Consider the following 64,615-nt stretch of genomic DNA (forward strand, 5'->3'; position numbering starts at 1 on the left):
ACTTTTTCCGTGTGAACTGCAGCTTTTACAGTAAGTTTTCAATAGCTTATTCAGGCACATAGATACAGTCTTTGCATGGCACATATTATCATACTCGGGGGAATCTATCTAATCTATCATTTGGGTAGCAGTAAGAAAAGGTGGACAACCCCTTTAAGACATGCCCTGGCAGGACAGGGACCTAAGCAAATCTATCTGGAGTTTGAATAAAGGAGCCATATTTAAAGATAGTGATAGAGAAGACAATGATAGAGTGAAAGTGGCACCATATATTATTCATTAATGCCTACAAGATTGGGGAGAAGTTAAATACATGTCTCCTTTAGGGACCTGCTGGATCTTTCTATTAAGTTTCTGGATATCCATGAGGACTACACCTGCAAGGCCAAACCAGCTGAGCATCACTTGAAAGGTTCTGTATTTCATAGGTGGTCTTACACAACCCTATCACATGATGTAACCTACAGGGATCGGTTACAAACAAAGGCTAAAATAACAAACCAAAGAAAGGAAGTTCTTACAAAGGAGAAACATTGGAGACAGCATATCTAGTATAAATAAATCTAAAGCAACTGGACTTGTTTGGTAATCATTGAAGACGTTTCACTACTCATCCGAGCAGCTTCTTCAGTTCAGCAGGACTGCATTGGAATGATAATGGGTGAAAAATAACCATGAACTTGCATGACCTGATTCATTTTGCCATAAAAGCATTTGCCCAATGCTTTTATATTACCTATCTGATCCCGTGTTCCTCTATGTGGGGGCGGCCATATTTGTGCAGCAGGAGTCCGTTAGCATTAGAAGCTATAACTGACAGGCTGAGATGGGACAGTCAGGTTGGCAAAACAGTCAGGTTTAACTTCATGTAACAATTACTTACAAAAGCAGCCTATCAGGGATAAACTATCAACATGACCTATAGGGAACTTTTAATGTACATTCATATTTTATTGAGTTATTTTTTTAGTGTCAGTATCACTTTAAGGCCATAACTGCACATGAGAAAGTCTGAATCCAGCACTGAAATCTGTTTTTCAAAAATACAGATTTTTTTTATATTTAGTTTTGAAATTTCACATGGGGCTAGCCATATTCTTCATTTCCCAGGGTGCCACAGCCATGTGCTCTGATTAACTTCAGTCAGACTTTACTGCTGAGCTGCAAGTTGGAGTGATATCACACCCCACCCCCCCCCCAGCAACCAATCAGTAGAACAATGGGAAGGGAGCAAGATAGCAGCTCCCAGTAGATATCAGAATAGCACTCAATAGTAAGAAATCCAAGTCCGGCTTGGGACTCCTCTAATTACATGGGAGTAGGAGAAACAATAGGTTACCTGAAAGCAGTTCTAATGTGTAGCGCTGGCTCCTTCTGAAAGCTCAGACTCAGGCACAATGCACTGACATGGCTGCCTACACACCTCTATTACAGCTAAAGAAAATACATTTATTGGTTCAAGAAAATTTTAAATGGTAGAGTGAATTATTTGCTATGTGAACAGTGTCATTTAGAAATAAGAAGCAGAGCATAAAAATCATGACAGTATCCCTTTAAGGTAAAGGAATGATTTGCCATCCAACTCCACTAAACTGTTGGAAGGGAAGCCTGCATGCTACATTGGCATACAATAAGATAGTTTGAAAAACTATGTCTTTCTCTATGAAACAGATTGCCTGTTGGATGGAGATAGTGAAAACGAGAAACTAATTTTATTTGATCTGCTCAGATTTTACTTTGCGGCCTCCCATAAAATGCAGTCGCAATCGAGGTTGTGTTTACCATACCGAGTCTCCAAATGTTCAAAAAAACACAGGCAATTGTGTTTTATCCCTGTACCCAAGAAGCTGTGTAAGAGAAGAGGCTTTAAAGTGCACTGGCTGGAGAAATTTACAGAAATGTAATAAAAACCACAAAGTTTAACTCTTAACAGAGTAGAAAGATATACATTATACAATATATAATATACTGTATACGATATACAGTTTGGGAAGGCTCTTTTCTGTTTATAATAATCCTCATGCTCAGGCCTGATCCCCAACATCCGTACCTAACTTTACTCATGCTACTCTGGCTTAATGGAAGCAGATATCACGATGCATTCTTGCAGAAAAAGTTCTAACTGCCAAGCACGTATCATATACGTGCTTCGCAGCTCAAAGTTCTCTATCTGCACTGGCAACACTTTCTGCTGGAGCAGAGTCCGGTGCACCCCCAGCAACGAGCCAAGGGGGCTGGCAAACCGGTCCCACAACGCGACTGTCTCATGGCCCGACTTCTAACTGCAGACACGATCGCACTCCTGTCTGATGTTAGAGCTTCCTTCTCCAGCCCTCCTGAGCCTGCCCACGCACTTCGTCTCTGCGATCCTGGGACCCTTGTCATTAGAAAGGACTCTCATGCTCATTAAAAAAGTAAATGGCCTTTTTTTTCATGCATTTACACACATTCACATTTTACTAAAGCTAGCCTTGTTTTTGCTTTGCTTTTTTCTTTTGCACTTTTGTACATATTTACACATTTCCACACACACTCTTTTTGTAAACTAGAAGTTTACACACATACTTTTTTTTGTTCCTTATTTTATCTTTTGTTTTTCCCCTAAAAACTATTTCCTTCACAGCATGACCACTGGATCAGGTATTCTGTCCACTAACCACATTTTATTGCAGTTACTCACTTGCATTGTTGTTCGTTACATTTCTTTTAGCATAGCTTTGCTGTTTGCTGTAGACATTTTCACCGGTTTCAGATTTGTCAGTATGTGTGCTTTTCAAAAATATATGGTTTCCTGGGGGTCTCTGTACAGTTAGGGGGTGTTACGACACATTATACGCAGTCTGGGGGCTCTGTTGGCAGGCTAGAAAATTCACATGTATTACTTTCATTTGGAGTCTGTACATAACCGCATACTTAGGTAAATCTATGCATCAAACGGTTCAGTAGACCTCTGGCATTTGGGGTGACTTACACCTTGTATAAGAAATTGTGGCGTGCTGCCGCTTGGCGAGTTTACTAGCTTATCTCATGGCAGAAGTGCCCCGGAACAAATACCTACCAAAAAGTGTTAAAAGTTACATTTGAGAGTTAATTTCTTATGTTATAGAATGGCCTATTCCATTGTCTTGTTTTTTTGTAAGTTTTTGGGCTCTTTCTTCTGCCTCTTCCCAGTTTTTACATGGGGGCAGCCAAAATACTACTGCTCTGAGGTAACAATTTTACTGTTACTTTTTACTACTTTACTTTCTATGCAAGCCCTCTCTTTTTCATCTTCCAGTATCTCATTCAAACCACGGACAGGTTGATAGAATAAATTGAACCGTAGAAGTGTTATATGTGAAATTAAAAGCTGGAGAACTGCTAAACAAAAAGCTAAATAAGCTAAATAAGTAAAAAAATTAAAAAAATTCTTAATTCTCAGAATATCACTGTACTAAGTTAATGTAAAGGTGAACAACTTTGTAGCTCCGCAAGCAAGGTCAAGCTAAAATTCCCCAATGCCAATGTGAGACTGATATCCAACTATAGGAAAAGCTTAATCAGGGAGAGGGGTTCCATGGTGTTTCACCACCTAGTGATGGAAGCCAGATATGACTTTAACAGGATTGTACAAAGGTAAGTAAAACAGCATGTATTACCAAAACCAGCATCTGCAAAGAAGTGTAAATCTATTGCAACTCTGTAAAAATGGTTCTCCATATTATGTAAAAAACCCCCCTTAACCAGAAACCCCAAACATTCAAAGTAATGTATTCATAATGGCAAATAATTTGGGCTTTTTCCCATTTGGATTACTCAATGTAATTTGGAATAATGTAAAATAAAGCCAATTTCTGCAAACGATAATGGCTTTTAAAATAACCATAGTTAGGTTTATTTTATAGGGCACTTGGATGGCTTGTACCCCTGTTCATTTTTGTAATACTTAGTGGGGAAAGGGACCACTCCATATATACAGCAGCATTTATATAAAGCACCACTGATATTAAGCTCTTACAAGGACAACAGCTTTTTGCACCTAGGGACTCTAGAAAACATTCTTCAATCACCAATAGAACACTCAGCTACCACACACTATTGTACAGTGATCCCCAACCAGTGGCTGAGGAACGTCGCTCACCAACTCCTTGGATGTTGCTTCCAGCATCCCGAAAATAGGTAGTTATTTTCAAATTCCTTACTTGGAAGAAAGCTTTGATTGCATAAGACAGGTATACTGCCAAACAGAGCCTCCTGTAGGCTGCCAGACGACCTAGGTGCTACCAACTAACCAGTCCAAGGACTATCAGTCCTTATTTGGTACCCCCAGGACCCTTTTTCATGCTTGTGTTCTCCTCAACTCTTTTTCACAGGTAAAGTTGGGGAAACCTGCCATAGAAGGAGCCATTAGTCAGCAGCTTAGAGACAGCTACACACTTGTATGCAGGCATTGAGCGTATTCAGTGGGCTCCTTGAAAGTCTTGTTGAGATTTGCTTTAATCAAAATATATAATTTTTTTTAAACACAAGGAACTGTGAAAAACAGTTTCACTAATAGAGAAGTTAAATTATACATATCCATCCTTAAACCTAAATGCTACGGTCGCACATACTTATTTCTTGGCCTACCTATAATGCAGGTTGAAGAACAGCCAAACCTCTCAGGAGTCTTGCACTGACACAGCAACATTGTACAGATAGCAGCATTTGGATAATCTGCAAATATGCTATTAACAGTTCCATTGTTGGCCCATTAACACCTATAAAAGTTTTAGGCATTTAACACCAAACAGTGAATCTCTGCACTGAAAAGTTGGACAGTCTTGAAATAAGATTACAGTTTGGGGGGGGGGAGTGCATTTCCCATAATGATACCTCTAAGTGACAATTTACAGATTCCTTTTCATGTTCGTGCAATGTGGCATTCAGTAACAGATCCCACTCTTCCACCTGCAGTCTACTATTCAGTTTTTGAAACACTTGTGTTAGTTGTAAAGGCGACATCCAATTAAAATCAGCATCTGTTCATAGCTGCTGTACTCCTGGCTCTGATTTGAGCAACAATGCAGCAGAAGCCAACTCATTAACAAACCTGATACATGCTTGGCTTGAGAGTCAAAAACCTAAGGGAATATACTTTCAGCTGCAATTACACTAAAGTATTTAATGCATCGGAAATTTAGTTAGAAATACATATTTTCGTTAAATGTTTATTGGGATTGTCTAAAAACCCAACATTACTAAGGCAGGAAATACTTTGCCTTTAAAGTTAATGCACGCAGTCAACCCTTGTGTGTAAGTATGGGGACCACACAAATTAGCAGCTTTTACTGGCTGTTTAAGGCATAAAAAGATCCCTAGACACTTCAGCACAACTATTTTTATTGGAACAGACTGCCCGTTTCAGTTGGAACAAAGACAGAAATTAAACTTTGAAAAGAAAAACAAACAGAATTTGCAGTCAGAGAACTTTAATTTACAAAATGTATACGGGGCACACTTTTAAAGCTGTGCAACAGTGGTGTTAGAACTAACCTTGCCACTGAACACTGCATCAAATCATTCATAGTAAAGCTGTATATTGTATTTTGGCATAAGCATAGCCAGGTCTTTCATTGTTTTTTTTTTCTTTTTACACATGAATAGTCTAATAATTGACAACAGCTAACCAGCCCTGAGGGGGTCTAAGTTTTAGCATTTGTGCTGTTTTTATACACCTACATGTAAGTTCTGTAAATGACTTTGGTCACAGTGCTTGGTAATTCATAAGCAAGTACATAGAAACCACCTAGATTAGGTAGTTTGGGCGCAAAGCAATTCAGAGCTTTCTAAAATCATACCCCTCTTAATAGCAATGCAACATGGGAAATTTCTCCCACTGTTGATGCCAATACCTGTGCTTTTACAACAGCCTGCAGGAGGAAATTTCCAACTGGGTGATTAAGCAGTGTGCAACATTGCTCTAAATATTCACCATCCTAGCAAAGCTCTGTACAACTCAATGTTTAGAATGTGGGTAACAGGATAATTTTATAAGATATTAAACATTCTCAGTTTCATATAAACTCATAGGAAGATGTAGCTACCATGCGTCTGAAACTGAAATATTTGTTTCAATTCGTTTCTGGTGCAGGTACTACAGATAAGAGGTCGGGAAAAGCATTTCTTCAATCACTAAACTGTTCCAATGAATAATGAATAGCAAGAAGGGAGATGTATAACTTTAGGAAAAGGGATAACTTCATGAACCTGCACTGCGTAAATACAACACATCAATCTGGCAATTTAAGAGCCAACAGGATTTAGAAGAGTCAGAAAAAAAAAAAACATTTTAATATGGTTTATTGTACACCGCTTTACTATGCACAAAAAAAAATAGAGTTTCCTTTCAATTAAATAGGCTGCATGTTTAGCAAAAGAAAAGAAGTCCTTTCAAAGATCATAGTGGTTGGGAGGGGAAAAAAACAAAACCCTCGGGAATAAAAATTACAAAACAATGTTATACAGACACCAGATTTTCACCAGTGAATGCATAGTTTGTATTTGCTTATGATCTGCTAAACAAAAACTACAGCAAAACTGTAATATTCACAGAACAGTACATTTAACAAAAATGCAAAGACTAAAAAAGGCTAAATCCAATAAGGTTAAAAAGTCCAATCATGAAGTCCTAGTAGCGCCCTGCAATGAGAAAAAAAAAAGCCATTAGAGATGACCTTTCAATGATTACCCCCTTAAGGCTAATGCTGCCCACCCCTCCATGTGGCATTAGCCCAACACCTTTTCCCACTAGGAAAGGCTTCAGGAAACAGCCGAGGACAGGTAAAGCAGATTACAAGTGTTGAAAATGATAAAATAGTTCTGAGAAAACTGCACCCACAGTGTAACTCATGTTCTTCTGAATACTCACTTGGGCTGTAAGAACGTGATCGTGACCTGGATCTGTATCGGCTGTAATAAGGTGATGGGGATCGTCTTCTACAAATAAAGCCAAGATTAAGTTAGGGTCCACAGCATGATGCCCAAGATAAGAGGGGAAAACCCTTAAATGATAGCCCTTGAACCACATGAAATAAGCTGGAACGAGACTGTTTTGCTTGCGTAAAGGTTCGCAAAACAATGCAGAAACTATGCTCCCTAAATGCACCACTGCAGTCTAGAAAGTTAACCCTTTAATTACTAACTGGGGCACACAATTTAAGTACACTGAACCATTACAGAACAAACTAAATAAGAACGGTTAAAGTCATGTGATTAAATTTTTTGACACAAAAAACAACTTTTTTTTTAAAAAGTTACCTATAGGTCATGTTGATTGTTTTTTGCTTTTGTAAGTAATTGTTACTTGAAGTTCCTAAACCTGACTGTCCCTTCTCAGCTCATCTGGTCAGTTACAGCTAATGCTAACAAACTCCTGCTGCACAAATATGGCAGCTCCCTCACAGAGGACCATGGGGAATAAGATAGGGAATGTAAATGCATCAGGCAAATACTTATGGAAAAATTATAAATAGCATGCAAAGCCAATATTATGATATAAAAAGGGTTTCATTTTTGGTGTCAGTGTCTAACTTTCCATTACAATTTTACAGATCAAATATGAGCAGGTGAAAGTACCATGATCGGTATGATTAATAAGGTTAAAGTGATTACCTGTATCTGTAGTCATATTCATCGTATCTGTCATAGCCTCGGTCATATCCCCTATCATAATATGAGTCACGGCGACGGCTGCTTCCACCACCACCACCACCACTGCCGCCGCCACTACCTCCACCGCCGCCACTACCTCCACCACCGCCGCCGCCACCACTGCTAAGAAAGTCATTGATTAGTGTAATTAATGTACATGTAACTATAATGTTGCACTGCCTGTAAAAAATAGGTGTTTGCTTTAGAAACATTACAATTATATAAACTGCCACGTAGCCATGAGGACAGCCATTTAAAAAAAAAAAAAGGAGAAAAGGCACAGGTTACACAGCAGATCGTTATTCCACAGAATTTGTTACTTGCTATGTAATCTGTGCCTTTTGAATGGCTGCCCCTGTGGCTACACACCAGGGTATTTATATAATCTATAGTCTTTTTGAAGCAATCCAACAATTTGCCAGTGCAGGGCAGCAGTACAGTATAATTACACCAATATATTTTCATTTTTGGTGTTACTGTTTCTTTAACAATTACATCATATTTCAATGAAAATGACTATTGCTGAATTTAAGCTTAAAGTTCTACTATATTGGTGTGTTTATATGCTTTGTGCTCAGCCACCTTTTCTTTATTCAGTGGAGTGCTAAAAGCAATATACAGACTGCCGCCACAAGTCCTGCAATATGTATTTACAACCATCACTGTAGAAACTTTGTAAAATATGAGGAAAGCAAACCTTAAATTGTGTAATTTATTAAGGACACAATTCAGTGTCCCCTTGCTTAAAGGAATAATGTCATGGACATCAGTTAATAGAGCTTCTCCAGCAAGAGCCCTGCATTGATTTTTTTTTTTTTAATTTTGAAATTTCACATGGGACGTGTCATTCATTCCCCAGGGTGCTACAGCCCTGTGACTGAAACTTCACACCAACTTGCAGCACAGAAGTAATATCACCCTGCTCCCTTTCCCCCCCTCTTCAGCCAATCAGCAAAATGGGAAGGTAGCAAGACAGCAGCTACCAGACACCTGTATTGGTAAAGGTAGGTATGATAACAGCACTCAATAGTAAAAAGCCTGGCTTGGGACCCTTCAGTTACATGGGAGTAGAAGAAACAATAGCGTGCCTGAAATCAGTTCTAATGTGTAGCGCTGGCTCTTTCGGAAACTGGTACACCATAAAACTAATGACAATTCCTTTAATACAAGTTCAATAAATGGGGCTTGAGCTGAGCACACTGCCGTTTTGCAGTTTCTTTAGATTTTTCCCAACAGGAAATGTTAAGCTATTCCATGTAAGGTCCCCGTAAAAGTACACACAATATGCTCCCCCCCCTTAAGTCCTACACCTAATCAGAAAATGAAAGTCTGTAAGTTATTATCTGCAGTCTGCAACAAGTGATGCTTAGTAGGGAAATAGCGCAGAATGTTACTGTATCAAAGGCAGTCAAAAAGCGACTTACTGGGTAGGTCTTCCCATATATATGCCTGGAGTGGGGGTATGCGCTCTTTTTGTGATAGAGTAGTCAACTCGGATTCTCCTGCCATCCAGTTCCATTCCATTTGCATGCTCCATTGCCTAAATATAAACAAAGGGAAAGATCATGCAGCAAATATTTTCTATGCAATAAGCCTGTTGACTAGTAGCCAAAATAGTCTGTCCAAATTTGCTAAAGGTAAATAAGGCAATCTACATTCTGGAAATAAACGCACAGATGTTGCCAGTTGTTGGTGGCAGGCGAGAGGGAAGGAAAATCTGAAACACTGCTATGCTATAACCATAGTCTTGGCAAAAATCAGATTATACTATGAAGCACAATGTGCCATGCCCAACAAAAATACTACTACAAGATAAATTTTGAGGATCTTCAAGTTACGTTGTACATGTCTTAACAAAACAGTACTCTACTTGCACATGGTTGTCACAAAGTACCTAAATCAGTCAGTGCTTAATTTCTGTCCAAACTTCAGATATTACAGCACAGAACACTATCCTTTGGACGCACCATGAAAAGGTAGAATAAAAAAAAATGCACAGACGGTAAGGCTCTTAGCACTCACAATAAGTATGACCACGTGCAAGTCTGTGAAACTTTAAGCTATATTGCCATCTAGCGGCAAAAGTAGCAGAACAGGGATAGTGCTATAAAAGGACACCACTTGTCATACTCATACCTGAAAGTAATGTACTTTTATACATTACATAGCCTCTAAGCCCAATTTATAAAACACCCTCCCACAAGCCATTATGTAAAAATATGAGTACTTTTATACATTTACCACATAATCTACACTGCCAACACTAAGGAGGCTTTTGCCACAAACCAATTTTGGCACTCCATAGGGTAAACCCCACAATTTAAGCGTTTAGCTTGAGGGTTAGAAGTAAGGGTTGTTCAGGATGTCTCTGCAGTAAGCTAATTAGATGCACTATTATGCATTCACAAACGTGAGCCAATTATTTGGCTTCACAACAGGCAATAAGCTCATTTAGTGGAACTGGTAACACTTTCATACAAAAAAGCAGATTGCTATATTCACACATAGAACTAAATGTTTTACTGGCGCAAAGAAACTACACAAGTCTGCTGTATGTTCTGGCATGCTTTTTCAGAGGGTCCAGACCCGGTGCAATATTAGCAGTGTGCCAACATACAGACAACTGCTCTGAAGGGTAGTCCCGAGAGCCAACTGAAAAAATAGTCTAAAATAAATTAAGCTAAAATGGTGTTATCCCTTGTATTTGTACTGGACCATAGAATTCCCTCCTGGGTGTTTTTTCATGCCTATATGTTTTTATTAGGGTAGAACTAACCGTGAACAGAAATTTACTTTAGCACATTCTATGCCTCCTTATTTGTAGGAGGCAAAACTTGACAATTACCTCTCTGGAATCTTCAATTCGCTCAAAGTAGACAAAGGCAAAGCCTCTTGACCTTCCTGTACGCTGATCATAAACCACATTGACACCAGAAAGGGGACCATAACGAGAGAACACTTCTCTCAAGTCCCTCTCTGTTGTATATAAACTTAGGCCAAACACTCCAATACATATGTTGGGATCTGGGTTGGCCTGAAAGAGAAAAAACAGCAAGACATTGTATGAAATTTATAACTTATGTAATGGTCATTTTAAGTTAGTAGTGAGCAAAAAGAAAGCATTGGTAAAATAAATGTAGAATCTGCAAAAATGTTAACTTACCCGACTGCCATTGTGTCTCCTTCGGTTAGACATTGGAGAGTGACTGCGGCTTCTCCGTCGTCTGTACTCTGGTGTGTAAGACCTACTCTTTGACCTCCTTTTACGTGAGTGGGAACGGGACCTTGAGCGAGAATAGCGTCTGTGAGAATGCCTTCTAGATCTTGATCTTAATTAGAAAGAAAGAAAGAAAACAATGGTCACTTATGTACCCTATTATGATGCAGGTTAAAAAAAATTTAAATGGCTGAAGAGATTCTGCCCTAACTAAACCCTTTTGCTCTAAAACAGTGCTGTCCAACTGGCGGCCCCCTGTGTGGCCCCCCACCTGTCTGGCTGCTTTGATGGTTTACCCTTCTATAAGCTTTAAATGGTATCAGTACTGAGATTAACTGCCCCCCTGCATGGTTCTCACCTCAGATTCAGGCTGTAATCCCCCTGTATTGTTTAAACATGTAATCCCATGTATTGTTTAAACATGTAATCCCCTGTACTGTTCCCACCTTTTAATCTCTGCATTGTTTACCCCCTGCAGTGTTCACACCTCAGGCTCAGGCTATAATCACCCATATTGTTCTCCTGTTCACACCTCAGGCCTGTGTGTAGGCAGCATAGGGTAGGCACATAGGCAGCATGGGGCAGGGAGGGTATGGCACACACAGGCAGGGTAGGGCAGAGTATGGCACACACAGGCAGGGTAGGGCAGAGTATGGCACACACAGGCAGGGTAGGGCAGAGTATGGCACACACAGGCAGGGTAGGGCAGAGTATGGCACACACAGGCAGGGTAGGGCAGGCAGAGTATGGCACACAGGCAGGGTAGGGCAGAGTATGGCACACACAGGCAGCATATGGCAGACAGGCATCATGGGGCAGGCAGAGTATGGCACACACAGGTAGCATAGGGCAGGCAGACTGCTACCCTGTGCTGCCTGTTGGAGGTGAACCTGGCAGGGGTTTGTTCTGGGAGTTTGTTAGCAGTTGGAAATAGCCAGTAAATGGTCCCTAAGGTGTGTAATTATTTATGGGGGTTGCTGTGCTATCCACAGGGGAGGAGAAGTCATATGGATTTTAGGGTGTGTCTTAATATGACATAATATAATTCTTTCACATATGGATGGTTGATATCCCTGCATTTGGGTTTTTGCTGCACTACCACCATTGTGATAAAATGGGTGTGGTTTGAAGTGGGCGTGGTTTAAAAGGGGGGAGTGGCTTCCATTAGCGGCCCTCCACCATGTATGCGCGAGACATTCTGGCCCTCGGCACCGCAGAAGTTGGACAGCACTGCTCTAAAATATCCAACCTACACGCATGCCAATACACCAGAGGCTACAGTGACAATACACATTGCTAAAGCATTTTATAAAGTTGGGGGCCAGTTAATGTAGTTTATCCATGTTAACATTTGCACCAAGGTGGTCCCATTCACTGTTCAAAAGAACTCTTTGTAAATATAGAGTTTAGAATTTTAATTTTGCAGATGGATTGATTGAGCACTTAACATATGAAGTATATTTAAACTAGTGAAAGTGCAGTTAGTCAGTTCACAATTGGTGCACACATTTCAACATTATGCCTACCACATATTTGAGCTAAAGGGATTTGTTATTACATAACTCAGAACTGTTGAAATACTTAAGATTCTGCAATTGCTTTAATGTGAGTGGGATGTGCGGCACTGTCAGCCAGCAATCATGACAGCTTGTCAACTGGCTGTGGTCTTCTAATTTGCAAAAAAACATGTTAACCATGACATCTTATCCATGTTTAGTAATCCAGATGCCTATTTACAAACATACAACAACAACTTATTGGTCTATTACTGAACACACTGTATAGCCACCCAAAGCACCTTCAATAAGCCGAGCACAAGACTCACCTTGATTTGGACCTTGACCGGGACCGAGACTCTGAACGTTTGGAAGCCCTCGATGCACTACGGGATCTGGATCTGCTCTCAGATTTCACACGAGGGGCACTTTCAGCTGGTGACTTTGAACGTGACCTGGATTCCTAGTAGAACACAATATATTAAAACTTGAGCAGTTTCCAAAATGCCTAGTTCTTTGTACAGAAACATTTATAAACCTGGAAAACAAGATTAGGTTATAGTTTGCTTTTTTAAATCTCCAATGCCTGCATTAAACCCATTAAAATATTTTCCCTACTAAATCCTAGTTTAACTAGATGACCAATGTTCTAGTACGAAATCATGCAAGGTATTAACTTTATCATACAGACACTGGAACATAAACCATACATTTTACTTAACCTAGGACCCATTCATTCTTCCAGATTCTTTTAATTCTACTTCACTCTTGCTTTATACTTTTCTTCAATCTTCATTATTTTTCATTTTTCACCTTCGTGTATTCTTCCCCAATTCAAATAATTCATTAAAGCATTATAAACATTCAAGTGCTTCTATCTGCCCAATCTTCTGTTCAAAAAATTTCCCCATTCAATTGATTTTTTCTGATCTTTAAAACTTTTCATAAGCCTTCTTTTATCTTGCTTTATCTTCAATATTCTTGGAAAAAACTCTTCCATTTCTTCCCGAACATTAACCTTAATGGAAAAAGAACATTTAGTATATAGAATCATACTGGGCCTAACCTCTACTGGAGTGAGGAATTTACGAAGCTACAAGTATCCAGCAGTATTAAACCATTTTAGAGCCAATTTCTATTAAAATTATTTGGCATGGTTTCTATGAAAACTGACTGCCTCTACAGACATCTGCCAGTATAGTCCCATCATGTAAGAAGCCAGTTCAAATCAAGTGCCTCATTCCCTTACTACAAGAATAAAAAATCTAAGTGTAAGATACTAGGGGCTGAAAGATTTGCTTTTACATAATAAAGGCCAAAAAAAAAAAAAAAAAGGAAAAAGCCATGAAAATTCTTAATCTTTGGGTGGGTCAGAGACCTCAAGACTAGCTATACTACTGCAAGCTTGCCATCAGTCTGAAGACCATTCTTCTGACAGCCTTCTGTCAAATAACCCCCTTTTATAGATATTTATGTTGCGCACTGATTCAGTTACATAAAAGTTATGAACTTTAGCAATTTCCCCCCCTAAATCCCCAGCAGGTACTAACACCAAACAGCATCTAAACCCCCATGTACAATGAAAATTACAGTACTTGTCAAAATATTTTGGATTGTCTGCAAAAATGTTTTGGTGCCTTTTGATTATGCATTCACTAAATAACCTTTCATAGAAAGACCAGCTATGGGAGAAATATTTAAATCAGCTTTCCTTTTCTGTTAAGTTAATGGAGAACAAAACATTTTATGCATATATCTTAGTATACTAAACCTACCACACTAATCCCTTAGTATTGCAAATGCCATTAGCAAACACTGACCCTATAAATAGTAGATCTCATTAGGGCTGTACTTTGCATTTAAACAAAAGCAGGTGCCCAAGGCACTCCTGTACAGCTAATAACCAATGCATCTATATATGACCACAGTGATTTTACATGCAGCTCAAGTAGGCCATCCAAGTACAGGAATAACAGGACTGCAAATCTAACAAGGTAAACACAACCACTCACATCAGTAGCTTAAACATAAAAAAAAAATCCCCTGCCAATGTTAGGCTACCTGCACCAGGAGGGAGCAGCCAAGAAGTTGTCTTCCTGCAGAGAAGTTGTAGAATGACTTTGCTACATGCATGCATTATATGTATACTGTTTAGGAGATAAGGTCTCGCATGCATGAATTATATTTATACTGTTTAGGAGATAAGGTCTCGTCTTGGGAATTGCAAAACTGAAACATGTAAATGTACACAAACTTTATTTGCCTTAAACAATCACTCCTTAATGTGTGTCATGGAAAGTACTGCAAGTGAGTCGCTCAGTCACCACAAACAGCCATTACATATAGGACAAAACATGCATGCTATATTGGAGGGTCATACTTAAGCAAACAGCAGAAAACCACAATTGCAAAGTGCTCCATAAAGACTAGTAATAAAGTAATAAAATACTGAACATAGGCTAAGATAATGTGTGCATAAATCATACACCTAAAATTACCAAATCAAGTGCAATTTAAGGAATCTCCCAATAACTGCTGAAAGTCACCAGTTGATCAGGAACAGCGTTAACACGAACACTTTCTGCTTACACTGAACACCAAACTATCTACTCAAAGAAACACACAGCCAAGTGGTAGGACAGGCTGGCTCATTTGCCCTTAGCAAGAGGTACTGCACAGACCATGGTTACCCACAAGGTAGATACACTATCAGTAGGTCACAGTAGCACAGCACTGGCACAAAACAATTCTGAGTAAGCCTCCTGTGTATTTTTCAACCGGATTTCTAAACCAAATGACCTGATTGACTGGTAAAATTAACTTGTTCTCAATGCAATGCAGAGCAGTTAAACTTACCATGTCGGTAGGGACGCAAGAAATCCAAGCCTTTTTAGCAATATTAAGCAGCAATTGACCAAAAACTAATTGAATGATAATCCGCTGAATCCTAAAATAATGGATTCAATGCATCTCTACATGGCAGCGCAACATTTGATCCTAATGCAATAACTACCAAAGTAGGTGTCCACATTTAAAGAAAACTCTGGTCACACCTGGCCCAGACCATACAGCCTGGAAAGAGTCTGCATCACTTAATATGCACACTAAATAAGGGAAAAAAAATTCAAGGTACCTTAATCTAGGTGTGTGTAAATAAAGTATGGAAATGTGTCCTATTAGAAGAAGTTTGCAACCTACCCTAAATAAAATAACCAGCTGTAACCATCCCCGCACAAGCATTAAGCCTGTAGCTTAAATCTTCCTGACTGGATCCATTGCTAATCAGGAGTAGAGTAAGATAGTACTGCATAATACCGGTCATTTTGAGGAACGCAGAATTTCAACCAAAACTAACCCAATGAAGCAATATATCCAAGCAGCTGCAGACTGCTTTTGGTGCTGTTACAATGCAAGGATTCCCAGTGAAAACCCACTCCTTTGTTGCTCCCATGAGGCCTGCTTTGTCAATACAACCCTTTTACTCGATAATGCATATGCCCACTGGCACAGGAGCAGTCATAGCTATAGCATCTTAGGGTTAAATTGCACCTCGTATCTATGCATTCCTAGAGAAATGGACAAAGACTTTGTTGGAAAAACAATTTAAACGTGGGAGCAAGGATGGACATGACAGGTGACTTATACTAAAAGGTGGTAATGTTCTTTCTATTGCAGTGTACTTAGTAGCAAGACTAGAATCCTCTAGTTCAGAGTGCCCCTTGAAAGCATGTACCAAACTACAATAAATGTAAAGATGGTTAAGATGTTGAAACCACATGGCATGGGTACTTATGGTTTACTAAAAAAAATTAAAGTTGTTCATTCTTGAATATGTTTAAGGTATGACGGGTTTGTGGTATTAAACATATAGCTTTCCTTGCCAGTCGGTTCTTTGTCCCAACTTGTGGATTTAAGCTTAAACTAAGGCTATATAGCAGTTAAAGTGGCCACGCAGTACAATATCTGCTTGGTTGGCAAGGATGCAAAACAAGCAGCCCCCCCCCCAATATGGCCACCCAAGGCAGACAATACCTGTGGCAGTAATCAGATTGTATCACCTGAATGACAGGAGCAGTTAGTAAGGACCACATCAGAAATCGTGGCTGTCAAAGTAAGGACCACATCAATGAGCCAATGCGGTCCACCAATCCATCCAATGGGAAAATGAAACTTGCCCCATCAACATCTGGTCAGCTAAAGCAGATTCTGGGCAGAAATCGGTTTGGGGGTCACCATACACATGCATATTAGATTCCTTAAAAAAAAATCTTAATTAAAAATGGCCCCTTTGACGCTCCCTACAGATTTGCTATTGTTCCCATGTCAAGTGAGGGTGGGCATGTTCTAAAAAGTCCCAGCCTGTAGACAGGAGCCTGGGATAGCACACACAGGAAGAACAGATTGGCAGGACAAGTATGGTTTTTAGAGACATTTTCAATAAGTCAGTTTAAAACAAATTTAAGTTCATTAGTTAAATTTAAAAAGAGTACAATAGCACTTTATACCCTATGTCCATTAAACAAAGCCAGTCTGGTCACATGTTCATAATGACAATGATGGCTGTCCACACTTAAGGGCTCTGGCACACGGGGAGATTAAACGCCCGCGACAAATCTCCCTGTTTGCGGGAAACTAATCTCCCCGTGTTGCCATCCCACCGGCGAACATGTAAGTCGCCGGCGGGATGGCAGACGTGGCGGTGCGATTTCGGCAAATCGCCAAAAATGCCTCACGAGACAACTTCGGCGATTTGACGAAATCGCCTGCACAGCGTGTACCATCCCACCGGCGACTTACATGTTTGCCGGTGGGATGGTAGTTCGGGGAGATTAGTCGCCCGTGACAAGGGAGATTTGTCGCGGGCGACTAATCTCCCCGTGTGCCAGAGCCATAAAGCTCACTCCCAGTGCGAGAAGCATAGTCCTCCCTAGGATCTATTTTTTTGCAGTATAGATAACTGCTCCCCACAGAGCATGGCTTTAGCCTGTTCCTTTAGGGCAGTGACACGGCTATAATGTAAGCACTGGTGGGATGGCATACGCAGTGTCGCAATTTGCCCAAGTTGCCCAAAGTTTCCCCTCAAGGCAACGTCAGCAAATTGCGCCGCCGCGTATACCATCCCACTGGCAATTTACATTCTAGGCACTGGGGTGGCATTGCGGGGAGACTAGGCGACTGATCTCCCGTGTGTCACAGCCCTTACTGGGGAAAAAAATGTACTCTCAGGCACCCAATTAACTGCACAGGAGTAGAGCTACAAATACACCCTTTAGGTAACTGTGCAGATAGATCTGTAGCACCTCCAAATCCACTCAATATAATTTAACGGCAACAGTACATTATATTGTAATTACTGGCAAACATTGATTTTTTGGTGTAACTGCTCCTTTAAAGTAATTCCCTGTGCCTGCATCACAGCCTACACTCCCACAGCCCAGAGAAGGATACTCCTCACTTGCTGGCACTGTTCTGGCAGTGAGGCAACAACACAAAAATGTAAGAAAATCATGAGTGGCTGTCCCCTCAAATTTTTAATTTCCATTATTATAGTAGAGTTATTGGAAAAGGAGCTTAAATACCCACCACCTGGCCCAATGTTGTTAGTGTAGTAATTACACAGACGCAGCACAAAGCTCCCTATATTACAGGGCACATTGCTACAACTGCTTGTACTGAACTACAGTTTGGGTTGCTAGAAACAATGTAGCGCCACACCTCTGGTTGCCTACACGATATAACTGGCCACATAAATACTGTGCTGCTCCAACCATTGATGAATCTCACGCCGTTGTTAGGCAGGAACAGAGGCAAATTTGAGATAAAAGAGTTCTCCCGCGGTAGGAGAGCACGCTGCCCCTCTACTGAAGCGGAACATTCCGCCCCACCCTGGAACCGATGGGCTACTGTGGAATTCCCCCGTTAATTGCAAAAACAATTTATTTGTGGAAGTGAAGATTTACGCACGGGTTAGCGGCACTTATGCGCGCCCCCGCTCCCTCCCCGCCAGTCCCCCAGGCGCGGCAGCCATTTTGTGCCAGACAGACCTACCGAGCCGACTGTGGCTCTTCGTTTTACACACACACGGCCTTTATAAAACATGTACATGATACAAAAACCCTGACCACCGCCACATTTCGCCGATAATGTACGTTATACAATGTTCGCAGAGTCGCCAACACTGGACCGATGATGCAGAAGGATGGAAATGGGTTAGCTTTAGATATAAATGATTACTTATCTCAAGAGCACTAGAAACAAAATACTTACTCTTCCCTCCACGTCGCTCATGGTGAATGCTTTTGCGGATTAATGACGATACGGAATGGACAAGTGTACACTCAGCGCCCGATGCGTCCAACTCCAGAGCCCTCCTTCACTTCCTCTTGCCTGCAGGCGCTTGAATGTCTTCTGCACTGTGAAGTGCCTACCGACGTTCTTCTTCTAGCAACCACTCAAAATGGCGGCCACGGCAGTTTGCCGCGGCTCATAAAGCCGAGCAAAGGGGAGGGGCGTGCGTGACGTAACAGGAGCGGAAGATGGCGTCTCCTCACAAAAGAATTAAGAAACAAAGACTGGAGAAGAAAGCTTACGTAGCGCACAACGAACATAACTAGATTAAAAAAAGTCTAATATGTTATGGTTTTTGGGATTTTTTTTTTTATTATCTTGGAACCCACAGTTCCAGTTCTAGAGCAATTCATCCTATACAACTTGTACTAGTTCCTTCTCAAAAACTATTTGTTAAACCAAGTTCCTTGGCGCGTGGAGAAATTCAGTATTCAATTATTCCGCAGTATTTGTCTAAATTTCTGAATTGGGCGTGTCTTTACTTTGCAAAGCAGAACTACAACTCCCATCAGTCCCTGCGTGTCTTGACTTTGCAATGCAGACCTGCAACTCCCATCAGTCCCTGCGTGTCTTTACTTTGCAATGCAGACCTGCAACTCCCATCAGTCCCTGCGTGTCTTGACTTTGCAATGCAGACCTGCAACTCCCATCAGTCCCTGCGTGTCTTTACTTTGCAATGCAGACCTGCAACTCCCATCAGTCCCTGCGTGTCTTTACTTTGCAATGCAGACCTGCAACTCCCATCAGTCCCTGCGTGTCTTTACTTTGCAATGCAGACCTAGAACTCCCATCAGTCCCTGCGTGTCTTTACTTTGCAATGCAGACCTAGAACTCCCATCAGTCCCTGCGTGTCTTTACTTTGCAATGCAGACCTAGAACTCCCATCAGTCCCTGCGTGTCTTTACTTTGCAATGCAGACCTAGAACTCCCATCAGTCCCTGCGTGTCTTTACTTTGCAATGCAGACCTAGAACTCCCATCAGTCCCTGCGTGTCTTTACTTTGCAATGCAGACCTAGAACTCCCATCAGTCCCTGCGTGTCTTTACTTTGCAATGCAGACCTAGAACTCCCATCAGTCCCTGCGTGTCTTTACTTTGCAATGCAGACCTAGAACTCCCATCAGTCCCTGCGTGTCTTGCCTTTGCAATGCAGACCTACATTTCCTATCAGTCCCTGCGTGTCTTGACTTTGCAATGCAGACCTGCAACTCCCATCAGTCCCTGCGTGTCTTGGCTTTGCAATGCAGACCTGCAACTCCCATCAGTCCCTGCGTGTCTTGACTTTGCAATGCAGACCTGCAACTCCCATCAGTCCCTGCGTGTCTTGACTTTGCAATGCAGACCTGCAACTCCCATCAGTCCCTGCGTGTCTTGGCTTTGCAATGCAGACCTGCATTTCCTATCAGTCCCTGCGTGTCTTGGCTTTGCAATGCAGACCTACAACTCCCATCAGTCCCTGCGTGTCTTGACTTTGCAATGCAGACCTACAACTCCCATCAGTCCCTGCGTGTCTTGACTTTGCAATGCAGACCTACAACTCCCATCAGTCCCTGCGTGTCTTGGCTTTGCAATGCAGACCTACATTTCCTATCAGTCCCTGCGAAATGTGTTATTTTCTCAGTCAACAGCATGTAGTGTTTGAGGTGGGGGTTGGTGTTGAAAACATTGTGGCCATTTGTCATGGAGAGAGAACAAAGGGGCTGTTAACCTTCTGGGTATCTGGACAAGTTGAGTCCAATCTGCATTTGTTTGTGGAAGCAACTTGGGAGGGTACTGAATAGAAATGCACGCAGTGAGCCATGGGCATTGAAGCACATTGCATGTACTGGTTGCTAGGCGGGTCCTTTTGCCATAAACAAAGGGAAACTGGGGCGGAGAATTGGGGCTAGAGTAGATCAGGCAGCTGGCTGAATGGCGGGAAGTGTAATAGCTGGGAGTGTTTCAATAAAGTAACATTGAGAGGGGAAAGGTGCTGTATGAACAGGGATTGCTTTGCTTAGTTTTGTATAGCCAGTCTGAAATGAAGCCATGGGGGTATGGATTTTCACAGCATTTCCAATTCTTATGTTTGAGGGGCTGATTTATAAAAGTATGATTGTCTCCGAATACAAAAAAATGTATTTTTTCTAAGTTTTCGTACCTTGCGTATTTTTGCAGATTTTTTTTTGCTAATTTGCACAATGTTTTTGTACTGTGCGTCGAAAATTGTATTGTCATGCCGAGTACGAAAGTTTTGGATTCATTCAAGATTCGGTATCGTGACTTTCCTTGGGCCAGGTTGTAGCTGCAGAGTGCCATTGAGCCCTATGGGAGACTTTCCTTGGGCCGGGTTGGAGCTGCAGAGTGCCATTGAGCCCTATGGGAGACTTTCCTTGGGCCAGGTTGGAGCTGCAGAGTGCCATTGAGCCCTGTGGGAGACTTTCCTTGGGTCAGGTTGGAGCTGCAGGGTGCCATTGAATCCTATGGGAGACTTTCCTTGGGCCAGGTTGGAGCTCCAGAGTGCCATTGAGCCCTAAGGGAGACTTTCCTTGGGCCAGGTTGGAGCTGCAGAGTGCCATTGAGCCCTATGGGAGACTTTCCTTGGGCCAGGTTGGAGCTGCAGAGTGCCATTGAGCCCTATGGGAGACTTTCCTTGGGCCAGGTTGGAGCTGCAGAGTGCCATTGATTCCTATGGGAGGCTTCCAAAATCATGCATTGAAGGAAAGTCAGAAAGGTTTTCCCGCCATTTACGATCGTTCAAATACTAAAATTTTGTGACTTTCGTATCGCCAATACGATATTATCGTGACTAATATGATTTTTTCGTAAGCATTTTCGTGATATTTGCGATTATCAGAAATTATCCTATCGCGTTTTCATGCGTATATCGGCTACATGTGCCTGCACCCGAGCGTATCCCATTCATTCGGGTGCAGGCACATGTAGGAGGCGTAAGGCGTAATTTTCAGCAAGCACTTTTACGCTTGCCGAAAATATCCGCCCTATGCCTCGTGTGTCATTAGCCTAATCCGAATTTTACCCATTTTGGGATTCCAACTCATACTTTGATGAATCAGCCCCTGAGTGTTGGCATATATATGTACTTATATTTACTATCAAACAATAGAGCTTTTATGCTCTGAGTAAATTCACAAATGGAAAACTAGTACTTGTACCCTTTAAAGAGGATGACAGTATAAACATTAAAGCAAAGGAACCCATTTTGGATCATTACCTATATAGTAACCATCCATTCAATATATTTTTCTATTTAATTCCTTGATATTCTAGCACAGCCAAATATTTAAGTGCTTGGGTTTCCACAACCTTTGATGAATGAAGAATAAAACCAACCCAAAGCCCTACATGTGACAAACGAGAATACATGCACATACTAGTTTGCAATATCTCAGACTGTTTATTGTCTCTGTGTTTAGAGTAGGAATACTGTCATGGGATTTTTTTTTTTATTTAAACGCATCAGTTAATAGAGCTTCTCCAGCAGAAATCCTGCACGTTAATTTTTATATCTAATTTTTAAATTTTACATGGGGTTAGCCATATTTTTCATTTCCCAGAGTGTCACAGCCATGTGACTTGTGCTCTGATAAACTTCAGTCACTCTTTACTGCATGTTGGGGTCACTCTTTACTGCATGTTGGGGTCACTCTTTACTGCATGTTGGAGTCACTCTTTACTGCATGTTGGAATGATATCATTTATTATTTTTTTGGTTTGTGATAGTCCAAGACAACTAGTCATTTACTTTTTTAATTTATTTATTTTTTTACTTTTTGTCCAACACCTTTCCAGTTTGGAATTTAAATTGTTTTCTGGTTACTAGGGTCTTAATGACCCTAGCAACCCGAGTGGTTTGAATGACATAGCTGAAAAGAAGGGGAGCGGATACCTTAAAATAACTTGAAGATAATCAAAAATTATTTTCATACTCAATCTACAGTGTCACTACTGACCCCAGCTACCAGACATTGCCTGAGTAGAAAGACAAATATTACCAAACTATAAGTGAAGTCGTTAGAAATTGTTCTATTTTATTAATAATACTAAACGAAATTTCAAGATAAACTTCCCCTTTAACATTTTCGCATTCTCTTTCTCCACCCTAAATAATTGGCACATGGGGAATCGCAAAACGCCGCTCTCCCCCCTCTCAGTCGCAGGAAGGAAGAACCGCGGCGCTGTGAAGAGAGTGGGGGTGGGCATGCTCTGGCCAATCATGACTTCCCGTGCAAAGAATCTGTTGGTAATAGTTTCGCAGACCCAATAGCAGATAAGCTCTTATTTTAACTCCAGGATGTTGGCCCTTGCTTGTATGCACTTGTCATTGTTCAGCCTGTGGACAGTGAGCTGAAATAATGTAGCAGGGGCTTTGAGCTGTCGCACAGATATGTCAGGAAGGGGCTGTCTAATGGCAACACCTAAACCGAGGAAGAGTACTCTGCACCGGCGGGATCGGGTAAGCTACCAACAGGGAGCTAAATAATGTCAGGCTAGTACAGAGCCTAGCGGTGCGTATACTGCGCATATAACGATGGCTGGGCACACGCACTTCTTGCATATGATGCTGAATGATAGCTGTCAGACGTGTCGATTTTCTCTCCTTTTCTGCTTAGGGCTAGGAGATCACATGCCACTAAGCTGGCTAACTCTTTAACATGCGATCATTTCTTTGTATGTTTCCTGTGAGGATCTTGTGCTTACAAACATGATAATGAGTTTGGAATTTAAACAGAAGGAAAGGAAACACGGAGTATTGCAGATGAATACTCTTCTAGATCTGCTTCCAGCTGCAGTATTTCTGGTACCCACAACTCAACAAACAAGGTGCCCACCGCAAGGCTCCACATGCAGCCATCCTGTTTGGGAGCTGCTTCCTCTGGGCCATTCTAAAGGACTTGCCTGGCACTTATTTAGGGTTATACATATTCTAAATCCCATTATTTCTATTTTAGATTAGGGATTCAACTTTTATACAAAACTAATATATATATATATATATATATATATATATATATATATATAACAAGGCCAATGAATATTGTATGTAGATAACAACAGTTATTCAAAAATGTGTTTAATGTCGTGCAAAAAAGTGTAACTCCCTGGGCCTTGCAGAAGAGCAGTAATAGCTGCACATAAGTTTTTCTCTTCAACCTAAAGCTGGCCATACACGTGGCGATCTCACGATGTTTCGTACGACCGTCGGTCGCACGAAACATCGTCAGATCCGCCACACACCATTCAGGGCTGAATCGGCAGGTAAGGAGGTAGAAACAATAGGATTTCTACCTCCTTCTGCCGATTCAGCTCTGAAGGGAGAATTTTGGTCAGGCGCCTTCTATGGCGCCCGATCAAAATTTTCTAACCTGGCCGATCGGTGAGTCGACCGATATCAGCAGCTTCCTGCGATATCGGTCGGCTCGCTGACAATGCCATACACGCACCGATTATCGTACGAAACGAGGTTTCGTACGATAATATCGGTGCGTGTATGGCCACCTTAAGGGCTGTTGGGTGTCTAGAAGTTGTAGATCTATTACAGCTGAAGGGCTATAGGTTGGACTATGGGTGTGTCGGAGCAAAAGAGTGACAGCCAGACCCCTTCCTATACAGCAGGGATCCCCAACCTTTTATACCCGTGAGCTACATTCAAATGGAAAAAGTGTTGGGGAGCAACACAAGCATGAAAAAAGTTCCTGGGGGTGCCAATAAGAACTATACTTGGCTACTCAATAGCCCTTATGTGGACTGGCAGCCTACAGAAGGCTCTGTTTGGCATTATACTTGGTTTTTATGCAACCAAAACTTCCTTACTTCTGCCTCCTTACCAGAAATTCAAAAATGAGCACCTGCTTTGGGGCTACTGGGAGCAACATCCAAGGGGTTGGGGAGCAACATGTTGCTCACGAGCCACTGGTTGGGGAACACTGCTATACAGTATAGCCTGGGGGCACAAGCTAATGTTTTCATGCATTTGCAGTCTGTGCTTTCATAAAGAAATAAGCAGTTTACAGGCAATAAAAAGGTGTACTGGCTTCTAGTTTAACTCGTTCTGCAGCTGAACTGTTACCTGCTTGTACCCATAATATCTGTTAATCTATAAATGATTTGTATTTTTTGTAACTTAGATTTTTATTAGTTTTCACAGGTTTTTACAGAATAGCAAAATAAAGACAATGGGTATGTTACCATTCAAATAAACATAGATATAGGAGGAGGGGGAGAGAAAGGGAGATAAAGAAAAAAAAAAAAAAAAAAGGAGTAAAGGAAAACAGGTATTTAACTCAGGTACTCTAAGATTTTCTTGATTAATTCTGGGATCTATTATCCCTATAGATATACAGCTCGTATTTTCTTGCAAAAAATAAGAATATGATTTGTATTTTTATGCAGCTTTGTGTAATATATGTAATGGATACACAGAAGTGTTCCCAAACTTGGTACCAGAGCTACATACTTGGCTAATAAGGTACCAAATATGGGGGGGGTGACAAAATAATAAGACTAACCCACTTATGTGGAGACTTTTCCCCTCAACACATACAAGATTCCATGTTCTGTCATTTAATTCTAGGAAATGCTGGTTTGCTCTAGGAAAAAGAACACCTGAGAAAAATCAATTATTATATGGGTTACATATGCACTCAGCAACTCCCAGCAGCCTTCATCTCTCTTTAGGATAATGCTCGTTGCAGTGCAACAAAAGCTGGGGGCTGCAAGTGGACATGCTGGTGTGGTTATACAAATAATTAACAGTTCTTGCACAACATATGTCCTTTGTACTCTTGTCTATTTTCCCCCCCAAAGAGGCATATGCATGGGGTTGAGATTGCGGGCAGAGAGCAGAGGACAGAAAGTCAAGCAAAAAAATATGGAGTCTGCCAACCTTGCTGCGCAGCTTTGTGTTCAGTACAGGTATGGGGTAGAAGGTAAGAGGCCTTTGGATTAGTGGCTTAAAGTTTCTGTAATTTGTGACTACAGCCTATATTCAGATCATTTTCCATTCTGCCAAATTGCATTCCAATATCTGGTAGGTTCCACCCCTGTACAAGCAGGATTGAGAATTCTCCCATGAAAAGCAGAACAGTTTGGAGGTATCAGGTTACCTGCAAAGAACTAATAAGCTATTTGAATACAGGTGGATCAGCACTTGAGTTGTCACAACCAGGATTTGGTGGAAAGCACAGGCACTGTATGGAGGATGAGAAATGCTTTTAATGTAAAATAGTTATAATGTTACATTTTACTAAAATTAAGTGCTGGTCTGTTTGTTATTGTTGCTAGTTACCCGAGGATCAGCACCAGGCTCCATGAGAGACTTTTCCAGAATGAGCTACATAAATAGATGTGATTGTCTCTGCATTTTGTGAAACCTGGGGATACAGCCAATTCCTGCCCTATGCTGAAATCATGGTTTTAACATTTTCAAGAAAGTCTGTATCACAGAAACTAAGTATTCTACTCCTTGCTTTTGGATTCATCTGGGGACTGATGTTGCTGCGCTACACTTTTCAGTATCCGAGACACCAGAGCAGCACGGAGCTCAGAGATCAAATATTAGACTTGAGCAGAAGATATGTCAAAGCTTTGGCTGAAGAGAATAAAGATTTAATGGATGGAGGAAATGGGGGCTCCATGGCAGGATATGGTAAGATATACATATTACAGTTATATATTATGATTTGTTAGTATTAAAAATGTCCATTTTAAGCACCATTTGTAAATGTAATCATTATTAAAAACAGTATCTGTTAACAGACCTGGACGAGAACTGAATTCTTAAACCTTAACCTTAAAAATATTTCAAATTTTTATTAACATATTGACAAAATGCTTATAGTTTTTTCCGTAGTTTAGTAATTTTGTTGTATTTTGCAATAATATTAAAACAATACATATTTTCTATTTTTAGCTTATGGCAGGAGCACAAGTTGTGCAAAGTTTCTTGCAGGATGAAACTTTGTGCAACTTCGGAAAACAAGGCGTCACGTGTGCCTTCCCACTGGCGATTTGTTTTATTGCTGGTGGAAAGGCATTTCGGGTAGATTAGTTGCTGGCAGTAGCTGAGATTTAACTACGGGCAACTAATCTCTGCGTGTGCCCTTGCCCTTAAGGGCAGTTGTACACGGGGAGATTAGTCGTCCCAAACTTTCCTCTGAAGACAACTTCGGGCGAATGCGGGACATTGCAGCAACGCATATGCCATCCCACCGGCGATTTACATTCTAGCCGGTGGGATGGCATTGCGGGGAGATTAGTTGCCCGCAACAAGGGAGATTTGACGCAGCGAGACTAATCTCCCTGTGTATCACAGCCCTTAGGGCAGTAGTACACAAGGAGATTAGTCGCCCAGCAACAAATCTTCATTGTTGCGGGCAACTAATCTCCCCGCAATGCCATCCCACCGGCTAGAATGTAAATCGCCGGTGGGATGGCATATGCGGCGCCACGATTTGCCGAAGTTGCCTTGGGAGGAAACTTCAGCGACTTCTGCAAATCATGGCGCCGCGTATGCCATTCCACCAGCGATTTACATTCTAGCTGGTGGGATGGCATTGTGGGGAGATTAGTCGCCCGTGACAAGGGAGATTTGTCGCTGCGTGACTAATCTCCCAGTGTGTCACAACCCTTAAGCACAAATGGGTCATTGATGTATTACTCTTACTGCCTTCCCATGTTGTCTCTGTAATCAGAAGAGTTTGTTAAATCAAGTGATAAAGAACTCTGTGTAATCAAGCCTCTCCCTTCCCCCAGCTGTTTCTTGTGCCAGAATTAGGCTGCAGAATTAGTGCTGCACGGGGCTGATTCTCCGCCTGCAGAAAAACGAGGAGGTCATTATGCAGGGAGGGTAAATTAGTTAACTCTCTGATAACTTGATATTTAACATTATAAAGTCATTTTTTCAGAGACTTAATAGCAAAAGAGTTGTTTTTATACATTTATAGAGCTGCATTAGAACATATTCACAATTTACTAGAGGCCTAGTTATAAAATATTGTGCCGTAACCAGAGAATATTGCTTCTCTACATGGCTATAAGTGTGATTCCAGATCAGATACTAGTTCTTTCTAGAGAAGTCTTACATCATGGCCAAAGTATGTGTGCTGTAGCCCGCATTACCTCTGCTATTTTTGTTTATATCCCCTCAGGATTAAAAAAAAAGGGGTGTTCTCATGCCTAAGCTGCTAGAACACATCTTTAATTTTCATCTCTCGGCTATGACCTGGCTTGCATGCAGTGAAGTGCTTGCAACTTTGTGTTTTGCGGAAACTCTCCCTTCCCTTAATCGGGGGCAGGCTAAATTAAAGAATGTGGCATTACAACTGCATCTGTAGCTGAGGCAGGCAGGGACTGGAGCTGGCATATGAACTTCAGAATATCAGGTCTGACAAGATTAAAGAAAGTTTACTGGTTAATGCTCACATGTGTTGCTTGTCCCTTAATAAACAAATGCCTGTATATTAGGTCAGTGATCCCCAACCAGTGGCTCCTGAACAACATTTTGCACATGAACCCCATGGATGTTGCACTTAAAGCAGGAGCTTATTTTTGAATTGCTGGCTTGAAGGACTTGTTTTGGTGACATAAAAACCATGAGTACTGCCAAACAGAGCCTCCTCTGGTAGGCTGCCAGTCCTCCTGTAGGCTACCAAATAAGCCAATTATAAGCATTATTTGGCATCACCAATAACATTTTTCATGTTTGTGTTGCTCCCCAACTCAAGGTTGGGGACCCCTGAATTAGACACTCAGTGCCCATGATATTGCTCACTGGTTTAACTTTCAGTATATTCCCTCAATTTTAAAAAAGTTTTCTCACAAATCTCTTACTTTTATGGACACATAAAGGCCTTCAACTTGGCCCCTCTAGTATGAGGCCATCCCAACAACCTGCCCAACCAATGATATATCTGTTAGAGCAGGGGTGCCCAGACTTTGTCACCCTGTGAGCTACTCTTGCCACCTGGCCTACGTCATGGGATCTACCACAGTTAAAATAGTCCGACGTCTATCATTTGGCGCAATAAGCAAGAAAAAGTATCAATCGATCTTTAACAAATCTTGGAACTTTCTGGATAAGGGGTTTCTGAATAAGGTATCCCATGCCTGTATTAATTGAATATAGAAAGTATATAAAATGGTACAATGGTCTGAATACTGCATATTTTAAAGAACATTATATATTGTGCTTGTCCTTGTTCGTCTAATGCCTTATTTTGTTTGCTTTCACATAGCTGACTTGAAGAGAACAATTGCTGTCCTCTTGGATGATATTCTACAGCGGCTTGGAAAGCTCGAGAACAAAATTGACTACTTTGTAGTGAACGGATCATCCAATAACAGCACCAATAGCACTGGTGGAAACCTTGTCCCGTTAACTACAAGTAAACGCGTGAATGCGTCAGCAAACAGGAGATAGCAAGAGAGTGCCATTCCAGCCATTTTATCAGGCCCAGTACACTATGAACAACTTTATTGGCATTTCTGGCTAGATCTGTGCTTTATTTTAGTTTGCCTTGTAAGCAGCTGTAGCATAAAGTGCAAAACACAGCAGTTTTATCTGGCGCTGTAAGAACGTAGAGAATATCAGCCATATTAAGTTTATAATATTTTATTTTTTTCCCCATCTATAAAATGTTTTCTAGAAGTGAGTTTTGATGCATTGTCCTGGAGTTTATACCCTTAGTATTTTAAATTAAAAATAAGTACCAATAATATAAATGACATACTTGTATATTATATTTTGCTACATGGTAAATGTTATGTTTGAGCTGGAGGTTTGACCCAAAGAATGTATTTATTTGCACTATTTGTTAGCAAGACTGTAGATGAATTGCAGTCATTATGATTATTTATGTGGACACTTGACAAATAAATAATGTATTACAGTTATTTTAATGGAATTTGCTAAGGATGTCATAGGAGATTTCAGCAACAAACAAGTAATCGCCCCTTTCAGTTCTGTGTATTGTTTCTTTGATTTAAGTCCTTAGGAACAGTTTGGAGTCTTATTTAGAACACCTACTTGGATTGGAGAGACGTTCTCAAAAGACTTATTTTATCTCTCTCCAAAGTCACAGATTGGCAGATATCCTGAGGCAGTTATGTTGGCCTTCCATGTTCACATTGTTGCATACAAGATTTCTTGCAGTGTTTGGGACATAGGAATGATTGAAACAGGCATCTGGTACCATCAATACTGGTTATACTAGTCAAACAAGCAACCTACAATGATAGAACAGCAGTGGCAAAGAAAAACATTCCTGATTAGTGTCTGTACAAACATTACTGACCACTTTTCCTTGCAAACAGTCTCATCTCCAAGAAGGTTGCTTATATTAATGCTTTATTGTTCTTGTTACCAAACTAGTAACTTAAGGCTGACGCCACACGGAGCTGGCTCTCAGCCAGTGGAAAAACACAGGCCATGAATCTGCTCCTAAACTGGCATCAGCCTTCATCCTTGCCTGCTCCAGCAACCATTGTGTTGTCTTGTGTGCAGGTACAATTGGCATATGTTTAGAGTATATACATTTCTGTGTTGTAATCCGCAAAGTGGCATTAGCCTAAGGGCTATGGCACACTATGCCTTTACTCCTACAGTGGGCAAACAAAAGGAAGTTATGAGCCAAAACCTTTATGGACATCAAGAGGAGAACAATCTGCATGTCACTGCACACACTGGGTGGATTTTAACCAGAAGATGCTTGTGTGCATTTGTGTGCATCCTCCCTGTGTGAGCAGAAACAGATACCCCCTTTTTTCAATGCAGACATATACAGGGCAGTTGCGGCTTATACCTGCCTTTTCAGCGATGGTGGAGAAATAAAACCACAGAATTGCAGTATTCTGTGCACTTATAGGTGAATCTGCTGTTCTTCCCTGACTAGGGGAGCAAAAGACAAAAACTAACCTAGTTTGTTTTTGCAGACCTAGAAACATTGGCAGATAAAATTTACCAGGGGGTAAAAGGACCTAATATGTAGTCCTTGCTGGACCACCACTTCTTCCCACAAGGGTGTGGGTCCTGTAAGACAGTTACCCAGCACATTTTTTAGGAAAGAGTGGTGAGGCTAAACAACAATCCATGGCTGACTGCATTGGCCTCAGAACTGTATACATCCTGATTTGTAGCTAGTTGCACACTGATTCTCTCCTCTTAGCATCCAAATGTTGCCCTTCCTTTTTTTATTAGAGTCATATATGACAAATTAATATGGGCTGTCAGATTGGTCATTTTAAAAAAGTCCAATATTTTATTCTCTTTTTAATCCAATATAAATCTTCTTAAAATATTTACATTTGGCTGCAGTTCAGAAGATAAATGCACCAAGGTTTCAGCTTCTGGAAGCTCTAAAAAGCAGTGGCATTTTGAATAATGTGGCTTTTTTTGGGTAATATACCTGTAATCCCCACAAACCTTTCCTTGTTATATTTATGGGAATCGCTGGTCTTGTGGCAACCTGTAGAGATTATTGCTTGGAAATGATAGAGGGTCATTATTACTTTCCTAGAGAAAATTCAAAGTGATCAAAACACCCCTTGTTTTAACTCACTTAGTTGTTGTCCATCCTGAATTAGAAAAAGATTCTGCACTTCCTTACATTTCTCCCCAACAGCATGAACCAATGGAGTAGGAATGGGTAAGTCTGTGGGTGGGCATGACAGCTAGAGGTGTTCTAAAGCTTTCCCTGCTTTAGGGAAGATGATCTGTTCATCTGTAAAATGCTCACATGTCAATGACTAAAACGCCACTGGGTCCCCTAAAGTTTCCTCCCTAGCACTGTGACTGCTTATGGTCCCTGAATTTCAAAAATCGTCCATTTGCACAGTATGTGACTTAAATAATCTGGCAAATCTGCATGTTACACACACAAGTGAAAGGTCATGCAGATGAATTGATTACATTAGATATATCTGTAACTATTACTTCCAATTAAACTAGTGATACTGCAGGGGTCCGATTTAACACAGGAATCCCTGTACCCCTTATTTCTTGTGCATTATATAAGCACATCAATGCTCACACATGCTTAGTGCAGAAGAAAAGGTCCAGCTGTATAATATATATATATATAGTCGGATGGGTTTGCTCCACACCAGTAGTGCTCATGCACATTATTTAAGAACCATTTAGGGAAGTACCAGAATTAGCACAACAGGAGTGTGAAAACTGCAGCTGAACTACAACACAGTGAAGCCACTAACAGCCTTGTATTGGCTGGGGATTCTGGGAGCTGTATTCCAGCAGTTTTCATACGCCATCTTACCACTGTAGAACAAAGAGCTGCCCTTTTCCTATGATATGTAATGTAATTGTCAACCAGCGAGTGAAATGATTAAAGCCTTTACAACAGAAAATGTTATTCTATTGTGTTGTACTCCTTGTGCCATTTCGATAACATGTGCTCCGTGTTCTCTCTCCTAATGTAGGCTAACCAGTGTTCCCTGTTGGTAACAGTAAGCTTTGTTGTGCCTTATGATGACCAATGTCCTTGGTATGTAACATTTTCCTGCTCACGGGCAATAAAAGTAATACTGATCATTCTCTAAAGCCAAACTCTACATTATTTGTCCTGTTAGACAAAATAAGAAACTCACACTCTCAATTTCTTTCATTTCTTTCATTTCTTTCCTTCCCCTTTGCAATGACAGGAACTCCGTACATGTACTTAGTGGAGCAGATGTTTTTGGGTGCACTAAACCATTAAAAATAGATAATAACACATATTGCATTGTGGTAGCAGTGTAATTAAGTTACTGGGCATCATAGATTACATTAATTGCAAACATATAATGCTTATTAAAAGATGCAGGAACTGTATCCCCTATTGTTACTGTAGTGGTGGATGGAATCCTGCCATCAGTGGCACAGTTAAGCCATATGAATACTTGTGCTTTTAGCACAATGCCATCTGTTAGCATCCTTTCCTGTAAGTCATTATTACCAATGCACAAACATCTCTGCATAGGTGGAGGTGAAATGCAAAGGTTTGAACTACAGTTCCCAGCATTTCACCAACAGATAATAGGGGTAATTTAAGGGCAAGAGCACTGAGGGGACCAAGATAAAAACGATCTAACGCTCAGCGATGCCAGGATGCACAGCTAGCCCTTTTCATACCTGTAGGTGCTAAGGATAGAGCCCCAACGTGGGCTGCGCATCCTGATGCTCTTCTACCTTGCCCCTCAGAATGACACACAAGGGAGAGGACACTTTTGTGACTTTGCACAATGCTCCTTGCAGTGGGCAAAGTGTAAATAAATGGCCAACTGTGTAGGCATTGTGGGTTCTAATAGCTCCTTGGTGGTGCTGAAAGGCATTACAATATCTGAGTGCCCTCCAGCTGCTTGCCCTGTTATATCACATTCATGTAAGTATACACCAATGGGCACATTTACCAAGCAATTTTGAGATAAAGTAGGATTTTTTCTTACTTCTAGATAATTTCGAGATTTGTGAATGGGTTTTTGCCAGAACCTCCCATAATTCCTGATTTATTAATATTTACTTGACTTTTTTTGTAAAAAAAAAATTTGACAGGTTTGATCTGTCGAGTACATTGATTTCTATGGAGGCTTAGAATAGTAGAGGAATGGAATAGTCAGCGACAGCCTGTCCTTGACACATTTTCAAGGACAAATTAATCCCCTCATTGCTTTCAGTTTCACCCAGCTTCAAGGGAAACTTAATCCCCTCACTGTTTTCTATTTCACACTTTTCAAGGGGAAGTTAATCCCAAGGTTGTTTTCACCCAATTTCAAGTGAAATCTAAACACATTATTGTTTTCCAAGAATGGGTGCCAATGCTCCTAAAATGGCTGCTGGAGCAATTCCTGTTTGGGAAAAATAAAGGGGATTAATGTAAACGAACATCCATTTAAACTTAGTTTTTTTGAGTTTTAACAATGCTTTCAACTCGAAAAATGTGGGGTTTTTGAATGTAAACTCAAAGTTTTCATATGAACGATTGAAGCATTATTGTGACATTTTATAAATACAGCAACGATTGAGTTTAATTCGAATTTATACCATGTTGAGTTTATACGACTTTCAAGGCCAGAAAAAAAACAAATTTTAGTAAATGTGCCTCCAAGTATCAAACTTGTTGAACTAAACCTAAGCTGATCGATACTAATAGCTGGAGTACAGAGCCAATTCCCCTAGTCCAACACAGCTCTGTAAGCTTGCATTCAGTCATGCCACCCATCCGACAGTGAACTGATAATGCTGGCAGAGTTGCCTTTCCTTCATGTACAGGACAAAGGGTCACAACATGTCTGAATATAATCAGAAGCCCCCACCTATAGACACTTATCTGCCAGGTAACGGATACCAAATCTCTAAACAGGTACTTACATAAACACATAATAAGAAACTGCAAAGATTTTTTTTAAGTGTCCAAAAACCTAGATTCTCCAAACCTGTCGGAATACTAAAGAGCATTGATATTTTGGGCAAAAAAGCTACTGCAAACACTTTTGCTTGTTGATCCATATTTAAGCTAGCCAACTGCATCAGTCATTTCCCCTCTGAACTTTCCTACTCTCCACAAGCATTCAGGTGTGCATTTACCAGCAGTATGTTCCATAGCTTTCTATTCAATACAATATGCTGCAATCTTCTTATGTGCACCATTCTCATATACTGAAATAGAATATACAAGTGGAGCTAAAACTTTCTTTCTTTAGGATATAACATACAAATGCAATACATGTGTTCAGTGTGCATTTTATTTGTTGCCTTTTCAAGCAGCCATGTCTAGGGGCCTTGAAATATTTGGCCTCAGAAAGAGGGTTTATTTACAAGCAGGAGGGCAGTGTGCAATTTCAGACACAAACCAGCATGTTTTTAATCAACAGGTAGAGCAATTTTAGTGCAACTGTGGATTGTAAGTAAGCCCTATAGTGGACAAATATATATGTTATATAAAGGAGTAGTTCACCTTTAACTTTTTGCATGTTGTAGTGAATGATATTATATAATGACTGTTTGCAGTTAGTCTTCATTTTTATGGTTTCTGGTTTGGCAGATAAAGATTCTCCTGCAGAGAGTTTTTAGCGATGACAGCCCCCTGAGCAATGAGCCAAGGGGTCTGTCATGCTGGTCCTGCGGACACGATCGTCGCAGGACTGACCTCCAAGCAGCAGACGCAATTGTATCACGTCTGCTGCTTGCTCCCCGCTTCCTGTTTCCCCCCCAAGTGCCGGCCCACTGACCAGGACTGCAGCAGGACGACCAGCCATGCGATCCCTGCTTCTGGGCAGGTGTGTTTTTATTTTTTGCATTTACACACATACACTCACTCACACACACAGTTACATACATTTATACCTACATACAGCACACAATTTAGCACTTTTTTTGTTTTGTTTTTTTTCATTTTGCACACTCATATACACACTTACAGTACATATTGTCACACTACTTTTACATATGTACACACATGTATACACAAACTTTTTTTCTGTATTTTTTTTTTTTCCATTTTACCACTCGTTTTTAGTTTATTTTTCCTAAAAACTGTTTATTTTGACAGTGTAACTATTGGATTAGAAATTCTGACCACTAATTACACTGTTGTGTGACTTATTTTGTTGTTTCACTTATTTGCACAATTTTTGTGGTTTTATTGCATTTTTATCCCTGTATAAGTGTTCCTAATCTGTTTTTAGCGTAGCTTTGCCAGGTGTAACTTTGGTGTACAAAAATAACTTTACCTATTTTGAATTCATCAGAATGTGTACTTTCCAAAAATATATGGTTTTCTGGGGGTCTGTGTATAGTTAGGGGGGGGGTTACTGCACATAATAGGCTGTCAGGGGGCTCTGTATGCAAAAGCTGAGCTGGCAGGCGAGAAATCCTTATGCGCTATTTTCATTTTGGGGTCAGTACACACTACAGACTTTGGTATATCTATGCATATTGGGCATCAAACTGTTCAGTAGACCTCTGGTGTTCCTATTTGGGGTGATTTGCCTTTGTACGCAAGAAATTGTGTGAGATAAATGCGGCAAACTGCAACATTTTTAGGCGATTTTCTGAAATGTCATAAAAACCACTAACTTTAGGAAAGCTTTGCTGATTGGTAATTTGGTGTAGAAAGGACTCTTTACCCTTGTTGGATTTGTCAGAATGTGTACTTTCCAAAAATATATGGTTTTCTGGGTTTTTCTGTATAATTTGGGGGCGTTACAGCACATAATACACTGACAGGGGGCTCTGTATGCAAAAGCTGAGTTGGCAGGCGAGAAATCCATATGCGCTATTTTCATTTTGGGGTCAGTACATACCGCAGACTTTGGTATATCTATGCATATTGGGCATCAAACTGTTCAGTAGACCTTAGGTGTTCCTATTTGGGGTGATTTGCCTTTGTATGCAATAAATTGTGTGAGATAAATGTGTCAAACTGCAACATTTTTAGGCAATTTTATTTTTGTTTCTGCTATGTGTGTTTATATTATGGAAAATATGATTTTTTAAAAACTTTTTAGACATTTAGAAGCCTATATCTTGTTACACAATTGGAATTACACCAAAATCCTACCATATTTTGGTTGTCCTGAAAAAAACGATATATTGTTTTCCTGGGTTAACTAAAAGTCCCCCAAGGAAAGGCCCCTAAAGTGAAACAGTGCAAAATGTTCAAAAACTGTCTGGCAATACAAGTTGACCAAAACGGCTGTCAGTGAAAGGGTTAAATGACAATAGAAAACAGTATTGGAAATAAAAAATGAACATCAACTAAAAAAAAGGTTGCTAAGGATATGGCATATGACATTTAAAATGTTAGAAATAAACAGCCCCTTAAGAAAACCTTGACATGTTGTTCATCCATCAAACCACAAGGTGGCACCAATAGTACATCTCTTTCAGTGTTGGTTTGTGATGTGCAGTAGCTGTACATTCTTTGCATGTTACAAAAGAAAAATATTAGCCCATAGCATCCAATCCAATTTTTGTTTTTCCTTAGGGACTGAATTGAATGTTTTTTCTCACTCCCAAAGAGCTACAAACTGTTGGAATGGTCCAGTTTGCTCCATTAGCCTTCCCAGATTATCCCACTGGAGCTTGTTGCCAATATATTTTATGGGCTACTCCTGCATGCTTGCCAAGAACTCTCATTACAGAAATCCCATGCCATCTCTTTAAATCAAATGAACACCACCTTTTTGAGTGAGAAAAATATTGTAATTTAATTATAAAATATATATAGTTTGGATTAGCTGCTGACGTTTATGGTACACACAAAGCCAGCGAGAGCCAGGATGCATAGTGGCCAACTGGCATCCATCTCATACTGCTGCTGCCTAAAATGCAAACAGATATGGGGTTATAGGCAGTGGTTTTTAAAAGAACAGATTCACTGGGCACTGTATTTCAAACAGCATTAGCCAGATGTGTCGCTGAGCAATAAGTGCCACCCAGGCCTATATAAATCTTTCCTGACTTGTAACAGGCCTAGAGTTAAAGCCATACCTGAGTCAGGCGATTTAAAGGACAAGAGCCACCTCAACTGCACCTCCAATATGGCCTCCCTACCCTGTAGTTAATAATAAAAAGCAGAGTGGTGCAGTTGGGTTGGCAGCTACCATGTCAGTAATTACTGGCCAGGGACACACACAATTGAAGTCAGGACCGAATACTTATACAGAGATAGGAAGATAAACATGGTGGCCCCCAATGTGCTACAGAACCTTTATTACAATGTATGGGGGAGGGGCGGTACCGGCCAGGGTTTGGGAGGTGTGGCCTCTGTAGGAGCCCTGGGAAATACTTATATCACGTTTTTATTTCACCTTATATTGAAAAGAAACCTTTCAGTTGACCTTTGTTTTTCATGTTTAGCTGTCTGTGAGTTATTCTTTTTTCACTTTGGAGCGCTCCAGCCTGGAATTGAAATTGTCGGTGTGCAGCCAGGGCAGGAGAGTATCGGCCAATAAACATCAGGAACTATGCGCTCTCACGGACAGCGATATTGGGCTGCCGGGGTCACGTTACAACTAATGTACAAACGGGCTTTAAAGCGAACTGTCCCTGGCGGGTGAATACACAGCGGAACAGTTTATAGTCAGAGCGGGGCAGTAATTACCCCCAGTGCCATGCTATCGCTACAAGCAGCCCCCGCAACCTCACTCCCCTGCTCACCATAATGAGCCAGAGCCGAGGAACTGTGCCACACCGCTTCCCCCTCCCCCCGGTCACGGTGTCGGGCCGGTCACATGACGCGGTGACGTCACGGGCAGCGCATAGGCGGCTGCTGTGCAGGTCGCTTTCCTTGCTCGGCAGGTGAGTGAGCGCCATGGAGAAGCTGCAGTTTCAGGGGGGCGCCCGGGCGATTGATGAATATGCCGAGTACAGGAGGTGAGAGAGGCTGAATAAAATGCTTATTCACGTCACCCTTTACTTTCTACATGTTCTACTCTGTTTTATTCTGGTTGCTAGGTTACGGTTCCGCTTCCCTGTCTCTGACCTGTTCTTCTCACTTTGGCAAACTGGAAATCGCTATAACCGCTGCACTTTCCGCGTACTACCACATCTAAATAGCTTATTCCCCAACCCATTAACTACCTACATACAGATAACATATTTTCTAGAAATACCCCACCCCCCATGGTAGCTGTTTAGCAGGGATCCCCAACCAGTGGCTCATGAACAACATGTTGCTCCCAGTGGCCTCAAAGCAGGTGCTCATTTTTGAATTTCTGGCTTTGGGGCAAGTTTTTGTTGCATAAAAACCAAGTATAATGCCAAACAGATCCTTCTGTAGGCTGCCAGTCCACATAGAGGCTATTAAGTAGTCAATTATAGCCCTTATTGGCACCCCCAGGAACCATTTCCATGCTTGTTGCTCCCCAACACTTTTTCCATTTAAATGAGGCTCAGGGGTATAAAAGGTTGGGGATCCCTGCTGTTTAGGAAGGAGCCTGTACCGCCCCTTGTCCCTGTCCTGATCCAGTCACTGGGGTGCTACAGTGTCACACAGATCCTTCTTGGTTGTATTAGTGACAAGTGAGTGACCTATATATGCTTAACCTGATCAATAACTAGGCAGGAATGTGGCAATGTATTGGGACATGGGTCCTAAGATGTTTCTTTCAGCCAAGGCCTTAGATGGGGGGGTCCCCTAACATTTTTACCCATGAGTCGCATTTAAATGTAAAAGGAGTTCAGGAGCAACACAACCATTAAAAATGTACCTAGGGTTACAAATAAGGGCTGTGATTGGCTATTTGGTAGCCCATATGGGGACTGGCAGCCTACAGAAGGTTCCTGTTTTGTGCAACTGGTTATTATGCAACCAAAACTTGCCTCTAAGCCAGAAATACAAAAATAAGCACCTGCTTTGAGGCCACTGGGAGCAAAATGTTCCTGAGCTACTGGTTGTGTACCACTGCCTTAGATACTTAGTCAACACCCAAGCCTAGCCCATTTAGTACACCGACAAAAATGTGTTTAAAGGGGATGTATTGTGTGAAAAACTATATTGTGCCAGTGAATTGTACTCATCTAAATATAGGAGGAATGTGCTTTAAATAGTAGTGGTTTGGGTTGATTTATTGAAAATTTCTCCAAAAACACCACTAATCCCGCTCATCTGTTCAGCTTCCTCCTGCATCCCTTCTCAGGCTGTGCAGGATGTCCAGCGGCACTCAGCACACTGCATTGTAGGATAGAAACTAATCAGCAGCTAGGCTGACCTCATAGGCTGATCTGTGCCACTGGCATAGATGCACTGGGGCTCAACGCATTTCTTTGCTTATGGCCCTTTTAACACATGACGTTTCACCACATGCATAGTTTCCTTGCCTTGCAGTGGTGAAAAAATATGGCAAATGCTTCAAATCACTTATTTCCATTAAATGTTTGGGCCAACAAATTTAGAATATGTATTACCAGTAGTTTAATGCAGAATATTGACCCATGAACATTCTTCATTCTATGCAAGACCACCTGACCTCAGCAGGTAATAATTGCCCCTTGCAGATTGAAAAACACTGCCATATCTGTATATTCTGGTATTACAAAAGGTGCTTTGATCTGGCAGAATAGTGGGGGATGATGACGGAGGGAAACTATTCACCCCTGAAGAGTATGAGGAATATAAGAAAACTGTGCTTCCTATGCGCCTGCAGAACAGACTATATGTCAGCTGGAGATCACCAACTGGCATGGATTGCAAGCTTGTTGGACCAGAGACACCTTGCTTTTGTACACACAGGTAAAACAAAGCATTTATGGGTTAGCCAATAATGCAGATCTAACTTTCTGTCGCTCTTTGCACGCTCATACTTGCTAGAGAACCGTGGAAATCTGTAAATGACCCCTGGTGTCTTTTATAACATAACCGTAAAGAGGTATAAGGGAAACATACATGGCAACAGTCTTGACAGTCTTTTTTTATTCCATATTTTTTTCTTTCACATAAAAACTGTACCAGCTTGAAATAAAAACCCACATACCTTAATAATAATAATGTCTCATACATTTATATCTGATAGTCCTGAAGTAATAATAACGCTGCCTTTCTCTTAAATCTTATTTCAGATACAAACAGCACAAAACAGATTTCCAGGAACTTCCTAAGGAAAGGCCATTACTGTTGCCTTGCAGAGTGAGTAAATGTGCATGTAAGTCATTTCATTACATCCCGCTCAATGGATCACGCCCCATTCGCTGCAGGTGCAAACACTTTGCGGATGAACACAGCGTGGCTGGGACCTATCACTGCACCCAATGTAAGACTTCCTTTATCAAAGAGTGTCAGCTTATACACATGTGTAACACAGCTGCAGGCTGCTAGTGCTGAAAGGAACAGGAAAACCAAAAAATTAAAGTGTATCAATGTAATTAAAATATAATGTACTGTTATCCTGGGTTGGTAAAAGTTTCATTTTGCTTCAGTAACACAACTATAGTTTATATAAACAAAGTTGCTGTGTAGCCATGGGGGCAGCTATTCAAACTGAAATAGGGCTAAATGCACTGAGCAGATAAAAATAAGCTCTGTAAAACACCAATTAGTTCTACAGAGCTTATCTGGTATCTCCTATGTAATGTTACTTTTCTCCCTTTTTCCAGCTTGAATGGCTGCCCCCATGGCTACAGCTTATTTATACAAACTATAGTAGCATTTCTGAAGCAAACACAACAGTTTTACCAGTGCAAGGGCAACACTACATTATATTTTAATTTTCTGGTGTTACTGTTCCTCTGCAAATCAACAGAGTATCTGTTTACCATAAAATGTTAGCAAGTCTGAACTTGTGTTATTTATATAGTTGACAGGGGGTTTGTTTTTTATGACCAATGAATGTTGTTTGCAGTTGGGAGCTTTCGCTACTTAGGATATGGAGAATGTCGGAGTTGATCAGATGCTGCAGATTAATGCACTGCATGTGACCAACTGGATCTTGTGGATAATGAGCTTATAGCTGAATATAGTTATTTGCCAATGTCTCTTTAATGCAAAATATGCACTAACGAGCCATTTCCCCTTTCCTTCCCTTCCCCAAATCAGGTACAAAATGTTCAGGTTTTCACAGCTCCTTTACATGTGGATGCAGCCAACCAGCTTATACTCATGACACTGTTGTAGAAACCAAAGAGGAACGCCTGGCCCAGGGAAAACCTGTTGGGCATGATGTCCCATTTGCTGCAATGGGGGGTCTGACAGGCTTCAGCTCTCTTGCTGAGGGATACATGAGATTAGATGAAAGCGGCGCAGGTATGTTGAAGACAGAGTTCCTGTATATTTTTTTTTTTTTTTTTTTTTTTTTTTTTAGAAATATGGTTAAGATGTAGGAAAGTCACAAGACAATTTTATCACTATGGCAAGCATTCAGTTCTATAAAATCATTTCACCTTAGGATCCAAATTGCTTCACAGACCACGTTGTAATGCATCATGTTCTTGCACCCCAGGCAAATATTAGAAACAACACTCACCCTCCTGCTTTGTCAGCAGTTCACTCCATAACATATTTTTCCAGTTCACTGTTCATGGGTGCCAGCAAATAATTCTCACTATGAACTCCTGTGACATAGGCAGAAGCTGCACCTGCCTTCCATTCCTGAAGCCAAATCTATGGTGTGTTTTCATGGAAAACCCTGGGAAAATATTTGTTTATCACCACTCATTAGCTCTCTCCCAGTTAGTCCACTTAAAGTGCTAAATCTAATTACCACCACCGGACACCAAAATTCTATCAGACTAACCCGCTCTTATTTTGGAAGTGCCTCCTGACTTGTTCCACATATAGGCCCGTCATAAGGCTATAAATGGAGTTTATTTACAAGTACCAAAATCCATTAAAAACTTATCACATATTATTCTTGGAGAAGCACATATGTACAACTTTATTTATAAAGCGCCACATATATACACAGGGAATAAGTGCCATGGTGGTTGTGTCTGTAGCATATTGCCCTGGTGTTTAGAATCCATTTAGTAATAATGTAATGTAGTTATAAAAAGTAAAAGATCTGTTAGCCACTGCTAGGTATTGAATCATTGTTGGTTTGTTTAAGTATCCATAGAGTTTTCTTTTTCTAATTCTGTTTTAGGTGCACCGAGTACAAGCTTTTTGGAGTCTTCTGAAAGTGGAACATCTCATCCATTCCTGAAAATGTATTACCAACCCATTAAAGTGCAGGCAGTTTCAGGTAAAGCTTTGATACCTGTGATCAACCATCAGTTTTGTTTTTTTATTTTTAAAAAGTTAAGTTAAAGTGACTTATGACAAACATTCTAAAATGATTTCTACTGTATCTATATTCATATACTAAATTCTATGTGCCTCATATCCACACCCTTCCACCAGGTTCAAAATGACCAAAATGATTTAGACTAATTCATCAGTACTAAATTTGATTCAAGTCTGTTGGATCTTATCTCATACAGCCGAGTCAGAACTAAATTGCTAGGTTGCCTATGCATGCTCAGTCTCACTATTAGTGGTCATATAAACAATGTGATATGTTTTAATAGATTAGAAACATAGTATGCTCACAGGTTGCAGCTGGTCTTTATTTTCTATTTTGTTTTATCATGCTAAAAGGTAATTTGAAGATAAACTGCCTTTTAATTTTGTCACCTGATATATTAGCCTTTGGTATGGTTCATGTATCAACTATAAAACATATAAAGTTTCTGAATATTATTAAATTTCAAATGAGGATTTTTCTTTCCCACTTTAAAGGGTTGTTCACCTTTGAGTTAACTTTTAGTATGATGTAGAGAGTTCTATTCTGAGGCAATATGCATTGGTCTTCAATTTTTATTTTATATAGTTTTTTTTTTTTAATTTAACTTTTTTGGTTTTGTTTAAACTTGTGGCCTCACAGAGCAAGAGTTATAGTTTCAGTGACCTCCATTTAAAAGTTGGAAACAAGTAGAAGACAAATAAATTAATTAAACTATACAGTATAATAATGAAGACCAATTAAAAAGTTAGAAATTGTCATTCTATAACATTCTAAAAGTTAACTTGTACAAGTGATCTGGTGCACTTGAATATATTTGCAATGTGTGCTGGAGGTGCCACCTTGTGGCCATATTGTGAATATTAGGTGAAGCCACACAAGAGGTGCAGGCTGATATGGACCACGCTCCCCAGTGGCAAATTACTAGACTGGCTTTCTTTGGTGCAACTGCTGGCTACAAATATCTAGTTGCCATAGACTGATATTAACATTCACATTTTTCTAAATTAATATGTGCATATCAAACTATGGCAGCTTACAGCAGGACTAACATGGCTCGAAGCCAAACCAGGAAATGCCTGCATGATCATGCCAGGTATGAGCTACTATAAGGGCTGAGAGGAAACTTCAGCAAATCGCGCTGCCACGTATGCCATCCCACCGGCGATTTACATTCTAGCCGGTAGGATGGCATTCCGGGGAGACTAGTAGCCTGGCAACTAATCTCCCCGTGTGTCACAGCCCTAAAGGAGTAGTTTACTGTAAATTGAAGTTTTAGTATGATTCAAACATCAGCATTTAAATAAATCTTTACTGCATAAAATGATTATATCCATTATACAAGCTTCTAATAAGAAGTCAGTTATGTCCCATTTCAATGTATCTGTAGGGCCATTCTCCATTGTTTATAATGTTGCATGTTATTCAAATGCCTATTAGCCTCTGCTATACAATCAGTTGCAATTAGAACCACAATGCTCCCAACCCTTATCAGATTTTTTAGTCCTCTCTGTCCCTCTCATTCCCAAATAATTAATGAATGTTACGTGTTTCATTTTGAATTGTGAATCATCATTCTAATAATGATTCACAAAGCATCATGTGATGTGTATTTCACACATACAGTATATGAACTTTGAGACATTTTTTACTTTATATTATCAACTGATCAAATTGAGGAACCTCAATCTGAATTAAGTGGAGAGGTTTGTGCTTATAAATCTGTCACCAGCACTTGTGTGTGTGATTATTCCAGACAAATGGAAGTTTCACCCTCCAACAAAATGTAAATTTTACTACATAAAAGGTATACATGTAGCAATTTCGATCTTTCATGCAACCATTGGTCACACGAAAGATTGTTCCCACCTCCACTGATGTTCAGGGCTGTATTGTCAGATATGGAGGTAGAAACAATAGAAATTCTATCTCCTTCTGCTGATTCAGCCCTGAACGTAGATTTTGCTCCGTGCCTTCAATGGCGCCCGATAAAAATCATTTAACCTAGCTGAGTCGACCGATATCCACAGCCTTTTGCGATTTGGGGTTTTGTACGATTTCATCGGTGCGTGTATGGTTAACTTAAGTCAAACTGTGGCATGAAGATAAGGGCAAGCAGCCCCCCCCCAAAAAGGGGGGGGGGGTTAGGGGTGTCAATTTATATATTTTTTTTTTTTGGTAATTGCCCGCGATAGATCTTTGCTACCGCGGGTAACTAGCCTTTCCACTGGCAACAACAGGAGTAGCCGGTAGAAAGGTCTACGCATCATCTTGGTTTTTCTGAAGTTGCGCAAAGTTTTCTCCTGCAAGCAACTTCGCACAACTTCAGAAAGCTGAAGCAAAGCATAGACCTTTCCACCGGTGACTCCTTTTGTTGCTGGTGGGAAGGAATTTTAGAGTGGTTAGTAGCAGAGATCTATTGCAATTAACTCTGTGGGACATATTTTAAAAATCTTGCTGAACCAGCAGGCAAAGATAGTTCTGCCAGGCCTCTAAAAATAAGGGAACCTGGCCGTCACTTACATAATACAGGTCACCATTTGACTTCCACTGACTCCTTTAAATTTTATATTAAATTGTAACGAAAGAGTAGGAAAAAGAAAATGTGTTTAGAAAAGGGGAAATTATACCTCTGTGTGTGTAAAAAAAGAAAAAAAAAGAATTTTCATAGATTCTAAATATTTGGGCGGCATTTTTATAGTTGTTGCAGTTCCCCTTTAAAAATATGAGTATTAACAAAGATTTATGAGCAATTATGGCCTTGATTTCTATTCACATACTTTACAGGCTGTGTAATGTGCTTGTATTGCCTCCATCTGATTAGCACTCTGTGGCACAGCCTTCTAGTACTCTTTTCGTTATCAAGCAGACATCAACCTTGTTTCTTCTTTTCAGAACCATCAGGTATTGTTACGCAAGTGTCTAACATGAGAATATCTGAAGATGATGACATGGCTTACTTTGAGCGTCGTTACCAGGAGAGGGTAAGCTTTAATTAAACATTGCATCATGAACTTAATAACATTTGAAGATATGCTGTGTATATAAATGCCATTTGTAGGAAGGACAGAGCTGAAATTCTGGGGGTGAATGAAATAAAAATACATCAAAATAACCTAATATAAGAATACTATAAGAATACTGTGCTTTGAGATTAATCTGATATTAAAGGAGACATATCATGTAAGAATGTACCAGTGAATTATACTCCTCTAAACAGAGGGATTGTGCTTAAAAAAAAAAGTTGTGTTTCGGACTGATTTATTGAAAAATTCCCCCAAAACCCTACTAGTCCCGCCCATCTGTTCCACTTCCTCCTGGCTGAATTCTCTGGATGTGCAGGGGAGGCTGGCAGCACTCAGCACTGTAGGATAGGAACCAATCAGCAGCTAGGCTGACCTGACAGAGAACTGAAGCCTGTCTTTGCTTGTGTTACTGCAGGGCTGTGATTGGCTATCCCCCATCTGCTGTGCTTCCGGCAGAGATGTTAGGACACGCCCACCCTTTATTTGAACACTGATATAGACCTGAGAGGATCTATAGGGAGCTCCAATAAAGAGGACATTTTTGCAGACAGTATTCAATTTTAGCCCAAAGTGAAACCTGCACCATATATTATTCATGTTTCCATTTATCCCATATGTCTCCTTTAAAGTGGAGGTAAACCCAAAATATAAAATGTTGCCTAATGAAAAGAATGTGTAATTCTAAGCTTTTCCAATATACTGTATATTGATTACAAATATGTATATTGTAAATGTAATTACTATTGAAAACAGCATGTGAGTGTAATTTTTTTATAGAAATGAGTCTTGGCTGTTGGAGAGCTGACTTTTGTCTAGGAGAGCAGAAAGGAAGTGTCAGATACTGATTTCAATTGCAGTTACAGTTATAAACATTAAAATAGTTGACAAATTTAATTAATGTATATTAGAAAGTTGATTGGAAATTTTCAGACATATATTGGTCAGGCAGGCCACTGGGAAGTGCCCAGATATGGGCCATTAAGTGGCTGAGTTTGTAGCTTATATGGACCATGTATGGTATGCATAAACCTACCAATATACCTGCCAGCGTACAAAGAGCTTTTCTGAAGATGTGATATCAAAATATTGTTGCAATAGATTTTAGATGTACTATAATAGCATACTATACTACACCTGAAGGGAGATGATCTACCTAGGTTTTCTGTAATGGGTAACAGAAGTGATATACTGTATATAAATGAGTCACTAACATAAAACCCAGAGAACCCTATTTATGTACATATATTCATTTGTTGCAGTTGTTGAAAGAAAAAGAACAGAAAAGACAGAAGAACAGCAAGCCTCCCACAACAAATCGTCCATAACAGATCTCTTCTGCAAGAATATGTTTACATTTTTATTTTCTAACAGTCTTAAAACAAAATAAAAAACCTTACATGTACTCCAAATTTAGCCTCTACATGGAAAGCATGCTCAAGTTAAAGGCAGGGCCTGATGTGAATATGTTGATACTATAAAAAGGAATCTTAAGTGTACCCAAATCAAGACATTTTGGCAGTACAAGTACAAATGTACCCACTAAACTTTGACGTTTTATCTTACTATTTGAAGTTGACCACATATAAATCATTTGTAATGTATATTCTGGTCTTATCTGTCTGTCCTGAAAGCCTATGGAAATGGGTGTTGGCCTCATTACAAGCTATTGGCTTACGAAACCAAAATAAAAAATGAGCTAATCAATGGCCTCATTGGAATGAACTGTTGCATGCCTTTGTTTCTATTAAATTGTGCCTAAACTGCACAAAGGGTGCAGTGTTGCATGATTAGTAATAATGACACATAATATATAGGACTATATCAGTATTACTTTATTTTACCTTTGTCTAGGACAGTGCTGTCCAACTTCTACGGTGCCGAGGGCCAGAATTTCTCTAGCATACATGGTGGAGGGCCGCTAATGAAAGCCAGTTTTGACCACTCCCCTTTTTGAAACCACACCCACTTCAAACCACACCTATTTTATCACAATGGTGGTAGCTAGGGATGTAGCGAACATCACCAAAAATGTTCGCGAACCCGTTCGCGGACTTTCGCCAAAACTCGCGAATATTCGCGAACTTTGCGAACCCCATAGACTTCAATGGGAAGGCGAACTTTAAAACCTAGAAAAGCCATTTCTGGCCAGAAAACTGATTTTAAAGTTGTTTAAAGGGTGCCACGACCTGGACAGTGGCATGCAGGAGGGGGATCAAGGGCAAAAATTTCTCTGAAAAATACTTTGAAAAAAAAACGCAAAAAAATAACGCCAAAAAAAACCCGCAAGCTATTCCTATGTATACGCAAAGGCGAAAAAACCGAGGCAAAAAAACGTGGCACAAAAAAAAACGCGGCGAACCCAAAATGGCGAACATCGCCAAAAGTTCGCGAATTTGCGGACTTGCGAACACCCGATGTTCGCGCGAATTAGTTCGCTGGCGAACAGTTCGCTACATCTCTAGTGGTAGCACAGCAAAATCCCAAATGCTTGGTCCTTACTGTGGGGATATCAACCATCATTCATATGTGAAAGAATTATGTCATATTAAGATATACCCTTAAATTCCATATGCCTCCTCCCCTGTGGATAGCAGAGCAATCCCCATAAATAATTACACACCTTAGGGACCATTTAATGGCTATTTCCAACTGCTAACAAACTCCCACAACAAACTCCTGCCAGGTTCACCTCCCACAAGCAGCATAGGACAAGCAGAGTATGGCACACACAGGCAGCACTCTGCCTGTCCTATGCTGTCTGTGTGTGCCATACTCTGCTTGTCCTACCCTGCCTGTGTGTGCCATACTCTGCCTTCTCTATGCTGCCTCTGTGTGCCATACTCTGCCTGCCCTACCCTGCCTGTGTGTGCCATACTCTGCCTGCCCTACCCTGACTGTGTGTGCCATACTCTGCCTGCCCTACCCTTCCTGTATGTGCCATACCCTCCCTGACCTATGCTGCCTGTGTGTCCCATACTCTACCTGCCCTATGCTGCCTGTGTGTGCCATACTCTACCTGCCCTATGCTGGCTGTATGTGCCATACTCTGCCTGCCCTACCCTTCCTGTATGTGCCATACCCTCCCTGACCTATGCTGCCTGTGTGTGCCATACTCTACCTGCCCTATGCTGGCTGTATGTGCCATACTCTGCCTACAGTACCTATGTCTGAGGTGTGAAGAAGTAAAAAATGGGAGTGATTACAGTCTGAGCCTGAGGTGTGAACACTGCAGGGGGTGAACCATACAGGTATTAAAAGGTGTGAAAAACACAGGGGATTACATTTTTAAACAATACAGAGGGATTAAAGCCTGAATCTGAGGTGAGAACCATGCAGGGGGCCAGTTAATCTCAGTACTGATACCATTTAATGCTTACTCAAAGGTAAGCCATCAAAGCAGCCAGACAGGTGGGGGGCCACACAGAGGGGGGTCGCGGGCCGCCAGTTGGACAGCACTGGTCTAGGATATTTATTTTCTTATGGTTTGCATGAATAGAGTATGTTTATATGAGTGAACTACTATGTACTAATATTTTAAATAAAAATATTTATGCCAGAATTGAGAATGATTACACTCCATTTGAAATATGTGATAAGCATAATTCTTGTGGTTGACCTTTTAGAAGTCAAAACTTTTGGCTGCTGTGGCACAGAGAATTTTCTTAGTGTGGTTGCAGCCACACTAAGTGGAATTCAGCAGTTTCACACCAAATTTCGTTTAGTCTGGCTGCACCCAAGTTTCAAGTTTATTGTCATATACAAATAACAATGAAGCATCATTACTGTAATGAAATTTTTTTGACCCGTGTTCCTCCCAACTTGTGCAATAAAGGTACAAATATTTACAATAATAAAATAAAATGCAATGCAATATTTGAAATTGTGCAGTGAGGATTTAAAGTGACACTGTGAAGAGTCCAGTAGTTATGGGGAGTGTGTGTTGGTTTGGGTAGAATGTCAGCAGTTCAGAAGCCTGATGGCTTGTGGGTAGAAACTGTCTCTGTATCTGCTGGTGCGGGTCTGGATGCTCCTGTACCACCTGCCTGATGGTAGGAGCGTGAAAAGTCTGTGGCTGGGGTCAGAGAGGATCCGCTGCATCTTCCTCCTACAGCGCTGTCTGTACAGGTCCTGCATGGCCGGCAGTTCAGTCCTGGTGATGCGCACTGCTGATCTCACCACCCTCTGCAGAGCTTTGCGGTCCAAAGCATTACAGCTGCCATACCAGGTGGTGATACAGCCAGACAGAATACTCTCAATGGTGCATCGATAGAAGTTTGTGAGTATTCTGGAGTCCATGCCGAACCTTTGCAGGCGCCGCAGAAAGAAGAGCCGCTGTCTTGCAGCTTTTGTGATCACACCAACGTGGTGAGACCAACTCAGATCCTCACTGATATTGATGCCAAGGAATCTGAAGCAGCTGACTCTCACCACCTCTGCTCCCTCAATGTGAATGGGGGGTATGGCCTCCTCCCTGCAGTCTCCTGTAATCCACAATGAGCTCCTTAGTCTTGCTGACGTTGAGCAGCAGGTTGTTGTCCCGGCACCATGATGTCAGGGCTCTCACCTCTGCCCTGTAAGCCGACTCATCTCCATCAGAAATGCAGCCGATGATGGTGGTGTCGTCTGCAAATTTGATGATAGTATTGGAGCTGTGTGTTGCTGTACAGTCGTGGGTGAACAGGGTGTACAGCAGGGGGCTGAGCACACATCCCTGGGGGGCACCGGTGCTAAGTGTCAGTGTGGATGAGGTGATGTTGCCGATCCGAACCACCTGAGGTCTGTTTGTCAGGAAGTCCAGGATCCAGCTGCACAGGGAGGAACCGATGCCAACCCAGGAGGAACCCAGGCCAACACAATAAGATTTCATTTTAATCTTAATTGTTTAACTTTGTGTGCATGTATAGGCATGTAATGGGGGCACATACTAAGGTAGAAAGGGTCCTCAATCCCAAGGTAACCCAAGTATTAGTCCACTGTTCAACTGGTCCGCTGGTTGTTTGGCACTGCTAACAATACAGTGGGGGCTTACTGGCAGGTCCTTAAAGGAACAGTAACACCAAAAGTTATCGTTTAAAATATCCCTTCTAGACACTTTATTTAACACACATACCATATAGAAACTGCAATATTATAACCGGCATTGAATAAATAACATTACCAATGATGCATAGGACATAGTGAAAATGGCGATACAGTGACTGCTTGACTTCCGCTTTAAACAGGAAGCCTCCTTGCCAGTGATTAATGGCTTTTTTTTTTTCTTGCTGGATCAGGGAGAGGGAAAGGTGAGGCCTTCTTATCTCCTGCTGTGTTTCATAGCCTGTGTGATATGAACTCTCTGGCTGAGCTTGCACAGGGAGGGGGGAGCTGCCCGGAAAGACGTCAAGAGTTGGAAGAGACCTGCTGCCTGAGCCTGGTAATGCTATTTATTTAAAATCTGTTTATAATATTCCCATTTCTATAATATAGATATGCTTATTTAAATGTATAGAAGTTATATTTAGAATAATATATAATAATATAATATTTTTTTGTGTTACTGTGCCTTTAAGACACCTGCTGCTTCACTTGTCTTTCTTGCTGATACTGTTTAGCCCTGGAGGCTCAAGTTCCCAGCCCTTGGTATTTATACATTTCTACATGTTTTCTAATTATTGTATGTTATATACATGCTAGATGTGCAGTATTGTAGGGGAGGTGGAAACTGTACTCCATGTTGTTTTATAAAAAAGGGAAAAGTCCCAATATTTTAAGTTCCTGTGACAATGGCAGTTAAATAGACTGTGCTCCACTATGAATTAACAAATTACAGGACAATCTGCTTCCCTTTTACTATAAATAAGTCTCTATTTCTGTCTCTAGGTTTAAAAGAGAAAAAACATTTCTCAGGATTTTTTTTAGTAGAAATTTTTAAAAGATTGTTTTAAGAGAATATAAATTGCACTATGACAATTTATAGAAAAAATTTTGCAGCCGTTAAAGCCGATGTGTGTTTTTTGTGGCCAAACCTGGTGAAAACTTTGCTCTTCACTAGATGGTTTATATGAATTGTGATTACAATTTTAGTAATTGTTGTAAATGGTTTTATTAATTTAGGTTGGCTAGCCAGCCAATTTTAATAAGAATAAAGGTTGTGATGCAGCAATAAACCTTAAGGCTGATGCCACACCAGGCGTAGGGCTGATTTTTTCGGCAAGCGGAAAAACGCTTGCCGAAAATTCAGCCCTACGCCTGCTACTTGTGCCTGCACCCGAATGAATGGGATACGCTCGGGTGCAGGCACATGTAGCCGATATACGCATGAAAACGCGAGACTTTGCATTCTCTCGCGTTTTCATGCGTATATCGGCTACATGTGCCTGCACCCGAGCGTATCTCATTCATTCGGGTGCAGGCACAAGTAGCAGGCGTGTGGCATCAGCCTAACACTAATAATTTATTTATTGTACTAATTTGCCAACTATCACTACCCCTTTCATCAGACAGTCAATTTGGCAGAAGTTAGCAATGTTCTAATGTATATAAGCTGAAGCACATGTGCTCATGGTCCTGCAGTGTGTCGGGTACCCACAGGTTACCTGCAAAAAAATGCGGGTACCATGTGGGTAGGATTTTCAGATGTGGGCCAGCAGGTCACAGGTTGGGTTGTGGGTCTTATCCATATATCTTATATTACCTAATTGTCTATATTTTACTACTTTTAATCTATTTTAACTGTTTGTTTTCTGCCCCCACCACTTCTGATGTCACTTTCAGTTTGCGCTTTTTGTTTAACGGTGGTCAATGGCTTGACAGGCAGTTGTGGGTCAGGTGTCAAAAATTGGTTCCATGCAGGAATCTTAAGGGCTCTTCCACTTGTGACACCCCCTGGACATACAGATGGGCCAAGAAAAATACAAGGCTCGATAGGAGAGCTAGTGATAGGATATACCTTGTTTGATAGACAGGAGCAGGTTAGCTAGTGATAGGATATACCTTGTTTGATAGACAGGAGCAGGTTAGCTAGTGATAGGATATACCTTGTTGTAGATCACATTAGATTTGATAGACAGGAGCAGGTTAGCTAGTGATGAGCAGCCTAAAGTCCATTGTGGAGATTTAATAAGGATTAGAATCCTGGGTGCACTACTTCCCAGAGTAGGGACCAAGTGAACAGACCTAGGGGCTAGTGTAGCTCACCTAGCTTCCACTTGAGAGACACTTTTGAGTTAACAAAATCCACTGTTCTATGACTGTTAAAGGAGAATGCAAGTCAAAATATAAAAAGCATACTGCCCAATAGTCCTCCTATTGTTTAGTAAAAACGCCACACTTTTGGCTCACCTAATCAAATATTTACTCAGTCACACTTACTTCACATTTTCTATCTGTTTAAAAAGGTATTCTCCCATCCATTCCCTCCTTGCTTCATACTGCACATGTGTTTCATTTCCTCCCCCCCTCTGGCAGATTCGCTTCTGATTGGCTGGTGGGCATGTGCAGCCTACAGGAAGGGGAGAGAGATTTCAGTGATGTCACTGTAGTCTTCCCACTGCTGTGAAATTCTGGGAATTTAGATATGCAGTAAGTACTTAAAAAGAATGCCTTTAGACTTACTTTTAATTTATATTAACCTTTCCTTGTCCTTTAAGGGCAAAGTACAGGTATGGGACCCGTTATCCAGAATGCTCTGAACCTGGGGTTTTCCCAGGAATTTCAGCAGCTATGTAGTTGCTAAGGTCTTTTTTTACCTTAGCAATCAGGCAGTGGTTTGAATGAGAGACAGGAATATGAATAGGAGAGAGACTAAACAGAAAGAAAAATGGTAAACTAGGCATAAGACATTCTATAACATACTAAAAGTTAACAAAGGTGAACCACCCCTTTGGGAATTGCTCCTATTTGTTGGTGTTGAGAGCAATTAAGTATAAAATAAGACAGATTGGTTATTGTTTTCCTAAAGGGTTTTTAAACAAAGTAATTAGAGAGCACCAATACTCAAAACACACAGCTAGTCACTTTCAAAATGCTTATTTAAGTACATTTTACAACATGGACAAGGGTTTACAGATAATGGAGGAATTCAATATTTCGTCAAAACTTTCAATTATGAGGGTCTACTACACTTGAGGGTCATATATATTGAGATAATCCTACCTCCCCAGCCCGTTGTAGCCTACCCATAATTCTAAGCAACTCTTCAAGTGGTCTTCATTATTTATTTTTTATAGTTTTTGAATGATTTGCCTTCTTCCCTTTGCAGCTTTCAAACAGGGCTCACTGACCCCTGCAGCCAAAAAAACTATTGCAAATTGTCTCAGATTACTACTCTCTACATTGTTACATTTGAATTATAGACCACTGATTTTAGTGCGTGCAGGATACTCTTCCCACTCACTTTGATTCTCTCAGCATCCAAGTAGGTAGAAAGAGGGCCAGCAATACAACTGCTATAAAGGACACGAAACACTTTTTCAACGAAAATAACCTCTCTAAATTATTTTGCCCCTTTATTGCTGTGATATGGGGCTCACTTAGAGATAGAGGACACTTCTAGTGATGGGCGAAAAGTTTCGCCAGGCATGGATTCGCGGCGAATTTCCGCGTTCCGCCATTGGCGGATTGTTTCGCGAAATGGATGAAAAATTTTGCCGCGGAAAAATTTGCTGCACGTCCAAAAATTGTCGCCGGCATCAAAAAAGAATAGTCGCGGGCGACGAAACAAGAGCCGCGGGCGACGAAACAAGAGCCGCGGGCGACGAAACAAGAGCCGCACGCGACGAAACAAGAGCCGCGCGCGACGAAACAATAGCCGCGCGACAAAATAATAGCTGCGGGCGACGAAATAATAGCCGCGCGACAAAACAATAGCCGCGGGCAACGAAACAGCCGCGCGACGAAACAAGAGCCGCGGGCGACGAAACAAGAGCCACGCGACGAAACAAGAGCCGCGGGCGACGAAATAAGAGCCGCGTGACAAAACAATAGCCGCGGGAGACGAAACAATAGCCGCGCGACAAAATAATAGCCGCGGGCGACAATTTTTTTTGTCGCACGACATTTTCGCCGTTTCGCGAATTTTTCGCCGTTTCACGGATCTTTTCAAAGATTCAGGAATTTTTCGGCGAAGCGAAACGGAACAGATTCGCTCATCACTAGACACTTCCATTATGTACAGAATATTATGTGAAAAAAAAATAACTGGTTGGACTCCAATGAGGAACTTTGCGCTTCATTTCTGTATTCAGACAAATCTTTTGTGAAGGATTTGGCCAAATCCAAAAATCATGGATTCAGTGCATGTTTCAGGCAATTCTGCTGTCAGGCTCAACAGTGTAACTACCTGGGGGAGCATAAGGACCCAACCCCCATGGGCTGCCAATGGAGGTGGCCTGTCATATTGGTAAGGTGGCGCATTGTGGAGAGGGGCCTGTGGGTGTTAAGTTCTGTTTTTGGAGAGGCTGTATGAAGAATATGGGAGACAGTGGGATTGTATTCAACGCATGTGTTTGAGGGTGTGTTGGCAAAGCAGAGGACAGCCAGTGCTGGGTCGGCTGTACTATTTGCCAATGACTGTGAGGAAGCACTGCAATAAGAGTTTAAAGGAGAAGGAAAGCTTACTTCCAATAGATTAGCCACAATAGTCCAAGATATAATGCTATATTTATTCTGTAGAATTCTTTACCATACCTGAGTAAACAGCCATAAAAGCTTTCTTTGTTTAAAGGAGGAAAGGTAAAAACTAAGTAAGTTTTATCAGAAAGGTCTATGTAAATACAGTCATAAGCACTCACAGAAACGCTGCACTGACTTCTCTTTCAAAAGAAACAGGATTTCTTGTCTTTTTTTTCTCTGCCAGAGTATGTGCAGCTCTCTCCTGCTCCCTCCCCCATCTAAGGAATGTGGATCTGAGCCAATCAGCAGGAAGCTTCCTCATAGTCTTACAGGGCCGCCATCAGGGGGGCACAGGGGGGACGGTTGTCCCGGGCATTTAAAGGGGGCCCGGCCAGGCTCTGTTACTGTTATCGCTGGTATCCGCTGTGATGTCCCGAACTCCCTGCTGCGTGTGCGCTTTTATAAGGTTGCGCCCTGTGCGTACTGACGTCACATGCACGGGGCGCAACCTTATATAAGCGCACATGTAGTGGCGAGTTCGGGACATCACAGCGGATACCAGCAATAACAGTAACAGAGCCCGCCCGGGCCCCCTTTAAACGCCCGGGCCCAGGACAACTGTCGCAGGGGAGTAGGAGCCGGAGGATGCAAAAAGATGATGGCAGCGGTGGGGGGAGAGGACTGGAGAATTCTTGGGGGGGCCCTGGGGGAAGGTGGAGGATGTTTGGGGGGGCCCTGGGGGAAGGTGGAAGATGCTTGGGGGGGCCCTGGGGGAAGGTGGAGGATGTTTGGGGGGGGGGCCTGGGGGAAGGTGGAAGATGCTTGGGGGGCCCTGGGGGAAGGTGGAAGATGCTTGGGGGGCCCTGGGGGAAGGTGGAAGATGCTTGGGGGGCCCTGGGGGAAGGTGGAGGATGTTTGGGGGGGCCTGGGGGAAGGTGGAAGATGCTTGGGGGGGCCCTGGGGGAAGGTGGAGGATGCTTGGGGGGGGGCCCTGAAGGAAGCAGCAGGATGCTTGGGGGACCCTGGAAGAAGCAGCAGGATTCTGTGGGGTGGGGGGGTGGTGGGGAGCGGCAAGAAGCAGCGGAGAGCGGGCCATTGTATGGGGACACTGGGGGAGGACCACCAATGTTTTAGGGGGCCCTGGGCAGGCTAGCAATGTTTTAGTGGCACTGGCACTAATGCAAAACGTAATCCTTGGCCACAAATGTTTTAGGGGGGCCCTGGCTACCAATGTTTTAGTGGGCCCTTGCTACCAATGCCTGTGTGTCCCTTGTATTGATGGGAGGGGCCATTGGGGGCGTGGGAGGGAGGGGCCATTGGGGGCTTGGGTGGGTGGGGCCCAGAAAATTTTGTTGTGAGGGGCCCCGTGATTTCTGATGGCGGCCCTGCATTAAGCCTCATACAGAACTCTCAGCACTGGGATTCCCTACTTACACTGCTCTCACTCTTCCACCCCTGATACCCATTGAGCTGCCTTGACAGAATTTTTGCGTCACATACAGCTCCCTGCACCTTTATGTTGTGTAACGCGCACAGGGCCGCCATCAGGGGGGGCACAGGGGGTAGAGTCGTCCCGGGTCCGGACGATTTTAACTTTAAAAGGGGGCCCGGCTGTGCTAAAGTTTTCTTAGTAGCTCGGGCCCCCTTTAATCAATTGGTCACGCCCCGTGCGTACATGCACGTCAGTACGTATGGGGCGCAACCTTATAAAAGGGCCTGTCTTCCTTCGGCACTCAGAAGTGCCTCGGTGTTGTGCAGGAAGGATGTCGCCGGAGGAGTCCGAAGCCGCCGCTGAAGACGTTGAAGACACCGGAGGAGCCGAACAAGACGCGGGGGGCCCTGCTGGCTACCAGTGTACTGGGGGGTGGGGCACTGCTGGCTACAAATGTACTAGGGGGACCCTGCTGGCTACAAATGTACTAGGGGGACCCTGCTGGCTACCAATGTATTAGGGGGACCCTGCTGGCTACCAATGTACTAGGGGGGCACTGCTGGCTACCAATGTACTAGGGGGACCCTGCTGGCTACCAATGTACTAGGGGGGGCACTGCTGGCTACTAATATACTAGGGGAGGCACTGCTGGCTACCAATGTACTAGGGGGGCACTGCTGGCTACCAATGTACTAGGGGGACCCTGTTGGCTACCAATGTACTAGGGGGACCCTGCTGGCTACCAATGTACTAGGGGGGCACTGCTGGCTACCAATGTACTAGGGGGACCCTGCTGCCTACCAATGTACTAAGGGGGGCACTGCTGGCTACCAATGTACTAGGGGAGGTACTGCTGGCTACCAATGTACTAGGGGGACCCTGCTGGCTACCAATGTACTAGGGGGACCCTGCTGGCTACCAATGTACTAGGGGGACCCTGCTGGCTACCAATGTACTAGGGGGGCACTGCTGGCTACCAATGTACTCGGGGGACCCTGCTGGCTACCAATGTACTAGGGGAGGTACTGCTGGCTACCAATGTACTAGGGGGACCCTGCTGGCTACCAATGTACTAGGGGGACCCTGCTGGCTACCAATGTACTAGGGGGACCCTGCTGGCTACCAATGTACTAGGGGGCACTGCTGGCTACCAATGTACTAGGGGGACCCTGCTGGCTACCAATGTACTAGGGGGGGCACTGCTGGCTACCAATGTACTAGGGGAGGCACTGCTGGCTACCAATGTACTAGGGGGGCACTGCTGGCTACCAATGTACTAGGGGGACCCTGCTGGCTACCAATGTACTAGGGGAGGCACTGCTGGCTACCAATGTACTAGGGGGACACTGCTGGCTACCAATGTACTAGGGGAGGCACTGCTGGCTACCAATGTACTAGGGGGGCACTGCTGGCTACCAATGTACTAGGGGGACCCTGCTGGCTACCAATGTACTAGGGGAGGCACTGCTGGCTACCAATGTACTAGGGGGACACTGCTCGCTACCAATGTACTAGGGGAGGCACTGCTGACTACCAATGTACTAGGGGGGCACAGCTGGCTACCAATGTACTGGGGGGGCACTGCTGACTACCAATGTACTAGGGGGGCACAGCTGGCTACAAATGTACTAAGGGGGGCACTGCTGGCTACCAATGTACTAGGAGGGCCCTGCTGGCTACCAATGTACTAGGGGGGGGGCCCTGCTGGCTACCAATGTACTAGGGGGGCACAGCTGGCTACCAATGTACTGGGGGGGCACAGCTGGCTACCAATGTACTAGAGGGGGCACAGCTGGCTACCAATGTACTAGGGGGGCACTGCTGGCTACCAATGTACTAGGGGGGCCCTGCTGGCTACCATGTATTAGGGGGACCCTGCTGGCTACCAATGTCTCATGTCTGTGAGTCCTTTTTACTGGTGGGAGAGGGGCTCAGAAAATTTTGTTGTGAGGGGCCCCATGATTTCTGATGGCAGCCCTGAACGTGCATATCTATATATGGGAAGGAGTCTCTCTGTATTGCAGAAATATGGAAACTCCAGCCTCTTATGAACTAACAATCACAGCAGTCCCTGAGAGTAAAAAGGTGCACAAAGTTGTAATTGTACTGGATCTGGAGGTCCATGCACTCCCTGACTTCCCTTCCATATACACATAAACCAGGTACATGGTTCTGATGGCAATTCTTTTAGAAGAGGCACTTGCTGAAAAGGGCAGCGCTGCGGAGTTTACTTTATTATTATGTTAGTTATATAGCTCATAATAACACATTCACACAGCACTTTACAGAGATTATACATCATTCACATCAGTCCCAGCCCCAGTGGAACTTAAATTCCCTCTGTGTCAGTCTGTGCAAATATAATGGCTCTTCTGTGTTTCCCTGTTATTGGGAGCTGCACTTGATTCATAAACAAATATAATTTATGATCAACCCATATGCAAACTCTAAGCCAGGAATCCATAGCAACAGACAAATATGGCGCATCATTCCCTCATTGCTTCTCTCTGACCTCACATTGGCCAATTACTGATGCCAATGTTTCCACACCAGATCCTTAATAAATAAACAAATGATATTATTGATAAGCAATATTTTTTATTTGTATTATCATATACATAAAGTGAGCATAACAAAGCAGTTATGTATGAAATGGTGTGTAACGGACTGTATATATAAAGGAGCCAAAACTGCCAGGGAATAACCTCTTAAGTGAGGCAGGAGAGCCCTGCCGACCCCGGTGTTCACCGACGCCCTTTTGGGGCCCCGGGCTTTCTGCGGCGGGATACACAGGGATCCTACTCACTTTTCAAAACGCGGTACAGGGGGGATCAGACAGAATCAAAGTCGAAGTCAGGCAAAGGTCAGTGGCAGGCAGCAAGAACCGGCCCACATAGAGGGCGCCCGGACCTCCTTACATGGTGCCTATTAGGGTAGGCAAAGTGGGCAGCACTTGGCAGGTGGGGTACAGTCTTCTTTCTTCTCAAGGACTACAATCAGTGTTTAGTACAATGTTCAGTACACGATCCATGATCTTCATCGTGGAATAAGATTTGGCTGTTGCCACTCCGTCTCACATCTGAAAATCAAAATCAAAAAAAGATTTACACCTAAAGGCAATTAAGCTTATGCATTGATTATAAATACATAAGCAGCCTGATGAATTATTCAATGATTTTATTATATACTTCATATTTAATACTGCAAATTAACCAGTTGCCAACATGGAGGGTGCAAATGGTGTGCAAAAACGGAAAAGGAATGCTCATTACCCACCCACAGTGAGAGCCCAATATTTAGTATGTGTTTGAGTCTTACAGTGCCCCGTACTCTCAGGGAATTCTAACTGGCAGAGAAAGTATTAAACCTTTTTCATACAATTTCCTAATACCCATTTGAGGCAATGGATTTCCATGTAGCATAGGAAGAATGCCTCTTGCTGTATCAAATACCCCCAAATTACACCCCTCATTCCAACTGTTTAGGAATAAACCTATTTTTCATACCTTGGGGTGGATAAATATGGAAACCTTCATCAATATCTTCTTCTTTAGATCTCCCACGGTGGCCAACTACAACCTAACCAGGAAGCAAATAAAAGCAATATCTTCTTCTTTAGATCTCCCAAGGTGGGCAACAGCAACCTACTCAGGAAGGAAATAAAAACAAGGTGAGGTAGTAACAACTGTTGGTTTGTTTCTTACCGAGGTAAGATTTTACCTGATTTTACTTGCCTGTTTGTCACAAACCACAAGCAGGGGGTCTTGGCCTGCTCTTCTTTAACAGCTACCTTTGGCTTTGGGCCTGAATCACAGCTACTCGGGGGCTGCCAGGACTTACTGCACAAGAATCCAGAGACTCTCTGGCAAGGGTGGCAAACGTCAACTGTAGAGAAGGAGCCGCTACTGAACCAAGCACCTAGTTATCTGCTTACATAGAACAGAGGTAACCTGCAGGGTGCTGGTTCAAATCCAGGCAGGATGTTACAGTGTCAGCTGTTTGTGTGAAAATACACTGTTTGTTTCTCACCTTACACTAAAACCTACTTGCCTGTTTTACAGGTGAGGTTTTAGAATATTCTACAAAGTGTGAGAAGACTATTCCTATATTAGCCTACTCAGTCAGAGATTACTGAGGTGGGACACCTGAGCATCACTTTATATGAATGGACTTCTTATATGGATATGGACTGGCCCTCCACCCTCCCCATCTATTCCGTCTACTTATCAGATGTTCATTCAGGTGTAACTGATGTTCTTTCAGAATCCTCTGAATGCCTCTTGCAGCTCTGATGGAATCCTTGCAGCAGTTGGTGGCAGTGCTGGAGCTTGGCATCCAGGGTTCTCTTGGCTCTCCAGGTCTTCGTTGCCCAGTACATATGGAGCCGTAATCCTTCTCTGCAACAGATGGTCCCAGTCCATATCCTAAAAGATAGGTGATATTTCACAATGAGTATCTGGTCCAAAAAGTACGGAAAAGTAAAGCTGCAATTACATTAAACATGAAGAATTTATCAATATTCATTAGTGATTTTCTGTCTGTAAATCAAAAGGAATGGAATAGAAACTTACTTTAAAGAAGGGGTGCTCTTTAATCATTTCAGCCCCGGCGTCACCCGAACCGAGGCGAAATTCAGGATCTTTCTTTAACAGCTACAAAAAAGAAATCAAACATTGTTGTAAAATCATTAATGTTTTAATTCTTATGTCGATTTTATTATTCTAATGGGAATGTATCCACCCAGGAATACAAGCAATTTCCCAATCCCATAGAGAAAGTATCTGTTTGGATGGCCTTACAATTAAGCTGATATATTTACAACTATTAACTGCTTCTATGAACCAGAGATTAAGTTGTGTATTTAGGGGACAAGCCATTATCAGTAACACATCAGTACCCACTGCTTCTGACATTGACAGCCTGTCCCTTTGGGATAGAAGGGGCTCACTCGGGTAATACATATTGTAAAGTTCAGTGAAAGCCTGAAACTGCCACTAAAAGACACTAAAGGCCATATGTTATATCATGCTAATAATAATAACTATACAACATGTATGGCCCTTAGTATAACAAGTGACTAAAGGCACATGATACTGATTTGCTGGGGCCAACTTACTTCTTGTATTAGAGTGGAGGCATCCTCTGATAGGTCTTCCGGTAGCTCGATGTCATCATAAAGGATGCTACTCATTTGCTCAACCGGATCCTTTTTGTTGAATGGTAACTGAGAAAGTGAATAATTATTCCTTTAGCGAACCAACTAATAGATTTGTTGCAATATCAACTTAGTGCAGGCTCTGTACTGAACTACATCTCTCATGTGCAGCTGGTAAAGATCAGCCAAACACAGAAATATTCATGCTATATTATTTCTGAGAGTATAGGAAGTAATGCTTGTAAATATGGAGATTATAATATGTATTATACTTAATCATATTATTACACTATGTTTAGTCACATTATAAAACGCCAATGGCAATGATTCCCCAATGTAAGTTGATAATTTAGGAATTGTGCTTACCTCATACAGGAGCATGATGTAAACAGTAATTCCTAGGGCCCACCAGTCAGCGGCCATGCCGTATCCAAGTTTCAGATAGATCTCCGGGGCCATGTATGTTCTTGTGCCGCACATGGTGTTAGTGCGGTCGCTGTATCCAAATCCTTAAACACAAAAAACACTGTGAGGAAACTGCAGACCTGGGACCCTAATGTTAAGTAATGAGAAACTTTTCTTAACTGCTTGCTTCCAAACTACACACCCACTCAGATCTGTTTATGCCACTTACATATAACACTATATCTAAATGTAATAATACCTAATAATCTGATCTTATCCCCTGTATGCTCCAGAATTATAAGCAACACTTACTGTCTTTGCTGAGGCCGAAGTCTACGATCTTAAGGTAGCCATCCCGGTCCAAAAGCAAATTCTCCAGCTTTAGATCTCTGAATTAAAAGCAAGTCAATAGTTTAGTAGTTATACATATATAATCCTTATAATAACATCAAGCAAATTATTACAGTGCTATAAGCTAAATTAGTAGTATTACCACTTCCATCTGGAAATAAAGATGATTTTAGTGTTATTAATGCTTACCTATGGACAATGCCAAGCTGATGTAATGCCTCCAGGCCAAGGACAACGCATGCGGTGTAAAACCTGAATAGAGAAAAAAAATAATATTCAGTTAGTTTAATATTTTTTTTTTGATATATAAGATAATATGTGTGAGAATTAAGGTGATTCCCATTCTACTTACATGACGTCCGGTTCTTCTAGTTCCACTGATCTTATGAAGTCAAACATGTCCCCTCCAGGTAGATATTCCATGACGTAGAACAGGTGAGACGCCGTCTGGAAGGTTCCATGTAATGACACTAGGAACGGGTGGTTAGAAGAACTTACCGTCTGGAGGATTTCCTTCTCATGGAAGACACTGTGGGGAAAATCATTCCATTATCACCATGTGAGGCCCACACAAGGGAACATTACACTGACCGTTTATCCTTATGAACAGACACAGGGCAATACAGCATATAATAACCAAATGCAAATGATTTAAAGGAATGTGAGGAAAAACAGATACTAAATATAAAAAGAGAAAACTGTCCTACATATAAAGCTGAATATAACAAGAAAAGATGACACAGATATGACCAATATTAATCTCTCCCCTATCACTGACCTGTCCAAATTGCCCTTTTCCAAAACGTGTTCTTTTTTCAGGGCCTTGATGGCATATAGCACTTCGGTGTTCTTGTGCTCGGCTAGGAATACCTGGAGTCAGAAGACAGAAAGTTTAATCACTCTGGGTAAATCAGTAGTAACTAAAACCTAACTGTGCAATGAGTCGCTCACCTTCCCAAATCCTCCTTCTCCCAACACTTGACCCAGGTTGAATTGATCAAGTGAGGGAGATCCGGGCTCAACAGGGCTGAAAAATAAAATAAAGAAAATGTAATATATGTTTTGTTCATGTTTACAGACAACAATAATCTAATATACAGTTTATTTGGTGACTTTTTGTAGCATCCAATCACCAGAGGCTATTGGCCAGTTATTGATAACCCTTTAATGAGAAGGGAACTATAATAGAATTAAGCTTTACAAACAGTGCAAATTAGGCAATATTAATATTTTAATATATAAGCAACTTACAATTCTAAACCAAAACAAGAGAATATGCCCCAAATCAGATACCTGGTAGATGGTCCTTCTGCGCCCTGTATTTTATTGGCAACATCTGAGCCAAATTCAGAGATGTTGAGCTGCAAACAAAGGACAAATGAGTATTATGCGCAGAATAAACATTGCATGAATTTCATATGTGCACCACTGAGAATGAATGAGAACCCTGAAGCAAAGAATAAAGAATAATATCTGTAGAATCTACTTACTTCTGATGGAAGACTGGAAGAGGTGGAATTATCTTCCTTTGGCTCAGACTCTTGCTCCTGATTGGGAACAATGTGTCCGCTGTTATTGGACGTGCCAGCATCACAATCAGGAGCTTCTGAAATGAAAGCAGAAATGGAACAATATAGTCTCAACATGATGATACCGTTTATTACAATATAACAATATTAGACCTACACTTTATAAAAAGTATAAATACTCTCCTATATAAATATATAAGTATCCTATTGTAATGAAACATAAATGTCCATACAATTCCCATAAATGCACTAAGAATAATATGAGTAACCATATCATAAATTTCAAGGTGTCCGATCCAACTTACCCAATAAAAATGGCATCGCTGGTGGTTCATATGGTGGTACATGTTTATTTGCTTTCACGCAAATCTTCACCAGGGCCTCTGAAGTAATAACTACCCCAGGGACCTCCACCTTGGCATCCTACAGAGGTAAAGCATAGTAAGAATCCAACAATTACATGTGTGTGTTTGTATATATTTCACACCCATACAATGTACTTACGAATGAAAGACAGTTGAAATTGGTGGGGCTGGCTGTATCCCTGGGGATAGTCTCTGCTGGCTCAGCCTCAGGCTCATGAAGAGGAATGGCCCCTCCGATGTTGTGGGAAGAGCCAGGGTCCTCTTCATACCCAGCAGGAAGTGGAGATTCTACAAGAATAAAAACACCACAGATGTCAT

At 41.7% G+C, this 64,615-nt stretch overlaps 4 protein-coding genes across 14 annotated transcripts in view; 2 read left to right on the forward strand and 2 right to left on the reverse strand.

Moving 5' to 3' along the window:
- Positions 1 to 5,433: 5,433 nt before the first annotated feature.
- Positions 5,434 to 18,877, reverse strand: tra2a (transformer 2 alpha homolog). Of its 5 annotated transcripts, none has more exons than XM_012964512.3 (8): positions 18,652 to 18,877; positions 13,095 to 13,402; positions 12,714 to 12,847; positions 10,835 to 11,000; positions 10,517 to 10,705; positions 9,096 to 9,211; positions 7,633 to 7,794; positions 5,434 to 6,957 (listed from the first exon to the last, which is right to left on the reverse strand). In XM_012964512.3, the coding sequence occupies exons 4-8, from the start codon at positions 10,865 to 10,867 to the stop codon at positions 6,720 to 6,722; spliced, it is 738 nt and encodes a 245-aa protein (XP_012819966.1). In that variant the 5' UTR covers positions 10,868 to 11,000; positions 12,714 to 12,847; positions 13,095 to 13,402; positions 18,652 to 18,877; the 3' UTR covers positions 5,434 to 6,719. The 5 variants fall into 5 exon arrangements, with proteins under 5 accessions (XP_012819966.1, XP_012819965.1, XP_012819963.1 ...); XM_012964511.3 differs by lacking the exon at positions 13,095 to 13,402 and having other exon boundaries at positions 5,434 to 6,660; positions 6,890 to 6,957; positions 18,652 to 18,873; NM_001004819.1 differs by lacking the exon at positions 13,095 to 13,402 and having other exon boundaries at positions 6,306 to 6,660; positions 6,890 to 6,957; positions 7,633 to 7,791; positions 18,652 to 18,820.
- A 1,814-nt stretch (positions 18,878 to 20,691) lies between these two features.
- ccdc126 (coiled-coil domain containing 126) lies at positions 20,692 to 32,286 on the forward strand. 3 transcript variants are annotated; one of them, XM_012964698.3, is made up of 3 exons: positions 20,692 to 20,765; positions 26,016 to 26,379; positions 28,967 to 32,286. In XM_012964698.3, exons 2-3 carry the CDS (start codon positions 26,142 to 26,144, stop codon positions 29,149 to 29,151), a joined length of 423 nt encoding a protein of 140 aa, XP_012820152.1. In that variant the 5' UTR covers positions 20,692 to 20,765; positions 26,016 to 26,141; the 3' UTR covers positions 29,152 to 32,286. The 3 variants fall into 3 exon arrangements, with proteins under 3 accessions (XP_012820152.1, NP_001016412.1, XP_031759241.1); NM_001016412.3 differs by lacking the exon at positions 20,692 to 20,765 and adding an exon at positions 23,047 to 23,187 and having other exon boundaries at positions 28,967 to 29,624; XM_031903381.1 differs by lacking the exon at positions 20,692 to 20,765 and adding an exon at positions 25,412 to 25,660.
- A 5,261-nt stretch (positions 32,287 to 37,547) lies between these two features.
- On the forward strand, positions 37,548 to 47,188 carry fam221a (family with sequence similarity 221 member A). 4 transcript variants are annotated; one of them, XM_012964717.3, is made up of 7 exons: positions 37,548 to 38,025; positions 39,785 to 39,958; positions 40,285 to 40,475; positions 41,258 to 41,464; positions 42,303 to 42,401; positions 45,336 to 45,424; positions 46,726 to 47,188. In XM_012964717.3, the coding sequence occupies exons 1-7, from the start codon at positions 37,889 to 37,891 to the stop codon at positions 46,789 to 46,791; spliced, it is 963 nt and encodes a 320-aa protein (XP_012820171.2). In that variant the 5' UTR covers positions 37,548 to 37,888; the 3' UTR covers positions 46,792 to 47,188. The 4 variants fall into 4 exon arrangements, with proteins under 4 accessions (XP_012820171.2, XP_012820172.2, XP_012820173.2 ...); XM_012964718.3 differs by having other exon boundaries at positions 37,957 to 38,100; positions 39,790 to 39,958; XM_012964719.3 differs by having other exon boundaries at positions 37,961 to 38,100; positions 39,768 to 39,958.
- A 14,093-nt stretch (positions 47,189 to 61,281) lies between these two features.
- Positions 61,282 to 64,615, reverse strand: part of LOC116411778 (calcium-independent protein kinase C-like) — a 4,000-nt gene continuing 666 nt past the window's right edge. The window contains exons 1-6 of one of the 2 annotated variants that reach the window (XR_004223339.1): positions 63,894 to 64,615; positions 63,697 to 63,764; positions 63,355 to 63,430; positions 63,182 to 63,273; positions 62,365 to 62,932; positions 61,282 to 62,156 (exon numbers count right to left, since the gene is read on the reverse strand). The exon at positions 63,894 to 64,615 is cut by the window's right edge and continues 666 nt beyond it. Coding sequence is in view for 1 of the 2 variants with exons in the window: in XM_031904649.1 (XP_031760509.1) it covers positions 62,752 to 62,932; positions 63,182 to 63,273; positions 63,355 to 63,430; positions 63,697 to 63,764; positions 63,894 to 64,049 (573 nt within the window). In the remaining variant the exon portion in view is untranslated. Of the gene's footprint in view, positions 62,933 to 63,181; positions 63,274 to 63,354; positions 63,431 to 63,696; positions 63,765 to 63,893 lie in introns of both variants that reach the window. The other variant, XM_031904649.1, reaches the window with a different exon arrangement.

Source organism: Xenopus tropicalis, chromosome 6, assembly GCF_000004195.4.
Source record: "Xenopus tropicalis strain Nigerian chromosome 6, UCB_Xtro_10.0, whole genome shotgun sequence".
Lineage (NCBI taxonomy): Eukaryota > Metazoa > Chordata > Amphibia > Anura > Pipidae > Xenopus > Xenopus tropicalis.

Coding starts and splice junctions, on each gene's coding strand:
- ccdc126 (XM_012964698.3), top strand. CDS start 26,142: ATGGTTTTAACATTTTCAAGAAAGTCTGTATCACAGAAACTAAGTATT. Junction 26,380..28,966: donor GGGCTCCATGGCAGGATATG/GTAAGATATACA, acceptor GCTTTCACATAG/CTGACTTGAAGAGAACAATT.
- fam221a (XM_012964717.3), top strand. CDS start 37,889: ATGAGCCAGAGCCGAGGAACTGTGCCACACCGCTTCCCCCTCCCCCCG. Junction 38,026..39,784: donor TCGCTTTCCTTGCTCGGCAG/GTGAGTGAGCGC, acceptor TTGATCTGGCAG/AATAGTGGGGGATGATGACG. Junction 42,402..45,335: donor TAAAGTGCAGGCAGTTTCAG/GTAAAGCTTTGA, acceptor TCTTCTTTTCAG/AACCATCAGGTATTGTTACG.
- tra2a (XM_012964508.3), bottom strand. CDS start 18,672: ATGAGCGACGTGGAGGGAAGA. Junction 11,001..12,713: donor CGGTCAAGGTCCAAATCAAG/GTGAGTCTTGTG, acceptor TTTCTAATTAAG/ATCAAGATCTAGAAGGCATT. Junction 6,958..7,632: donor GAATATGACTACAGATACAG/GTAATCACTTTA, acceptor CTTTATTTGTAG/AAGACGATCCCCATCACCTT.